Source organism: Cucumis sativus, chromosome 6 (assembly GCF_000004075.3).
Source record: "Cucumis sativus cultivar 9930 chromosome 6, Cucumber_9930_V3, whole genome shotgun sequence".
Classification (NCBI taxonomy): Eukaryota; Viridiplantae; Streptophyta; class Magnoliopsida; order Cucurbitales; family Cucurbitaceae; genus Cucumis; species Cucumis sativus.
In genome coordinates, this window is record NC_026660.2 from 21,003,295 (window position 1) to 21,073,458 (window position 70,164).

A 70,164-nucleotide genomic window follows, 5' to 3' on the forward strand; every position below is an offset into this window, starting at 1 on the left:
ATCATCTAAAAAAATATTAAAAGAACAATCATTACTATTCATTTTTAGGTTAAATTATTGAAAATAAAGTTCCAATACTAATCTTCAATAGTTGCTACTACTAGAAACATATAAAAGGCAGACAAATTATCAAAGTATAAAATGGCAAATGACTTAAATGTAGAAAGTTGAATCAATTTTCATTAATAGCGCATTATAATTTCAAACTTTTATTCCAATAAAAAAAAGACTTTTACTACTTGTCATTACACATAAAAATAATTTACCGACCTGATAGAAAGTGATAGAATATTGTCAATTTCTATTATACATATACACTATATATTATTGTTTATTTGTACATTTTGACAAGAGGTATAGATAAAAAATCTAAAATGAACTCATATGTATAATGAAACGAACATATATTTTTAATATAAATTTCATCATTGATTTTACATCTTCATTCTTTTGACTATTTTTTTTTTTAAATTTCATGTTGGGATCGTAAATAATTTGTCAAATTCTTTTATTTTTAAAAATTCCACTAATTACAACATACCAAAATTATATAAATCAAAATAATTAAAAAAAAAGAATAAAGAGAGTTAACTTTTTAATGGCGGTCAATTTTGCAAAGAGCAGCAACCAACAAACCTTCTTCATTCTTGATTCTTGAAGCTCTCGTTAATGGCGTTTCAAGTCCGAATGATGATCGGCCTCCGTCTCCATGTCGCTATCCTCATGATTTCCCTCCTCCTAACCAAAACCTCCTTCGTCTCTTCCATTCCTACGCAAGAGCTCGACGCAATGCTCTCCGTTGTCAGAGCTCAAGGCTACAATCTCTTCTCCAATGCCATAACCACTTCCGACCTCTATCTCGATCTCCTTACCGCCGCCCCCAACGCCTCCTTCACCCTCTTCGCCCCTACCGACTCCTCTCTTTTCGCTATCGCCATGACTCAGTCCGCCTCCGCCTACACCGCCACTCTCCGCTACCACTGCCTCCCTCGCCGCTTCTCTCTTTTCGATCTCAACCGCCTCCCTTCCCAGGTTCCAATCCAGACTCTTCTTCCCTCACAGTATGTTTCTCTCACTCGCCGCCTTCGCGGATCAAGTTCCGACGCCATTTTCGTCAACGGTGTTAACATTGTTCTCCCTGGATTGTACTACAGCCGTCACGTTGCGGTCCATGGCTTAGAAGGAATTCTCAGTCTGCATTCTCAGATCCAATTTCCCTACTATTCTCTTCCTCCTCTTTCGCCGTTTCTCCCTAGCGCTCCCAGTAGTTTTCCGCCTAAAGAGAACAGAGATTTCACAGGTCCGGCCGCTGATCGTTCAATCGGCATCTCCTCTGTATTTCCACCGCTTAGTCCGAGCAATTCTTTGAACAAAACTATTGATCTTCCATTTAATCATACATTTCTTGGTCCTTCACCGGAACGATCCAATTTCCAATTCGAGCCGCCGGTAACTTCCTCTGTTTCGCCATCGACGATCAGTCCAATACTTCCGCCGGCCGTTTCTAATGAAGTAACTCCGTCGACGCCATTGACGAGCACCTCAGCAGCGTGGATGATGAAACCAGAAGACGGTTTGAACGGGGAAACAGTGGATGAGTATGATCCATCGAATTGGATGGCATTCGGATTCACGGAAGAAAATTCAAAAAACGTTGATGTTGAAGATAGTCATCCTCGTCCAAATGTACTGTAGCAGCGTCTTTGCATTCTTCTGGATTTGAAGCAGGTATTGATTCTTTCTTGTAATTTCTTCCATTGATGGCTTTAAATTGCAGATGAACTTCATTTTTGATTCATACAAATTAACTCGTATGGAAAAATTTTGTGCATTTGATCTGAGTTTCGTTTTGAAGAATGGAATCACGAGTTTTCACTATTGGTCTTTTCCTTTTGTTCTTTTCTATTAGAATGGTAAAAGCACTTATTGTTGCCTTTTCAAGTATCACACTATTACTTGTTAAACTTTCTCTCATAACTAACTATATTGTTACTACATTAATTCAATTCAATTCCTATTGTAGCAATTTTGTTTGTCACCTTAATACCTTTTGAATTCTAATTAGTTTATATATACATTTGAAAACAAATTTAATTAAAGTTTTAACCATAGGGTTTTTCACAAAATTTATTACAATTTTCAAATAGTAAATATTTTGTCGATTTTTTTTAAATAATATTTTTTTCATTAAAATCTGATATGTTGTGAGTAAATTGTTCTATTTTTGTTATCTAATCATTTTTAGATAAAAAATAATAGTGGTAAATATTATAATTAAATATAGCACTATATTTTTAAAATATTACAAATAGAGAAAAATTTGTTGAAGTTTATAAATTATAAAAGTCTATCATTGATTATGTTGTATATATTGCTTTATCATTGATATGTAATTTTTTTTTAACCGTCAGTGTGTAATTTATTGTTATTCCTAACGTTGTTATCGTTGTAAGAAGCCATTGAATAAATATAGCTTAGTTATTAAATCTAGTTTAACACTTGATGTGTGGTACATGTATATTTGGTTTTAAATAATTTTAATGGTACAAAGGGACTTACTAAATTTATTAATTTACTTGATACGTTTTTTAATTTTAGGAATTTATTAGATATACAAACTCGATAAAATTTCACTAAAAAATTTAAAGAGTGAAGTTGTAATTTAATCTAATGTTTGAATTTCAAATTGAGAATTTTGATTTCTTGAATATTGATTTTAAATATTTCCCATTTGAATAACTTTTTTAATTTAAAAAATTAACCATAAAGTCGACACATTAAAAATATTTTAAAACTAATGAAGAATTTTTTTTTTTTGTTAGTAGTAAAAACTAATTCGTTTATATACCTTAATTTAAATAAATTTAATAAATTACAATCTTAAAATTGATCAAACAAACGCAAGAAATTTCAGTCAATTATATTATGTCACCTAATGATTATAATTTGATTAAATTTTTGGTAGTTAAAGTTTTTTCATATTCAATCCAATGCAAGCTCGTAATGAAAATTTGGCCAAACAAGGGATTCGAACCTATCAAGAAAATGAGGCTAAGTTCAAGTCCTAATCCAACAGATAAATGGGTTCAATCTCAAGTCCAACAAGCAAATGAACCCAAGCTCAAGTCCAACGAGCAAATGAGCCTAAATCCAAGTCCACCTAAAACTCATGAAATTTTTCTATAAATAGATATTTTTGTCATTCATTTAAGGAAAAACTGGGTTGAAGAAAGAATTGGAGCTCTGAAGTACTGTTATGAAAAATTGAATATTCAAACCTCTAAAGTTCGTATCAACCTCGAGATCAACATCTTCTAAAAAATTGAAGACTTAGAAGATCAAATTTTCCTTGGATTTCAGAAGATCGAAATTCAAATCGATTTGCAACTACAACATCCTAAAGACCGAAGATTAAGAAATTCTAAGTTTTAACTTGTATTCAAGAAAAAGCATCAAATGAGTAAATATTAGAGATTGTATCCGCTATATCAATCAATACACAATGCTCAATTCCACGAACTACATTTCTTCGAAATCGCGTGTGAACAATCATAACCCAAAATTCTTAGCTTTTGTAGATTGGGTGACATAAATAAATGAAATTTAAGAAAAAAATAAAATAAAATGTATAGCACATTAAAATAATTGTATATGTAACACAAATTAATAAATAACTAAAATAGTCACGTGCATCCAACATTTTGAAATCTTCTTTCAAAGTTTCTCAAATTAGAAGCTAATATTGATAGCAACTATTATAGATATCTTCTCTCACTCCTAGATGCTATTATTGATATAACTACCATCATTGAATCAACCAAAATTCATACTAAACTCAAAGAAGACATATTCATCTTAGCGGTTCGCATAAATTCTTTTGAATCCATTAAGCTTATAGGTACATGTTGTAACATTCAAAAGCAAGAAAACTCTCCATCTTGATAACGATTAGTTAATTGGATTCAAATTGGAAATTAAAAAAATGAGAGATCAATTTCTACCAAAGCAAGATTGTAATTCAATTAAAGATTGAAATTAGAAAGCCAACTAGACATGATTCTCGAGAAAGAGTTGCTGAAATTTTCATTTCCAAAGTAAGTATCTTAGTGCTACATAATTTCCAAAGTAGTTTCAAGAAAAAATTCAAACAATGGAGACATTTCTCGATAGAAATGAGAGAATTTTTATTGATATTTAAAGAAAATATAATATATATCACGATGAAATAGAGAGTTTTGTAATAAATTAAACACGGTATGTGTGACGATGGAATTGAGAGATAATTTTGATCGATCTTGAGAGGTGTTTGGTAATAAGGTAGAATACTTATAGAACCATTTTGGTAGACTACCTCTAAAGGGTAGTTAAAGGCCCCTATGTTGGTTATGTTTGTCTACAAATAGCACAAAGGGGCTCATTTGTTTTCATCCACATGAAGCATCAATAAAGCTCACCCATCCATTCACTCGAACTCCCTCGTACGTGCTCGGTCTACTATCTCTCTCTCTCTCTTACAAGTCTAAGATCTCAACAAGGACACCTTAGTGTCACACGTGTAATTGTATGAAATTAACAACTACGTGAATCATATTATGCTTTTATTCAAGTTCAAAATATTAAAGTTGCATCAAATTCATATTAAGGCATAATTCTAAACTTATCCAAAAGCAAAATTGAAGTAAAATTCAAAAGTGATTGATGTAACAAAATCAAGAAAAGTTTTTGGTTTCAAATTAAAGTTTGGGCATATTCCAAGTTAAAATCTATGTTCTTATCCTCAAATCAAATTAAGTTAAAGACAGCCTCAAATTCATCTTTAGGTGAAATTTGATTTTAAGCTTCGGTACAATCCAAATTCATCCTTCAATTTCACTCCAAATTCAAGCCAAGTGTCTCAGCTAAAGGTTCAAACTTGGCCTACAGGTTTAAGTTTGGTTGGCGTATAGATTTAAATTATTTTTATTATTTTTTATGATAAATAAAAAGAACATTTTCAAAAATAATAAAATAAATTAAAATATAATTTTTTAAATTTGGTTAATGTTAGAATTTCTATCCATATATTCATAAGTATATAAGTGTTTATCAATATTTATTATTGGTAAAATCGATAAATATTTTATCAAATTTTCTATTTTTGAATGATGAATAAAAGTTATTTCAAAAAAGAAAAAAATAATAAAAAGTAGCATGTGTCAGTTGCCACGTAAGCACGTAGCCACATCCCATTATATAGAAATAAAAGTAGAAAAAGAGAATAGAAATAAAATATAATTAGTAATAATAAAAAAATGAAAAGTTGATTGATAGAAGCGGAGGAAAAGATCCTGAAGGCTTTCAGTATAATTCTTAACTCAAATCTATATGTATTTATATGTAATGTCTTCCCTTCCCTTCCCTTCCCTTGCCTTGCCTTCTTCATCGTCATCGTCATCGTCATCGTTATCATCTCTCCTTCTTCAACTTTCAATTCAAACACACGATCAATTTTCGTCTCTTTCATTTCAAACTCTACCAAAATTCACAATCCCAAATCACTATTTCTTCACTTCTAATTTCTTTATTTTGTTTAATCCTTCTTCTTCTTCTTCTTCAACCTTCCACAGTTTTCACCTCTAATTTTGACTTCCTTACCCTACAATTTCGCCCATGGCTTCCTCCAATGTCGAGATCGCGTCCACCTCCAAAACCAATCCTGATCTCCCGCCTCAATCCTCTCTTTCTTCTATTTCCACAATTATCGCTGATCCCTCCAGGAGTTTGGTTTCCATTACTATGGATGACCTGCTTAAGAACATCTATGCCGATGCTCAAACTCACAATCAAAATCCCATTATTGCCTCCTCCTCCTCCTCCATCCCCTCTCATGAATTGAGTTCCCGAACTGTGGATGAGGTCTGGAAGGAGATCGTTTCTGGGGGTGATCAGAGGCGGGACCCTGCTACGGATCACGAAATTACGCTTGAAGATTTTTTGTCCAAGTCTGGGGCTGTTTGTGATGACGATTTGAGGGTGCCGGTCATTTCTGAACCTGTTGGGGGTTATGCTGTCGACTCCACGCTTAATAATAATCAGCTTCAGATTCCGTCCCAGCAGTTGGAAGGTCCCATGGTGGGAGGTTATGCGAGTGGAATCGATGGCAGAATCGTTGGAGTTGGAAGAGGGAAAAGAAGGGCTGTTGTTGAGGAACCGGTTGATAAGGCCACTCAGCAAAAACAGAGACGGATGATCAAGAACAGGGAATCCGCTGCCCGTTCTCGGGAACGCAAGCAGGTTAGTGATTTCATCTTGTATTCAAATTCCTATTTTATCTGTTTACTTTTTTTGGTCTTTCTGAGAGTAATTACTGAGTTTCACAATCCTCCTGTATTTGTTTCAATGCATCACTTATTCTGCAAGAGAGTGTCGTGGTCGTCTTGGAAACTGAGTTTTTTTTGCACTTTCCAACGAGATTTAATTTGATGCGTTTATGTTTAGGCTTATACGCTAGAGCTAGAGTCTCTTGTGACCCAACTGGAGCAGGAACATGCAAGGCTATTGAGAGAAGAGGTACCTCTGAATGAAATTTGTGTTATTCGCTCTTTCAGTGGATATTTTGTAGTTGTTTTCACATTTAATCAACTTAGTATTACTACATTTGTCACCCCTTTCCTTGGTGCTCTGCCACCTTAGTACCTGATGGTCGGATAATCAGTTTGACCGTATGTTCTAATGCCAGTTTGTGCCACTCAATGAGACGACTCTCAAGTGATACTTTCAAATTTTCTTTTCTTAAATCAGTAAAATATTCAGTTGGTTCTGTTGTGTTTTCTCTCTGAAGCTGATGCTTGAAAGACAAGAGGGAAGGAAAAACCACACCGACCCTGTTTGACTCTAAAGGTAGAGGTATAAAGGATCTTGATCTTGACCATCCTTTTCCTGAAGGTTTTTGGAAGTCTCAGAATATAAACAGTTGGAGGGAGATCCTATCCAGGGTATGCTATTAAAATAGGTTTTTATCAATGAATCATTATCAGGGGCAACTTGAAGCTCCCCCAGTCATTTATTCTGGGATTTGTAAGTTAATTCAGATGCCTGAATTGAATAAAACATAGAAGCATAAAGAAAATTTCTCCAATTATTGTGGATATAAGAAGTTGCATTGAAGCATCATGAGCTGGACTTGAACAACAATCAGGGGGTGATAAAACAATGTCATTGAAGAAAGAAATAAAGGACCAAAAACTCCAAGTATGTAATACCTGTAGACGGATTACAAAAGAAAAACTCTTAAATAATAAAAGCTGTAAAATAAAGAGCAAATGGTTGCTTGTTCTTGCACCCCTGTGTGCACACACAAAAAATGGTGCAGACAAGAGTATAAGGTCCAGAAAAGGATCAAAGGAGTAGGAAACCTCCCATAAGAGACTCACTATTCCTAGCACTGTAAAGAGTCCAAAAGAAAGCATGGCTTAAAGCAAGCCCAAGATGCTTAGTAATACCATTGAAAAGAGTGGCCAACCAAAGCATTATCCAGGAGGTTTAAAATGCTTTTAGGAAAAGGTAAAGACCAAACAAAAGCCTCCAAAATAAGTGGATAGAGAGACGGCATGGAGTCTTGGCTTTGGATTCACACATAATGTAGAAGGAGATAAAGCAATATAAAGCATGTGCCTTTGTAAATGATCAACCGTGTTAATAGCCTAAGCTTTCAAAGAAAAATCTTTATTTTCTTAGAATAAGTGCCCTGATCACTGTATAAAGGTTGTGATGGTAATTGGCATTACCCACCTAATTCTCTGTAAGAGGTTTAATAGAAAATCACATGGAAGATTCAAGAGGCCAAGTCCATGTGTTAGGAGAACTGTGAAGTCTAAAAGTAGACAAAAGGTGGGATATATTGAGCACAGAAGATTTAAGAGGTCAAGTCCGTGTGTCAGGAGAAATGTGGGTCTAAAACTAAGCAAAAGGTGGGATAGATTGAACACATAGAAGATTCAAGAGGCCAAGTCCATGTGTCAAGCGAGCTGCAAAATCTAAAAGTAGAAAAAAAGTGTGATTGGTTGGCCCGTTTAGTTGTTTCCACATCAACGATGTTTTGACGAAGGCTCAAATCTTATGCTTCAGTTGCCCAACTCTCTCGTCCGCCATCATAGCATATGCATTAGATGTAAGCCTAAACAAGTAGCGGCATACAGTCTCATAAACACCCCAAGTTAACCAAGAATCCTTCCAGAATAAAGTAGAAGGACCATCTCCAAGCTTACATTGAGCATGACCAGCAATCAAGTCCACCATGTGAAAAATATCTTCAAGGGTGTTGATGGTATCACCAGTTTTATTCTACATGAGATTGTAACAGGCAGTGCTTCTTCTTCTCAAAAGAAATATGAGAAAGTTCCCAGCAACTGTGATCTATGATAATAATTTAGGGACATTATGGTCAACTGTTAATTCAGTAAAGCTTACCACAATTCACAAATTATTGCTTTCCTTTATTCTGCTAAATTTTTCAATCTATACTTTTTTGTATCTGGTAACATTATATGCACTATTAATGCCAAATAAAAAATGTCATTCCATGGTCGTAACTTTTGGAACTAGGTTACGATATGCCAATGAGTTCTTGCTCATTTTACTTGATTGTTCTTGACTTGTTTGATGATTTTGGTCCGCTGCATGCTGGATTCATCTTAGGATTTCTGTATGTGTCGAGTCTAAATCATCATCCATTCAGAAGTTCTGAGGAATCAAATTCTAAATGCAGGCTGAGCACATCAAGGAACGGTCTAAGCAGGTATGTACTTACTGTTTGACGATGTATGCTTGAGAGTGTATTTTGGGATTTTATATTTGTAGATTTGTACCGTTCAAATAACCTTGTCTATGTTCTATGTTCTTACATGAACTGCATTATTTTGTTTTTATTTATTCTTTCATGTTTCTTTCCCTTTTTTTTTTTTATATATATTTTACTTACTATTTATTTCGAGGTGGACTTCTTGGAAATGTATAGTATATATGATGAGTTCTTGATGTGTTAACTTAATACTTCACATTCAAGAGTTGAACCCAAAGCATATCTTTCACAGTACTTAAACGCCAAATAACATCATGATACATATTATGTTTATATGATGTGTATGAACTAGTCTCGTAATAGTTTAATTGCATTGGTAACTCAGATACTTGGTACAAGCATTATCATTTACAATGACTTAGGTGCTAGATTAGAGGTTAGTAGGTTGTAGTTCTAGACAGCTGTAATTTTTGTCTCTCATATTATTAAATTCGGAGTCCATTTGAGCAAAAATGAACTTAGATGCAGGCTTAAGCCTAAGTAACTATATATGCCTTTAGTTTTTGGTTTAGAAGTTGTAGGATTGAAGTTTTCGTCCAATGGAATTTCTGTATTCAAATAAATGCATTTAAAAAATTAAATATGATGGATAAATATAGCGAGTTTTTCTTTTCTTTTTCTTTTTCCCTGCCTAAGAAATTTTAATCAAGAAGAAAACTACTCCAGAAATATGGACATATATTATATCCATAACTTATAAACTTCTTTAAGCAATATGATTGTTTGAAGAATAAGTAAGCATAAGCACAGAGATAAAACTTGATATTTAAGAAAATATGATTGAACATTCATGCAGCTTTATGGAGTTTTCTGATGTTTCAGCTATATATCGTAATTTATATGTTCTGTAAACTTTTCATGTGAAACCCTGTTGAGAGAATTGGGAATTAAAGAGTTTTTAAAAAGCAGCTATAATCATTTTGAGGATTGCAAGAAGTTATTAATTTCCAGTTTATCTTTGAACTAATAATATAAGAAATGATTTATACGTACTAGGATTTTGTTATTTCAGTTATGCTGGGTAATTTAGCCTTGTGACAACCATATGAGAAGACGACTTATGTTTCTTTTAGCATTGTCCTCTAATTGCATTTTTCAAGGAATAGAACCAAATCCTAGAGCTTTAAACTAATCGATACAAATACAACCACTCAGGTCTGAAAAGATAGCTTAATGCTCCTAGAGATGCTTTGGTGATATTTGCATTAGTTCACTCTTTCTGATTCTGTGTGTATACTGTATTCATAAAACCCAGAGTAATATATTAATCTGTAAAAGGTAAAACCCGGAGTAATGTATTCATTAACATTTGTAATAACAGAAGAGGAATCCTCATTGGAAAATCAAACTGCAGAATTGTTTGATATTTGTTCATCATCTTGACTTGAATAACTTTTTTGTCCTGTATCAGCTATTAGGTGCTCTAAGATTCTTGCGATATCTCAAATTCTTCTACCTAATTGCTTCTTATGCTGAAGAAACATTAAGATTTTGAAATTGTGAACATCATAAGATTTTTTTTAGTGTTGTGTTCTTTCTGTACATATCATTTATTGTTGAAACTATCTTTTTCTATCGCAAAGGATATGTCTATTTCGCACATCATAGTTTCTGTTGAAGTCTCTCATCATTGATTATTTCCTCAAGTTTATTAGGAAAAACTTCATGCCCAGTTTATTTTTCCTTGGGCCATTCTGAAATTTGTTCATTGAATTTCTGATTGACCCGTGTGCAGCATAGAAGTTATAATCTAAATGGGACCTACCTGAAATTACATTTACTTGCTGCACATACTGGTTGGGCTGTCTATGTTCACAGAAACAGAATAATCATGAATTCCGAGCTTTTGCTTGATTTATTTTATTATAATCTTGTTATTTCCCACAAGTTCTTTAGGTTCGTGGTATTTGTCATTTTAATTGATTGTTAGTGTTTCATCAGCGTAAGAAGCAATTGGGTAGAATTTCATTGACCAAAACTCCATTAGCATCCTATAGTTGTTTAGTTTGATTGCATCCAAATGCAGGACATGGCAAGCTACTTTAAATATTACTTCTTACTCCTGGATTGATTTCATTCTCTTTACTAGTAGTATTGCTGACGAACCGATTATCTTTATTGAAGCTGAAGAAGAAACTCATTCCAATTAGTGAGAAGCGAAGACCACAACGCAATCTTAGAAGAGTGAATTCTTTATAGCGGTGGTAGTGTGTAGCTCTGGAAAGGAGAGAGGGTGTTGGAATGAGCGTTTTATTTTACAGTTGTTAATAATACGAAACTGGGTTACCTCTTACGTGCCTGTGTTCATGAAGGTATATAACCAAGTTATTCATATCATAGAGAGATACTTGGGGAATAAAAACACAACTGGCCACCAAGTAAATAGTTGACGACATTCCAAGTATGGACTTGTCATTTACAGCTATAGAAACTGTTGAATCTCAACATCGGAAATAGGTAGTACGATGCTGCTGAAGATTTGAACCTCACTGAATTGCACTCCACCTGTGGCTCTGCTAATTGTGTATGTATTGCGTCTGTTTTATCATGTGTTGAAGAAAAGGTACAAAGGATAATAAGTAGGGAGAAGAAGTTATCTCATTGTATATGACTTTTGGTTCTACTTTACTGGTGATAAGAAGGAATGGGGTTGTGGTGATTAATCTGAATTTATTTTACTAATATAAATTTGTTTGTTTGTATGTTACTGCATCCAAGAGCTTTTCTCCTTTTCTCTATTTGTGAATGCCTAACAAATTTGTTTCCTTGTGAATGATGAGGCTCAAGTTCTCTTTTTTTAATGTCATGATCAAATCTAACGTTTCAAACGAACCATCAAGTACGGAATCCTACTTCTTGATCAGCAAGTCATGGTCTAGGATGAACACGCTTTGGTGCCCTAAGACCTAAGTTGTATTTATGTTATTTATGACTTTAACCTTAGGATTTAACCCTAATTTGTAATTTGATATATATATTTTTTGTAATAATTAAACTACTCTCTCTACTAATGAATGTGGATAACACAGTGTTTATCTTTTATTGTCATTTTCTTAATATTTAGTTTTTTTTTTATATGTTTCTCTTCAATGATATTATGGTAATGAGAAGGTTGAAAGGGTCTCTTCATATCCAGTGGGGTGCTGTTTCTTAATAGTGAATTTTTTCCTTTAAAAAAAAGGAAGTATTTTATGATAATAATTCAGGTTGCTGAAGTGGAGTAAGAATGTGCAGATGTTGAAGGTTTCATAAAATGAGAAAACTGCCCAAAATGACCTAAAAGTAGGAAACTTTTCATGGTTGATCTCTTCTTGACAACTTGTTTGTTTTTTACCCTTTTTACTTGTTAAATCGTTTGATAAAACCTCCATCTACTCGTTAAAGCACAATCCTTCACATTCTCATCTCACTTCCTCTAACTATCTATGATTCTCCATCTTCTCCTCATTTTCATTCAATATTCTCTTAGTTTCTCTTATCATCTTCGGTTGTTTTCATCTTTCTTGTTTTATTTGAAACGTATCTTACTCTAATGCACGATGTTTGTTTCTCTCGTTTGAATGTAGTAGCTTGTGTGCGTAACGAATCTAAATGTAGTCGTTGAGTACAAGGAGTGTGTCATGTGAAATTTGTATTCAAATGAATTTTTGACAAGTTTTCTTCTACACGTGAGGCCTGTCTACTACGAATTTCTTCTTGTTTCTCTTTCTCGTAGCATTTCATCCCCTTCCCTGTTTTTATTCCCGACTTCCATCTCCATCAACATGCACTTTTTTCCACAATAAACCCTTTCTTCTCCTAATTTCCCAACAACCAATTAAAGATGAGATTACCCATGTCAATTTAAAACAAATTTTATAGATTTGTACTTTTAAATAAAAGAAATAAAATGAAAACAAAGTTAAAAACTATAATTGTTTCCCTCCTTCCTCTCAGTTTCACTTCCCTCCATTTCATCTCATTTCATTTTCATTCTCCCATCTGTTAAAAGAATTAAAAAACTTACATCTGAAGACCTAATCACAGCATCGCCACTGTCTAACTCTCTCTTTAACCCACACCAATAGAGTTGAGAAAGCAGGCTTTTGGAGTTCATCTTCTCCAAACTTTGCTCAATTGTCCATCATTGTCATCCTTTTTCCTTCCTGCTTTTAGTAACTTTATGAGAGTAGAAAGGAGACCATCAAATCCTATTCTCCTAACCTTGTAAAATAGACCACCAAAGAGCCAAGGAATGCAAGAATACACCTATTTCTAATAAAGAGAAGGAATTATGTATTGAGAGTTAAATACTACACTAACTAACTAAAACCTCGTTAAACAAATGTACTTAGAAATGAAATCAATTATGTGATTTGAACCTTATCATGTGGATCCCAAAAACTAGAGGTTGTTTGTCTTAAACAAGTGTTAAACATGAATATTGTGTCGAAAAAGATATTTCACTTCAACATATGAACTCTAAAAAGCAAGCGTATGTGGTGAAAGCGTCGAGAGCACGCGTCGAAAGGTTGCTCGACTTAATTTGAAGTTCAATATGATATTTGTATAACCTTTTAAGATTTTTTTTCTTTCATATTATTGCACAGCAACTCTTCCTTCGTTATTTCTAAAGTATGTCATAAGCAAAGTTAGTTCAACGAACATTCACAATCATGCATATCTATGTCTTCGTTATTTCTAAAGTATGTGATAAGCAAAGTTAGTTCAACGTCATGCAAAGTTAGTTCAACAACATTCACAACCATGCATATCTATGTCACCCTTCACACTACGTATATATCTAAAAACATGAAATACAACTTTGTTTCCATTGAATTTCGTGTTTATACAAACTTCTCTTGTTTTGAAATTTCTATTTTCAGATTCTCTATCAAAGAATGATGAAGGTTAATTGAATATGAAAAGCTTGTTACTCAATCATAGAGGGAGGATGGGTGAATGAAGGTGCCTTAATTGAATGAGTTAATGCTTGAGTTACTATGCTGTTCCCAAGTACCATTTTACGCGTGAGTTAATTAAATTGCTTGAGTTACATTTCAATATATTAAGATCTAAATTTCCCTTTTTAGGATGGTTGATTGGAACTATTTTAGGTGAGAACGTGAGATGAAAACCTTAGTAAGAAAGTGATCAAGAACACCAAGTGAAAAGAGATATTCAGGCAATAAAATTACCATATCATGGAATATACAGGAAAATTGAGAGCAGATGGTATAAATAATACGCAGGCATCATCTGTAGACCCAGTATGTGATGGTATAAAGACTCAATGGAATATCTACAAAACCCAAAACGTGACGGTATTGATCACTGGTATCGACCTCAACACCATCATCGTTTGGCAATGGTAGATAGGCATATACATATACATAAGTGAACTGTTACCATACTCTAATATCTGGATATCATCTGCATTGAAGTTCTAGTGTTTATTATCCTCGCTGTCATGCTTTTGTTTGAGCATGACGCAAAAAGATCACAGGCTAATGTGGACCAATGTTGCTGGTGTTCCAATCCATGCTCCCAGTTGCATGTCAAAAGCTCCATAGCTATTGAAGACCAGCACCAAATCACCGAGTCGATGAGTGGCAGAAACCAGTTACTACAACCTAAGATAAACCATCACCTGGTAATAGTTATATGCTTTTGTACCCTATCTCTATATCAATCGCCTTTAAAGTGCATACATCCTTTTGTATTCGTTATTCAACAACTCTGATTCTGATGCTACAACAGACATGGAATAGGAACGAGATCTGCTCTCCCCTCGCTTAATACTTCTCATTTTTGACTCCTCCATCCTGTGTTGAACGACACAATAACACATGGAACCAATTGTTGTAAGCATTATTGTGCTACCAATCACAGTTGCGCAGATGGCGAGCCACTTGTGGTTTGACCCAACAACCACATATGTGATTGAAATGAAGGCAACTGAAATGAAGAGGCAAGCCAACCACATGAGCTTGTTAATTACAAAAACCAGTTGTCTTTTTGCCTTCTGTTCAATCACAACCACAGATGTCTGGACAACTACAACTGCCAGGGAAATGAACAATGCCATACTGTCGGAGACCATAAAAATGATGAAAGCTGCATTTGTAGCGATATGTGCCTGTCCCAGAGTTTCATCATTCGATTTCTGCTCGACAAACTGTCCTGGTACGGTGAATATAGCCGCAAAAGCAACAGTAGCAATGAGAACAGCCACAACAGTTGCAGAGTTTATGGCATTGTTGAGACCACTAATGTGAAGTTTCTTTAACCTTTTCGCGATTCTCTGAACCCTAAAACCAGTTTGGCGGGTCTGCTGTAGTTGGGATTCAACATCATGCTTTATGTCACTAACCGTCTGCTTAAGTTGCTTGGCTGCACTTGGGGGTTTGCCCTGGTCTTTGGAAATGACTGCACCTGCTTCCTTCAAGATGTTTACAAGTTCTGAAGATCCAAATTTCTCCGCAATGTCAAGTGGGGTTTCTCCATTCTTGTTGATGGCATTGATGTTAATTCCATTAACAGATAATAGGCGACGAACATTCTGCAAATATACAAAGATCTCAAAATAAGGCCGACATCCAGTATGAGAATTAAAAATTGAAGCTGAACTTTTTCTTCAATTTAAATAGACAAAATGAACATCAGCATTAAACTTGATATAAAACAGAAAATGATTAGAAAAAACAATTCGCAAGTTCTCACTTCTTTGTATGTTCTAGCTAGATAACCTTTCATTGCAGTCAATAAAGAGTATTAGGAGTGACCGAACTAAAAGGGTTGTCTAATGTCCTCGCCCTGATGATCTTTGATTCACGTTTTACCAGAGTATATGGGTGAGGATTCTGAGTCATAAAAAATTTTGGGGAAGTTTTTCAGTCATCATCTAATGAAACTTTTATAGTCTTTTGAGGTGAGGCAATTAACGTAAAGAATTTCAGCCCATTACCACTATCATTATTAAAAGGACTGTAAACGAAAATTTATAAGGCTAGATAAGAGATCAGTAGTTCCCTCCACAAAGATCTTTTGCCAAAGTATTTATCAACCATGTTAACAAAAGGAAGTTATTTCTTTTCATCTTGGTTGTGGATGCTCTCAAAGGAATGCTTTAAAGGAAGCAATAGGCCATGGCTAAGAGTATTCAGGACCAATTCCATCAAGTCACATAGGTGCCTTAATGTAAGTCCTTGCCAAAGTTGTGAGGACCTCATAAATTAAAGTAGTTTTTTATACAGAAGTTTCTAAGTTACTGTCAAAGTTGAAGCTGATAAGGTTGCAGCCCAGCAAGTAAGATTTAACGTTCAATTGACCAGCTCCCCCAATGATATGGGTCTCCCACTTGATCAAAATACCAGAAGCCCATGTTTGGGAACTGATAATGAAAATTGAAAAGTTATAGGAAGCATTTTTTCCCAAAAAGATAAGGCCTTTTCCTTAAAAGGTCATCTAACTCTTCTGTTAGCTTTGAGTGGAATTTCTCACTATTTCTTGTCAAGAAAGATTAGGAACTGATGAACAATTTATTTGTGGGAGTGTCCAAAAGAGGTTGGCCTCATATGGTCAATAGTGAAAAGAAATGAACAAGGGTCGTCTGGGTAATTGGAACTTGCTTAGAAAGAACAACTCTTTGACTAAAGGGTTTGGCATCTCTCTTTAGTTTCGTTACATAGAGTAATTATAAGAACTGGTTGTTACACATTTGCAGGTGGGATGGAACTCAGGATGTCGATTCCAGAAGGAGCATGGAATAGCAATGATCCTCTATCCAGTTCTGTTAACCATTTTTATTCTGTACCAGGCATTGTTTCCCTATTGATAATCTTCTCATCTCTGGGGTCACTTCGATTTTAGGTTTCGATGATATGCTTTCTATTGATAATCTTGTGAGTTGCCTTCTCCTATAACCTATCGTTTGACTTGAAATTCTGACAGACAGTTCAGTTCTTTCCTTGGCTGGTAATGTGGAGAAAATCAACACTATTGATGTCATCAAACGTTTTTAGCTCTCAGGTCAAGTCCAAACTGGGGAGTGTTGTAAAAATTTTTTGGAGGATATAAATCATCAGTTGTGGATTTGCCCTTTTCTAACTTCAATGTAGGTGGCTTTTTACAAGTCCCTTGGTGTCAGTACAGGTGGTTTGGTCCATATAGTTAGATAGGATTAGGAGGGTTTAAAGCTTTGCAGACTCAACTATAATGTGTTGGAGTTTCCTATGGATTCTTGTAATTAGGCAAATGCAGTTCTAAGTCCCCCACCTTTCCAGAAAACAAAAGAAACAACAATTTCGGGGCTTTTTAAAAAAAAAAAATTTGAAAAGGAAACAAAGATTTCATTGATAGTAAAATAGATACAAATAGGATAACTGATGTACAGCCTCATTATGACAGAAGAAACATCCAAGGAACACAAGAAACATTACATAGAAAATACATTTAAGCGGAAAACTCAACAAAGGACAATGGAAATACATAATAATGTAAAAAGGAAAGCATTCCACTTGAATAAAATAATCTACGAAAAGCAACCATCATGGATTGACATAGTGGTAAAAAAGGAGATGTAGTCTCAATAAATAGCTAAGAGGTCATGGGTTCAATCCATGGTGGTCACCTACCTAGAAATTAATTTTCTACGAGCTACCTTGACACCCAAATATTGTAGGGTCTGCAGGTTGTCCTATGAGACTAGTCGAGGCACGTGTAAGCTAACCCGAACACTCATGGAAATACTTATAACAATTTTGGGGCATTCATATGTCTGTGTGTTCCTTAGATTGTTTATTCCATTGTTTGTTTTTCCATTGATATTGATAGAAGTCGAGCTTTTAAAAATATATACATATATAATATTATGGCACACAGTTCTCTTAATGGATGTGAAAAAATAAAATAAAACTGAACAAATTCAATCACAATGGCCAGTGGGAAACTTTTCTTTTTTTTTGAAAATTGTGCTTTTGTTCTCGTATCTTCTTTATATCCGTAATTATCCGAGCCAGCTTATGCACACCTCGACTATTATCACAGGATAACTCATCTGACCCTAACAAAACCAAGTTTTTGAAGACCACTTTTTTTCGTTTTTAAATTTTGGATCTAATTTTGAAGCATTCCTAGAAGGTAGGTAACAAACCATAAAAATTAATAGATGTAAGTGGTGTCTATGGGCTTACTTTTCAAAAACCAAAAGCCAAATAGTTAACAAACGGGGAATAAATGATAACAATATTGTACCTATAGACTACCCAATGTATCACAGTATACTTGAAGTTAATCAAGATTCAACCACAATCTATCAAAGTAATTGGATTTTCAAGATTAAAGAGCATTAACTAGACACTGAACACAATTATTACCCATTGCTGAACTTAATCTCAGGGAACCCAATTATGTTAACAACAAATGGTGGGCTAAAATCATTTTGACAAGTCATGAAAAATGACGGGGAAGAAAAATGGCTCACTAAATCAAAGTCCTTAGTAAGTATCCATGCCAGATCAAACTAATAAAGCAAAATTTTCATTAATTGAACGCTTTTGAAGGCTATAGAGATATGCAAAATAGATTGTTTACCTCAGTACGTCTCTTCAACACTGCAATGTGTAATGCTGTATTACCCTTGTTATCTTCCAAAGTTAAAACTGAAGGATCAGGACTTAGTAACTCCATCACAATGCTATCGTTCTGCCCTTTTACAGCCATGTGCAGTGGGGTTTGCCCCTTCTTGTCAGTTCGGAATCCGAGGGTTGGGTCCTTGCTTACTAATAATTTAACAACTTCAACATGGCCCATTCTGGCAGCTGAATGAAGGACAGTCTTACCATTGTTTCGAGCTATCTTAGAAAGTTCTGAGTCTGTTTCGAGAAGGAGATTTACCACATCAATGTGCCCCTGCATGGCAGCTGTGTGCAAAGCAGTTGAGTTGACCGAGTCTGTGGTCATGGCCAAGTTGGGATGTACATCAAGAAGTTCCTGCAACACCTCTGCAATATTTGTTCAATCAGAAGGGGCATCAAGAAGAAATAAAATTATAAGGAAAACAACTAAAGGTTGATGTCACAGTGTAATATCCTGAGGAAGAAGATATCTGATGATTCTCCTTTATTATTTCAGCACTTTTGGTTGATAAATTTGAAAACGTGATAAAACCTCGTGAAAAGTCAAAAAAGTAAATCTAGAAAGAAAAAGGTAAAGCAGACTATTACCAGTAGTCGGGTAAGATCTTGACAAAAAAATCTTACGCCATCAAGAAATAAAAGCCAGAAAATAAAAGGTTTATACCTAGGAGAAAAAGCATACATATCTGAAGACTCTAGTTGTGTATTAAAAACTTATATTAAAAAATTCAAAAGCTTAAATATAGTTTCGACACAGAGGAAAGGGCTTTCAGTAATGACCCAAAAACAACGATAAAGCTTAAGGTGAAAAACTCTATCAGATATGTATGCTTTTTTCCCTATTAAAAAAAAAGAATTGAAGATTCTAGTTGTGTATCCAACAAGGGCAAATGTTCATGAGACAAGTCGAACACTAGTTTAATATGCTTAACATGTGCTTGACACATGGCCACCAACTGTCGGACTTGTATTCAATTTGTTCAAAGTTTTGATTTGTGTGTATTGTGTCTGACGCATATTAAACACAAACAATTACTTATTCAAACTAACGTGTTTCGTCGTTCTCTTCATAAACCATTATTCAGATGCAAGTTTAATAAAGGCAATACCGTGCTTACAAATCAACCAAAAGAATAAACATATTTTTCAATTTGAGGGGAAAAGAAGGGAGTAATAAAGGTGAATCATAAAGTCAAATACTGTTTGGCAGTTGATAAAAGGTCAGATACATAGACACACATTTATCAAGCAATTGGCATATCCCTAAAGTCATTGACAATAAGACATGCTATTATGATTGAATGTGATATCTGATTGCAATGGTTTAATCTAATAGAGGTTCTTACTGAGATGGCCATGCTTTGCTGCAACGTGGAAAGCATCGTATCCGTTTCTGGCAGCCATAAATGAAGTCTCGAGGTCCAAATATTTCAACATCTCTGCAACAACGAAGTCGTGCCCATTTTCAGCAGCTGCATAGAGAGGAGTCTCACCTTCGAGATTCTGCTTTGACAATAATGAATTTGACTCATTTTTATCATTGCTATTCTGAAGAATCTCTTTGACTCTCACTACGTTTCCAGCTCGTGCTGCCAAGTGAAGTGGTGAATCCCCACGTTTCCCAGGTGATTCCTTCGTCTTCTTCCTCTCCCCGCCCATGAAACTGAGTTGCCTCTCCATCACCATCCGAAAACTCTTCTGCTTCTCCATGAACCCTCTAATGCTTTTCTGCCTCTCCATAACCACACGAGAGCTTGGCTGCTTCTCCAACGATATTTCTTTCAAACTATTCTCCATGATCGTATTCAGAAGATCATCCAGCAAATCAGTTCACAAGTAAATCTGAACCAAACAAACTCTCTCTTCGGTTGAAACAAAATTTTCAATTTCACAGCCCCAAAAACCTAATGCTAATTGCTCATGGTGGGTGGAAAAAAAAACCCAACACTAGAAATCAATCAACGATCGATTCTCAATACTTCAAATCCTGATTCTCAGATCGCTTGATTTAGGAAGTAATATAAGAAAAGCTTCAAAATCAATCGATTTGGTACTTTCCTGAACAACTCTTGTCAAGCTTCTGAATTCCAAAATTCAAATTATTCCTCCTCCTTTCCTCCTGCCTGCAATAAAAACCCACTTTCAACTTCAAAAATTACAGCAACCCATGAAACCAAAAAAGCTCAAAACAAGAAATCAATACCACAATCAGACTATCAAAGAGTAGACTCAAACACCCAATACCTCAGCCTGGAGCTTCCAACACCCACAAGACGTATCAGCAGACAAAACCCAGATGGAAAAGGAAAAGAAGAAAACCAGATGAGAACGAAAGATGAAGAAGAAACACGTTTTGAGGAAGAAGCATAGAATGAGAAATGGAAGATGAGGAGAGACAAAAGCATTTGTTGGGGCTCTGTTTTTAATTATTCGAATACATCCAAAGGAGTAAAAAGAGAGAAGAAAAAAAAGGGAAGAAAGATGATAGATACTGTCAGTAATAAGAAATGAAGAAATATCCAAAAACCCATTACAGAGTGAGAACCACCACAACCACCATCTCCACATGAATCGCACGTATCAAACTCTCTCTCTCTCTCTCTCTCTTTTCCTTCTCCTATTCTGTTTACTACAGCGTCAACCTTTTTCAGCCAAACACACCTTTCTCCCTCCCACTCCCTAAAACCAAACCGTGGGATTCCCATTCCCACGTCATGATGCTTTTATATCCTCTTTTTTACTTTTTCTTTCTCTCATGTGGGTAATCATTATGATGATACTCAGTCCATTCTTATATTAAGTTCACACCTTTCAAAAAAACCAATTTAACCTATTGCTCAACAACATATGTTTTCCAGCTACCTCGTGTAGTTACCAAATGACATCAAATTCTACAACTTATGTATCTAAAAGATGCTAGTAAAAATCTACATCTTGTTTAACTATTAACTTGTTAAGTGCTTAAAAAGTATATACTCTAACTCAAAAAGAAAAGTAAAAGTAGGAATGAGAATCAAACTGTTTTTAGTGTCTATGGTCAACATACAAAGGACCAAAGATGCAAATGAGTCAAGTTTTGGACAAACTTTTTTGTGGCTCATGTTCATCGTTGACTGACACAAATTAAATAGGATTTCAAGTTCAATTAATGAACTCAAACCTTCAAAGCCCTTCTAACCCGTACACCTCCCTCTTAAAATCTTTGTTTTAATTTTCAAACGTTTTTTTTTCCTAAATATACATACTAATTTGATAAACTATTTATACTTCAAATAATAAAATCACTTCATGATAAAATTTATTCTATTTGATTTTTGTGTGAAGTGTAAATATTTTAAAATTTGAGATTGTGATTGACTAGTTTTTCAAAAAAATGTATTTTTCTATTAAAAAAATTTATATTGTAAATGCTTGGTTTGTTATCTCAAGTTTATTTTATTTTATGTGTTTTCATATTCATAAGACTTTTCTCATTCAACTTATTGAATGCATGTGCCTTTCTTTTTCAATATTATGAAACAAATAACAAAATAATAATTTTAAAGCGTAAAAATGTGTTTATAAGCTTAATTAAAAAAAAACATAAAATAAATTAAACGACTAAATTAGACACTATTTTTTAGATTAAAAATAAGAGATAAATTATAATTAATTAAAAAAAACATAAAATAAATTAAACGACTAAATTAGATATTATTTTTTAGATTAAAAATAAGAGATAAATTATAAGAAATTATGGTTGAATTAGATTATTCTTAATTTAAAAAAGATAATATTTATCTCTAAATTTATTTTATAGGTTGTAATTAATTATGACATAGCGTAACCCTCTTTGATTAATTTTGTATTAAACAAAATTTGTACATCAGTAAGTCAGACTAAATATTTTTTAGAAAAAGGTTTTATTAAGTTGGGTGAGAGTTGTTGATAAAAATAATAAATTCTAGAAGTTTTCTTCTTGGTTAGGTGAAGTCAAAGGGAGGGTACAATCCAATCACAAACAAACGTTTCTCTCATTTTAAATTTTACTAAATTATTTGTTTTTTCTTCTTTTCTAAATATAATAATAGTAGAGAAAGAGGACCCGAATGTCGTATTAATTACAATTGGATTAAGTTCACTATACAATATATCTGTTTTTCTTTATACTATTATCTAAATATTAAGGGTGATTAACATTGGCCCCACCTGTCGGTTTTGTATAAAAACTGTCATTGAAAACCAACTCGATTGGTTTACAAGAGGAGAAATCGACCGCCAACAGTTTGAACCGATAGATCGAATCACTAGTCAGTTTTGGTTGGATCGATTTTTCTTGGCTGAGATGAGATGAGATGAAGGAAGAAGCGGAATCATAGGGCTTATCTCGGTGTTTTTCGATCGAGATGAAGGAAAAAGTGAAATACCAGGGTTTAATCTCGGTGTTTTTCGGTCGAGATTGAGTTCTTTGACTAATCTGAGTTCGATCGAGATTGAAAATAGAGAAATTACATTATTTGATAATTGCATGGATTTGGTTTTGGTTTACTTCAGTTTCTTTTTTTAATAATTTATATTTATATGTATATAACATTATGAAATTTCTATCAAGTTTTGGTTGGTGAGAATATAAACTAGGTCGAGTTGATTCAGTTCTTAAAAAATCTCTTGCTTAAACCAACAGTTGAGTATCGTTTTGATACTTCACTCCTAGTAAACATCACTCAAACAAGGGTTGATAGAGAAATGGGAAGAAATTGGTGAATTAGGGAAACAATATAGAAAGTACATCACATCTCATGAGAGGTGTTGAAATTCTTCTTCATATTGAAACATATAAATATTATAAAGAAAATGATAGACATGTGAATATTGTTTAATATATACACCAATTTAATTATTGCTATAATTATTCTTAAAGCAAAACAAATAGGAACATGAAAATGTGCCTTCTAATTATTCAATCTCATATTTTAAAAATAAAACTTATAATTATTGAATCTCATCATTTTCAAAATAATAATGAACAACTACTCGGGAAGTTCTAACACAACACAATAATTAATTTTCTTATTTCCTGAAACTTCGTTTGATAATCATTTCAGTTTTTTGTTTTAATTTTGCTTATTAAAAGCAAAAGAACCAAAACTTGTGTTAGTAACCGTTTTTCGTTTCCAGTTAATGATTTTGACAATAACTTCGTATTTTGGTATTATTATAATTAATATAAAACTAATTTCATAAAATCCATAACTAAAATTTTAAAAATTCTCATTTTGATTTTAACAACTCCATAGACTAAAATACAAAAAAAAAAAAAATTATAATTGGTATGAATCGTACAAATAATAATTAAGTATATAACAACATTTTAAAAATTACAAATATATCAAAATCTATAATATTAACATTTTTTAATCGGGATAGAGTTGGAAAGATTTTTCTATATTTATAAATAATTTTAAAATATTAATATATACTTAATTATTTTGAATTTAATCGTTATATTTATAATTATCCCAAATAAAAATGGTTGGAATACTTTTCCCCAATTACTTAATCGAAAAATACTAAAAGAAAAATGTCTAAGAGAAATAAATAAAAACAAATTGAAAAAAAAAATCAGCACATGAAACACAAAATTTGCAAAAATATAAATTTCATCACACACGGATGTGATTGAATGTTTTCTTTTTCAACGATCAGGGAGTCTCCATTATTTATTCATTGGAAAACTCATAATTGATATCATGCAATTTGATAAGATTATGAATTCTAAGAGAAAAGAAGAAGCTATAAGTATAGTACTGATTAGCCGGACTAAGTTAGAACTATCTATTTACAAGATGATAGCTCTTATAAGGTGTTATATTTATTTTCTTAATGTACTTTGTTTGCTATCTTAATATGTTTAAATATCTATTTTGTATGATTACGGAAGAGTTTGGTGTCATTTAGAGACGATTTGAAGGTATAAAGACTTTGAAAAGAAACGAGAAGATAAAAAAGTCCTTGGACCGGGTACACGGGCTTGCTATGGGCTGCATCGGCACTGAAAGGTTCGAGAGAGCGCAGCGCAACGACGCTACCAAACCCCGTGGCGAAGACATCGTGTGTTAAAAGGAAATGGAACGAAGGGAAGAGTCAAAAGTGAAATTTGAAAAGAGTACGAGAGGGTTCCAAAACGTTTAAGCTCTCAAAATACCAATCACCAACCAAATCCAACGCCATTAAAGCTCCAAATTCGAGCCTACCAACTGCATCCGTTTCTCTCATCTTCCATTTTAACGTTTCTCATATATATTATCTCTCTCTCTCTGCAGTTTTCTACAATTCAACATAGAGAGGGAGTGAGAGAGAGCGCGTTCTTTGGAGAAGACAGCAATGGAATACTGGAGGATGATTCTGCCGTCTTTCCTGTTAATTTTGACCTTCTTGGTGACGGATCTTGTGCGCCCTACCCATGCCATTTGGCTTAACCTTCCTTCATCCGGAACCAAGTGCATCTCTGAGGAAATCCAAAGCAACGTCGTTGTTTTGGCTGATTATGTCGTGATCTCTGAAAATTACACCCACTCGCCCACCATTTCCGTCAAGGTGAGCCCTCAATCGGTCAACGCTAGGGTTTTTCGATGATTTGTTTTCCTTTTCAATTTTCTACCTGGTTTTTTTCTGGCTGATTGGAGATATGCTCTTACTGGAAATTAAGATTGAAGATATACTCTTACCGGAAATTAAGATTGCTTATCTTGAACGGATTGATGAATGCTGGTCGTTTAGGTTTCACAAGATTTTCACTGCCTCTTTAGTTATATTCTGTCGGGATTTTTTTTTTCATGTATGCATTAGTGTTACTTTATGCTTGAATTTTGCAGAGAGTGAATGATTTTCGTGGGCAGTGAGTGCTATGAAAGACATTCACATCCACTACAATTAATAGTAGATAAAGATTGGTAATTGGTAAAGGAGACAGTGGGAGGCTCATTAGTACCTGTTGGGTTCTCTTCACTTAGTTTTGCTTCTTGTAGAGTTTGTTTAAAACTTATTCATAGCAATTTTTTTTTTTTTTTTAATTTCTCTACAGATGAGAAGGATCACCATATTTGTTTTGTTTGGTTGCCAATTCTATTTATCTTGAGCTAATGTGAAGAGAATATCCTAATACATAATAAGTAATATCCCTTCTATGTGGAAATGGTCAGCTGATTTGTTGATCTATGTCCTTGTATCTTCGGCTTATTATTCAATCTGTAAATTTTTTCTCTCAGGTGACATCGCCTTACGGGAACAACCTCCACCAAAAGGAGAATCAAACGAGTGGGCAGTTTGCATTCACCACAGCGGAGGCTGGAAACCATCTGGCATGCTTTTGGGTTGATGGTCATCATCAGGGTGGTGGTGAAGTTAGCTTAAATGTCGATTGGAGAACTGGAATTTCAGCTAAGGACTGGGAGTCCGTCGCAAAAAAAGAAAAAATTGAGGTGTGTTTTCTTCTTAAGCTGATGCATACAGTTCCAGGATATGTATGGCATTGAGTTGCGTCTTGTTCTTAATCATCTTCCAACAAAAATTGGTGTGCTTTTGTTAATTTTTTAAATTTAATTTAATTATTATCTTTTATTTTATTTTATTTTTATTTTTGTAAAAAAGGTGTTTTTGTTAATGGCTGGGAATAGAGGGCACCCTCCTGTTCTCAACCCACATACCCACGCACACAACCCAAAAAAAAACTACATCATCAGAGCCTTCGAATCATTAATAATTATCTAATGACAGCAGACTTTTGTACGTAAAGAAATCCACTAAGATGTTTGTACAAGACCACAAAAGAAGTCAAAATATGACTCGAAGGAGCGTGCATTTCTTTCCTTCTGAATGTGCCACAAAAGAGTTCTAAGTGACAACTTTCAACAATCTCGGTTTTCCTTCTCAAGTTCCATGCATGAATTCCTTCCACAAGCCAACCTTCGGTCTCCTTTTTTGTGGTATTTTTATTATTATTTTTTTTATGAGAAACAAAATCTTCCACCTTCTTAGGAAGGCAAAAAGAAGTCCCCAAGTTTCCAGTCAAGTAATTCCACAATCTAGAGGCACAATCACATTTTATAGATACATCCTGCAACCAGAAGGCAAGGGGCCCAACTCCTCAACTTTATTTGAAGTTCATCTTCAGTATTGTGGCTGCTAAAAGCCAAGACTAGGAAAACTTTATCTTTCTAAGGATACTTGCGCTTCAAAATCATGCTAGTCAAAGGTTAAAATGCCAAGATTAAGATAGTGAACCGTCAACCTGCTTGTTCTGTAGCACAGCTATGATATTTTATTGAAATTGATAGGCTAAGGGCTCATAAAACGAAGCACAAGATGTCACCAATGTAATATAATAAACAATAAGTATTAAGTCTAAAAACTTTATTTATTAATTTAAGTATATTTTCATAAAATATATATTTTTTTTCATAAAATATTTATTTTTCTAATATTTCTAGAAATATCTATTGACAGTAACATTTTATCGATATTCCGGTAAAATTGAGACGTAGACATTTGCTTCGACAACAACATTTTAAACCTTGATGTGTATCTATAGTTTCATTCATTAATGAAATGATTGGCACCTCTTTGATTTTTAGTTTTTCCCTTCTCTTCTCATTTTCTGAAGTCATATTAGGACTGGTCTAATTTTAGTTTATCCATTTTTGTTGCTTGGTATTAAACAATGAGGGAGTTCAGGGCTAGAGAGATGTGATAATGAGAGGTTGGAGGGACTTAGTTTGAGGGGTATAGACTGAATCAGAGACTGAATCAGAATAAGAGAATTAGATGTAGGCCACTAGTTGAAGACCATGACTAGTAGAGACTGAAGACTAAAGAGAGAGGCTTGCTAGAATTAGAGGGAAAGATGTATGTTGTTAACTTGCCAACATCAGGTCCTTCAATTTCAACCAATATTTTAAGGAAGGAAGAAAAACAAAAACAAAAGCTTAAGCAGGTGCCAAAAAGCATTTAGACCTGTGTCTTGGTGCGTGGTTTTGTAATGCCACCTGGCCTGAATCAACATGAGAGACTCTCCTCGCACCTGATATGTGCTTCATGCCTAAGCACACTTCTAATTCACCAAGGCAACGTTGGGGGCAAGGAGTGGAGTTTGCTTAGTCTGAGGCGTTAATTAGTGTAAGAAGTTATTTAGTCTGAATTTGAAGTGTAGAGTTGTTTAGTTTGAAGTTATAAAGTAAGTGCATGGTTGTTTAACCTGGAGTTGTAAAGTTTGAGTTTGCTGTGTTTCTTTTTTTTTTCATTTTTGTTGTACTTTACAATATTAAAATTTGTTCTTGTGAATTCCTAATTTGAGATGTTAAGTTATAATGTTTTATGTATATTGTACAATTTTGATGAAATTGGCATTCATGGAGCCAGCACCCATGACTAACTGAAATAAAGAGGATTGAAGGAGGTCAGAGAACACGAAAGGAAGAGAGAGATATGGGAAAGAGGGAGAGAGGGGATTAAAGAAACATTAGTGGTTGAATAGTCATTACCATTTTAATGTGATAAACACACATTGGACCAAACGGAGAGTGGGCTTAAGAACATCACTCTGTAGGCCAATCGACTCGTAACCGAAAGAATGATAAACTTATGATCTTATATGTACGACTGAAAATTTTTTGCACTTCATATTTTCCCTCAAATAACGTTGAAGTTAATTTCAAATTGTTAACTTGCAGGGTGTTCAGCTTGAGCTCATGAAACTTGAAGGGGCGGTAAAGGCGATTCATGAGAATCTTATGTATCTAAAGAACAGGTAATCTACTTTGCAAAACTATTCAAATTGGATTTAAAAAAAATTCTCAATGAATGTTTTGAATTAATAATTTATACAATCACAGGGAAGCAGATATGAGGATAGTTAGTGAAAAAACAAATGCAAGAGTGGCGTGGTTTAGCATAATGTCTTTGGGTATTTGTATTTTTGCTTCAGCACTTCAACTTTGGTACTTGAAGCGATTCTTCCATAAAAAGAAGCTCATCTAAAATACTATTCTTTTTCTCTAGTCTTTTGATTTTCTCTTCTTACACCAAGACGTATAAAGGGAATGATACTAGATTGTAGACTTATGAACCTTTTGAATAAACTTTATCACAGAATTGTTTTTATCATCGATTTTCCGTTAGCTGCATCTTGAGCGTTCAGCAATCGGTGTGTTTGACCGTTGCAGAAGAGTTTTGCGTATAGATAAGCATTAGAATTATAGACATGTTCTACTACAGAAACGCTTTATCATAGAAAGGGAAGAAGAAATGATGGTGTTGAAAGTAATTTTGAGTATCACAGAATTTTGCAACTGTGAACGAAAATACCATTGAAAGGGAAGACTTGAGTACTAAATTAATATCTATAATTCACTAATAGAAAATGACTTTGATTTATGTTGAAAACAATTCTCTTTTGCTGTTATCTATAACCAATCGCTCTAAACGTTTTTTTTTTCTGGTAAGAGTAGGAAAATGTTTTAGTATTGATATTCATCAGAATTCTAATGTCTTCTCGAAGCAAACTCTTATATGATTACTTTTTGATTTATGATTAGAAGCAGTAACAACGAATATTCTAATGTCTTCTCCAAGCAAACTTTTAGATTTATGATTTGAAGCGAACTACAGTTAATCTTTTCAAAATAATATTTTATAACGATTATGTACTAAAATTTAAATGATTAGTCGTTTATTTAAAAAATAATTGGGATTAAAATCTAAACATCAAGATCACTATTTAGATCAAGACTGCAAGATCGTGTGTCTAGATTGTTTAGACTATACAACAAGATCATCAAGATTGTTTAGCTTTAGTACAAATCATGTACCTAAATTGTTTAGATGTTGCAATATTCAAATCTTGTGTACATCAATATCTAAATGATCCGTCGTCTATTCCACTATCTATCATAGATAAGTGATAGATTCAAACTATCGTTAACCAATATCTAAACGATTGTGTACTAATATCTAACGATTTTTTAGACTATATTATATGATCGTTCAAATTATAAGATTTTTCGTATGTGTGTGACCGATTAACTGTATGATATTTTTGTTATTTTCTTTTGTGAACTTTTTCCTATATGGTGCAAATATTTTTTGCATTTTTTTATATTTTTGTAAAATTTTCTTTATTTATGTTTGCAATTTTATTTATTTATTTTATATAAACGAAAAATATTTAAAAGAAAAAAGAAAAGGAGAGTAAGGAATTGAAGGGGAGGGAAGAAAAAGATAAAAGACGTTTTTAATGATTATTAGAGATATTTTTGACATGAAATAATAACGTTTCTATTCAAAACCGATGGTAAGGTAAGAATATTTTTTTCAACTCATTTTAGAAATTTAAGGCTCTTTTTTGAAACTTCATCAACATATTTCTTTACCCAAAAGAGTAAAGTTTAGGAACATCTCTTTTTATATAATTTAGCTTATAAATAATTGATATGATATGACATTTCTCCGTATGAAATACATATAGTTCATGTGCGACATAAAATTCGTATCACATACCTATACTTTCTAGTACTTTCTAAATACATATGTGACACGTAATTTGACGTATCTATTTTTATCCTGACGATTTTTTACTGAAAAAAGATAAGTAACTCATGTAGTCTTATTCTTTCCCATCCTAAAACTCGACAACCTATTTTAAAAGCTCACTACCGGAGTCCAAAACTAAAAGGAAGAAAAAAAAAACACAAACCCTAGAATAATCTAATCTTCATCTTTACATTTGAATCCTATAAAGTGCACAAAAATATAACACAATTGAATATCTTCAACAAAGAAATTATTGGTTTATCTCTCTCTCATCCTTTTATCTAATCAATACGAGTCACTTATCTATTGAATTTTATTGACTACATTTTACTTCAACATCTTAATCGTTGCCTTTTGTATTATAACATAACTAAATTTAGCAGCATCATAGATGTTTTTTCGAAAACGAAAACCTATCATCATCGTATCAATATCTTAAGTTTTTAGAAATCGACGTATTGACGTGTATCGTATATTCGTATTGGTGTTATATTGGTGGTTGTGGGGAGGAAGTATTTAATGAAGGAAATGAAAAAAAGAGTATAAAGGATAAAAATGAGGATGAATAAGAATAATTTTAGGGCGAACAGGAATTTAACAGCACGAAGAGAATTTAGAAAGAAACAAAGAAAGAACGGCGTTCGATTCTTGAAGAAGACTTTGGTTCCTTCACCTTAGCTTTCCCTATTCCCATTCCAATCAGAGCGTCGACGAAGAACGGAAACTGGGACAGGGAGGAGCGATTCAACCCTGATCATCTCTTCTTCTTAATCCCCCCCATCCACCAGATTCTCCTCAATTTCGATTCCAACCTTCATCAACTGCGATTTCGGGTAATATATACATGTATGTCTTCATCTCCGATCCTTTTTCTGCTTCCAATTAGGGTTCCACTTGCTCTTTATCATACTACTCTCTCTATACTAGGGTTTTCGCTGCTTTACATTCAGCCCCTTTGTGGATATTTCTCTCCATCTGCTTCCTGAATCAACCGTCCGGTTTGACCTTGGCTTTTTTAGTTGTTCATACTTCGGTTTTATTCTTTGATGTTTATTTCAGAAGCTGGTTACTCAAATCCTGTATCTTGATGTTTATTGTGTGGATTATGTTCATGCTAATCGGAGTAATTTGCTTACAGAGTGAAGATTTGTCCTTTTTGATACAAGATGCCTCGGGATTTATCACGATCTCGATCGCCTTTGTATAGGCGTAGGCTTTCGCCATCTCCCGTAGGGCATAGGTATACCAGGAGGAGTCGGAGAGACCGGAGCCGTTCACCGTATTCATCCTACAGCAGGTGATCCCGTTTATGTTTTTAGTTTTATTTACTTTTGAGTTAATCTGTTGAATAATCTCCAACGAAATTATGAGAAGATTGACGACACTGTATCTTTTCCCGCGGTTTCTACTTCATTGACATCGGAGTTTCTGCATGAATTTTGCCCCTTTTGCTGTAAATTTCCCCCTTTTTTTTTCTTCTAATATGAAGGACGTGTTCTTTGTCGAATTAAGAGGACTTCCATTTCATGGAATGTTCATTTACAATTTATTCTTATTATTTTGACAAAAACCAAATCGGGTATCTATGTTGCTGCGGTAGTAAATTTTGTTGGGTTTTCGTGTTTGTTTTATTGTTCAACTACAAAAAATTTATCATTATAACTTAGGGTTGCTTGTACTTCTCTTTCATTGAGTTATATCTTCCGGATCTTTTTGACCTCTTTTATTGTTTATGTGCTGATGAGACTTCACGACCTCTTTTATTGTATATGTGCTGATGATTTTTTATCTTGTTTTGTACATGTGCTTTACTATTTTGAATTTCACATAAAATTTCTGATTTTTGTGGCATAATTGTCAAGTACCTCCTAATGGTATTTAATCATTTGTTGAGAATGGTGAGTGGGGGAGAAAATTTTAGAAGTCTTCAGGGAAAAAACTCTAAAATGTGGTAGAAGCAAACAGAATAGACATGATCTTGCTAAGAAAATTGTGAAATAAGTCAGTTATTCCTATTACATGGGAAGCGACCAGGTTATGGGTGCTGATGGGTGTTCCGTCATTGCTCGATTGTGACTTTTCTTCTTCATGTGATGTGATAAAAGATGGAGCTCACAAAGGTTTATTCTTAACAATGTATGAGGTAACTGTACGGTGCAAAGTGGTAGGCTAGCTTGATACATAGCTATGTCTAGAAGTCTTTATCTCTTGCTCAATTGTTTCTATTCATTATACAGAAGAAAAAGTCGCTCAATTTCCCCAAGACGTAATAGAAGTCGTTCACGAACACCAAGGCACCATAGAAGTCGTTCTCCAACTTCAAGGAGTTACAAGAAGCAGAGACGACGAAGTTCCTCATCATCTCTGCATCGTAGATCTTCTAGTTCTAGCCTCGGATCCATTGAGCAAAAAAGTACCAGTGAAAAATTGAAAAAGGAGGAAGAAAGAAAAAGGTATATTAACTGGCTCACTAATTTTATGTTCTTTTTGTCTCTCAATTATCATTGGGTTTTGTCTGCACTGCAGAATTATTTAATATTCTACAATGGAAAATGTTATCACTTGTTGACCTTTGTAGTTCGTGTAAGTACTTTGTGGGCTTTAACATTTTGAACCCTTCAACTGTGATACTAGAAGAATTTCAGTCAGGCTCTCTAACTTTTGACCATGAAAGATTATGACATAACTAAAACCACATGAGGATGACTAAGTGAATTCTCGCCCCAACTGTCTGTGCTATCTTTGATCAAGAGTCAAAATAAGAGGGATTTGAAAGCAGAATCAGGATAGTAATCTAGTTATCTACACGAAGAATCTTAGAATTTTTTATCAAAATTTAAAACTTTTTTTTTAAAATTTAAAACATTTCTTTTCTTGATTGAAAGGACCTGGGTTCATGCTTCTTTTTTAATGGTTTTTTTAAAGTAAAAAGATAAAGAATGATGAATTGAGCTTTAGTTTAATATGGCTGTTCCAGCATCAAGAAATGCTGGCATATTTTTGTAGTTGTGCTTGTCAGCTTATGCCATATGCTAGAATTTTCTGTTTACCTGTACTTGCGCCTGCAGTGGATGTGCTTTTACTTGTGAAGATTCCTGAAGGTGAAAATGGAACAATAGGCTATAGTTGGATTGTAATTCAATGCATTTGGAATTGCATCTCTAAAGATTATGATTTTATGTGAGCACATTCTTTTTAATTTCACATTATAATGGACGACTATAACTAATTTTCTATAAGTATTGGAACTGATTGAAAATGGCTGCAGAATTGTTTAATAATGTTACAGTGCTGTGGGACAATCTCCCTTTCAGTTTTCTCATTGCAGCATTATCACTATTTCTTTTTTCTTTTGTTGGATAAGAAACCATTTCATTGATAAATAGCTTCATCATTATCTCTATTGTTAACTAGAGGGGTATGTATGTGCTATGGATGATAAAAAAACGATGTCTATAAACTTGTCATTATTATCGTGGACATTGCATTCTCATGGTTGTTCATATGGTGACTGAAAAGATTTATTGTTTGATTAGTTTAGAACATAAGGGGAAGGTACTAGATGCTTTATTAATTTAATTTAGGAGGCATCTTTGTTTTAGTCTTTTAGATGGAGCCAAGAGTATTATGTTTAAAGTAAAACCTAACAGTGAGATGTAGTCTATGTTCTTCTTTCAATTGTATATCAGTAAGGGAAATCAATTATTTTATTTTATTTTTATATTTTTGGAGTCTAAAGAGTAAAAAGTTTAATGCTTCAGAATCTGCTCTGTTTATTTCTGCTATGTGGACCTTTTATCACATCTGGCTTTTGCTCTTCCATCTAGTTCTTTCTTATAGTATTCTCCACACTCGCACTCGCTGTTCTACCGAATCTCTAAAATGATCTAAATTTGAGCAAGGGCTTTTAAGATGGGACGAACGAATGTAATATGTGGCCTATTCAATTGGTAGCCCGAATAACAGCTGCTGCTATTATGCATGCTTATGTGAACACCTAATATGAAATATTTTTACAGTTTGACAATCCTGAAGGTACTTACACTTTCAGGATATGACAGTATTTATCGACTAGTTCGAGCTTGGCCTCTAGGAACCTCATTTTACTTGAAATGCCTACCGTATTAACCCCCCCTCTAACTACATGGATAAAAATATATTTTTACATAAGAAAAAGAAGTAATATACTCCCCAAGTCCCCATTCAAAGAATGTTATAGTTTTAAGGATTTGAGTTTTTCCAGTGTTCGGTTTTAAAACTGCGACAGGTTACTTGACATTCTTCTCCACAGGATTTTCTGAAGGAAGATACTGCTATAGACTTGTTATATTTGATGATCAATTTGATGCTTCGTTAATATGCTGTTCACCAGTTTTGTAACTCTTTTGTATGGATCAGGATTGAGTTAGAGGTATGCCCTAAAAGGATAAGCATGTTTTAGTGCTCTTATCTCGTCATGGAGGTTAGTTTGTTAATTTACTATATGCTTATATAAACCGGAAGAGGAAAAAACAACGCTCTGAGGCACGATAAGTCAGTTGTCATTTAATTCATTGTTTGAATTGGAGAACACTTTCAGGTGGTGCATTTTACATATCCGGGGTTAGCCATTTTCTTAAATTTTTATTTTTCTCTCAGGCGACAACAGGAGACACAGGGCAAATTGCTTAAAGAAGAAACGACAAAGAGAGTTGAAGACGCAATTCGCAAGGAAGTTGAAGAGAGACTGAACTCTGATGATGTAAAACTGGATATAAACAAGAAGCTGGAGGAGGGACGGACACGACTTAACGAAGAAGTAACCGCTCAACTTGAGAAGGAAAAAGAAGCTGCCCTTGTTGAGGCCAGACGGAGAGAGGTACGTACTATATTCTATCTATTGCTGACTTTCTGCAAAAATCCAACTTGTGTATTGCGGTTTTGTTTCGGTTTGGATAGAAATGTGAATTTGTGGGGTTGGTTTGGTTTGGTTTGGTGTAGGAACAAGCTAGAAAAGAGAAAGAAGAATTAGAAAGAATGGTTGAGGAGAGCAGGAGGAGAGTAGAAGAGGCTCAGAGAAGGGAGGCTTTAGAGAGACAAAAGAGAGAGGAAGAAAGATATAGAGAACTGGAAGAGCTTCAAAGGCAAAAAGAAGAAGCTATTAAGAGGAAAAAACAGGAAGAAGAGGAACAACGAGTTAATCAGATGAAACTGTTGGGTAAAAACAAATCACGTCCCAAACTGTCATTTGCCATTGGCTCCAAATAAACAAGTATGTCAACAAAAAAAAAAAAAAAAAAAAAAGAGAAGAAAAAGTAAATTTGTTCTTATTTTTTTTCTTCTTCAAGTGTTGTGAATTTAGACTCGATTGTTTGTCACACTTGTGTAATTTGGGATGACATAATCTACTTAATGCCAGTCCGTCGTTCTTATGAAAATCACTCCTCTCACTATGAAATTGATTTGGCTAGACTTTATACCTCTACTTTTCCTTCCAATAAATTTTGTATATGATTGGAATCTAGATTATATTGATATGACATGGACAAGTCTCTCTTGTTAGACTTTTGACTCCTTTCCACATGATATCTATATGTTCTTGCTTGTCTTTAGAGACCTTTTATGTCTTACTAAACACAAAATCTTGATATGTCAAATAGCTAAAATACAAATAAGGTAAGGACGACTTTATGTCACAACTTAAGGTAGGAGAGAATGCTGCACAAAAATGCTCCCAAATTCTCTCTACTCTCTACTCTTTTGTAATCATGCACATTGCTTACCAATTGTTGGCTTCACAAAATAACAATTAATTGTTAGATGCCACGATCACAGTTGTAAAAAACTTACAAACTGTTAGATGCAACATGCAAAAACGTTGTTGGTCTTATTGAACTATTTCTCAATCTCAACTCCCCGTTTCTTCAGAAAATAATTTTAGAAATTGGCATTGAGATAGAGATTTTAGAAAATGGTTGAGAAAACATTTGTTCTTTGTAGGCCAGAAAGCATATAAGATAAACAACTCTGACTTACTTAGCATACAAATTGAGGTGGGGATGATTGATAACTAGTCTTTTACCCATCTATAGTTACTATTAGAATAACTGATGTGTCACCATTGCACATACAAAGTGGCGAGGAGCTGCATACTATTACTAACAAAAGACACGAAAGACATGGAGAGTTAATTGGGTCGAAATTGAGTAATCAAGCCACTTGACTTGGTAAGACAATGTCTCAACCCCAAGAGAGATGTCAAGACTGATGACTCAAAGATTATCATGAGTCCTTCGATCAAATCAAATACTGTTTTGTTCCTTCCTAATTACGTAGTCATGAAAGTATGTGTTGGACAACAGAGAACCTTCGTATATATTTCTCGAATAGACTGCTTGTAATCTTGAGGTAACGGGGGCTTTTAGTTTGAATGAAAAAAGTGTTAATTGTATGGAAAAGTAAATGAAAGCAAGGGAGATAGAGTTGTGAGAAGTAATATTGATGAAATGTGATGCGTTCAAACGTGCAAGCACATGCGGATGATAACTTGTAGAAATACAAGTTATAATAACAATAATGAAGTAGAAATGCGGTAAAAGTGGGATAATGTATAGTAATTAATGCTATAAAAATTCGAACTGTGTGATTTATGAACTATAAAAGACAAAGCGCTTGTTTATTACGGTCTTCCTTATCTTAATGCATGATTTCGGCAAAAAGAAGATAAAGAGAAGTGAAGAAGTTGTCTTAGGCGATTGGATCTCATTCGCATCAACCAATTAAGCGATGAAGAGATACTAGGCAATACAAATGGCTAGATGACAAACAAGTTGGTGAGAATGTCAGCAAATTACCAAATATGACATTTAGAATAACACAAATCGTTATAGTGTCTAAGAGGATTAGAGAAATTTATTGAAAACCAAAGCTATGTGCAACAAAAGCGTCAACCAAACACCTATGAATAGATGGCTTAAGCTTCATTTTATGTGTGATACCGTGCGGTCAAGTGTGAGAGAACAGAGCAAGTAGGATTTGAGCCATTTGTCTCTAACCTTTCTCTCTGTGTATCTTTTGTTGAGAGCTTAGAGTGTGAGAGTAGAAAGATCACCATATTCCATTTCGTGATATAGATACCAATGAAGTCAAGGAATGCATGCAAGAGATTGCATTTTGTGGCTTGACGATGCATCCCCATATCTTGTTATTTGTATTTTTTTAAATTTATATTGTATTTGTATTATGAACATCATGGCCGCCAAAAACTTTTATTATTAATGCAACACATTCTCAATGTATTTGTTCCACTTTTTGACTTATCGCGTGTGTTATTTTTCTTTACTATGAAATAAAAAGTTAGAATGCGTCTTTAAATTTAAATTATGGACATTTGCAATGTTTAATTAGAGCTATAACCAATGCTTAATACTGTTAAAAAGAATCAATTCAATATTGAGAGTTAATTACCCAAGAAGACAAGTAACTAAGACCTCCTTAAACAAGTATAGAAGTGATTTTAAAAATAAAATCAATTCGATGGTTTTCACCTTGTCATATACATATCAATAATGCGAGTGTATGTGACATGAAGACGCCAAGAAGTTGCTTGCCTTAAATAAAGAATAAAGAATAAAACATAAACATTGCTTTTAAAGCTTTAGATATAGAGTATATATTCATTTCATCTTAAGTATCTTAAAAGGCGATCATTTGCCTCGAAGGCGTTGAGAGAGTTGCTCACCTTAATTTGAAATTGAATGAATTATAGATCAATAACTTAGTATGTGTAGGTTCACAAAATAGGTGATAATTATACCACAGCACCAATTTTGGTAAGGTTATGTGTTATTTGATAAAATTCTTAGATACCAACCACTCGTAGAAACATTGTTTTAGTTGATTTCTATGAATGAAAATTACTTAGTGCAGTTGTTGTTGGATAGTAAGTTTATTAAAGATATGGTATTTGTTTAAATGCGATGATCTGATTCTATAAATTTATATATACACATGCTACTGAAGTGTATCATTGCTGGTTTGGAGGAGCTGTGTAAGGCAGTTGTTGGGTTATTTCCAGAAGTTGAGTGAAGTTTTTGTCAAGTGGTTTGGGAGAAAGCTAAGTTGTTGGTTTGTAGTATTGTGGTCTAAACCTTATGTAAGTAATCTGGTTTAACTTTTTGGCTTTGTATAAAGTACAAGTTGGGTATCATAAGAGTTACTTCTTGAAACAAATATCAATATCGTGTTAAAAGCTAGCTTGTTTGGGTTCGATCACATGATGCATATAATTATAATTAGTTATATCTTTACATATATTAATCGTTACATATAATATGATCCTTATCTAAAATTTACTACTGTAAAAATACGTTCTTTTGACGTTTGTCATTTTAAATACTTTGTGGTCTAATTTTTGAAAAAAACATGTCAAGAAATGAGTAATTTTAAAGATAAAACGTCAAAAGTTTTTATGAAAAAAAGGTAGAAGTGGGACATTTTTCAAAAACTTTTTCACGTTGGGGCCTTTCTTGACGTTTCAAAATTAACCATCAAGTGATATATATATTTTTTCTTGACGTTTTTAAAAACTTTTTTCCTTGACGTACGTTTTGAAAATGTCAAGAAGATTTATGAAAAGGCGACGGTGGGTAAACTTTTCGAAAAAAATTTCATGCCAAGGCCTCCTTAATGTTTAAAAACGTCAAGTGGTATGTACTTTGCTTTAATGATTTTATCCCAACAGCTACTATACTATATCGTACACCATCTATTATATATATATCTTCTAATATATATATCTAAAATTGTAGGTTTGATTCTTTAGAAGCTAAGATATAATTAAGCACTATAAATTAAACATATAGTCCAACCCTTCCCTGTATAAATCTATCAAGAAACTATTTAAATGTGAAATGAAAGGAAAGTCACACTTGCACTTTGTAAAGACAAATAATATTTGAGTTCTCTCTTATGCAATTCTACCACCAATAATTAATATATAAAGAGGAAGATGTGTTATACAGTTATACATTATTATAGATGAAAGTGGGATCCAATTGATTGTGAGATATTGATCATAAAACCCCATGTATATTACCTTAGTATCCACCTTCGAGTCCATATAATATAGTCCAACAAAAATGAATTAAACTTTGATCATTCATGCATATAATGAATCCAAAGAGCGAGACATGATAATCTTAAGGAGATATGTTGATTAATTAGAACATCAAAGAACTTCACGATTTCTTTTTTGATAATTATGCTATACACAGTTTTTGTTTAAAGAGAAGAAAAACCCTAACATACTTTTTCCATAATTCCACTAAGAGAAAGTGTGAGCACTAATTTTCAGTAGTGACTTTCACACTATCCATTAATCTTTACCTATTTCTACCACTATCTCTATTTTATTATTCTCATTGTCTTTCTTTTGCTTAAACAAAACAAAAAACTAATACTCACTCTCTATAAAAGTCCCTACTGGGCGTGTGCCCTCCACAAGCAAATATTAACATTTCTTCTTCTTATTATTATCTTTATAACATATTCAAATTCTATCATCATATAGTTCAGTTAATATGGCTTCTGAGTCTGGCAGTGTTGACTATACTCAACGTGCTCAGTGGCTCCGAGCAGCAATCCTAGGGGCCAACGATGGGCTCGTCTCTGTTGCGTCGCTCATGATGGGCGTTGGAGCCGTTAAGCCCGACGCCAAAGCCATGCTTATTGCAGGATTTGCAGGACTGGTTGCTGGAGCTTGTAGTATGGCGATAGGAGAGTTCGTTTCTGTTTACACTCAATATGATATTGAGAAAGCTCAGCTGAAGAGAAATGGGAAGGAAAAGAATGTAATGTGAAAGCTATTTTTGTTAATAAGAAATAAATAACTCACAGACAATAATATATATGAGACAAGAGAGCTAATATATTATTCTTCCTACATATATCTACAGAATAACATGGAACCAAACCACCCGGGTGAGGAGGAAGAGAAGCTGCCAAATCCACTACAGGCTGCGCTGGCATCGGCGATAGCGTTTTCGGTCGGAGCAGTCATTCCTTTGGTGGCAGCAGTGTTCATCCGAGACCATAAGGTGAGGCTGGGGGTGGTGGCAGCAGTGGCGAGCTTGACGCTGTTGGTTTTTGGGATAGTTGGAGCCATCTTGGGGAGAACTCCGGTTGGAAAATCAGCAGCAAGAGTGGTGGTTGGAGGGTGGATGGCTATGGCTATTACTTTTGGCCTTACAAAGCTGCTTGGCTCTAAGGGACTATGAAGCTATATATATATATATATACATGTTAGTGTTTGTGTTTTTTCTTTCAAGTATGCATGTGGGTTTTAAATGGAGTTTCCCTTTCATCAGTCTAAACAAATAAATTAAATTAAGTTACCCAAATGATATATAGAGAGTGGCATTTTATTATATAATTGGTAAAATGATTAAATTTATTAAAGTGTTTAATAAATAAAATTAAACATGGTTAAAACAATCAATATAAATTAAATGTTATATTTAGCAAATTAATAATGACTTATTGAAGTCAAGTTAGCTTGATTTTTCTAAGTTAATAAGTTAAACATTAGGTTCCCACAATACTTAGTGGTTGAAGGAATTGATATATTTGTTCTCCTGTGTTTGGGCCTCGAGGCACCTTGATGTACTATTTCCCTACTGATGGAGTTTGCATAGGTTAATATCAAAGTGAATTAGAGAAAGTATTTATAGTAAGTAGGTGAGTGACGTATAACAAAACGTATCCGAAGGTATCTCGGCCATCATAATTAGTGGACATTGTGAGATTTATGCTTGACGATCCTTGAGGTGCGTTTGGTGTGTCTCCTTAGGAATGGTGTTTATGGATGGGTCAACACAAGGGTTAAATCTTGAAAAAGATAGGATATTAGTTTTGTTCCTAATATTATTCTTCTCTACAACTGTTGGTGTGGCATGGTATTAATACATAAATGCTCATATACTCCATTTAATACATACTAAAGTAGTATATATGGGCAAAGTTTAAATGACAATATGATCATGGATTAATTCATGGATCAAATATTCACAAACCTATTCTGGAAACAACATAGTTTTTTTTAAAGCTGATCTAAGTGCAAATCAATCTTAAGTAGTCTCAACAAGGACCAATGACAAATATGGGGAAAATTTTCATTTAAAAGAGGTGATAGTGAAAAGTTTCCAATACAAGTTTTGTAAAGAAAAATCAGTAAAAAAATGTTTTTCAAAATAAAACTTTGAAAAATATTGTAAAATAATAATAATGATTATAAGTTGTTGAAAGAAGAGATGACTGATAATGAATGAACATAGAGCAATAAATTGAAGAATATATAATTAAGAATAACTAGATACGAATGAGGAAGCATCCAATCATTCCACTGCCTGAAAAGAAGTTCTATGTTCATGTCAAAACCTCTAGGTCTCTATCTCTCGGTGTGCAGCCACATATCCTTGTGTTCATGGTGCATGCTTAGGTTACTTTGATCACTAGCATAAGAGTTATCTCTAACTTTTATGCTTGTTTCGAATGTTAAACTCCAGAAACACTTCCCCTTTAACTCATCCACACCCAATGGGGGTTTAGTTAGTTATGCATGATGAAGATAGATGAAAAGACACAAGTGATCATAGAAGTGAAACTCACGATATATTGATCAAATGAAAATTTGTTATAAGGTATGAAAAGTGAAGTACAAGGTGTTAAGAAAATAAAAGTGGAAAGATAGAAAGAAAAATGATCCGCAAAGAGGTGTGTGACAACTCCCCTCTCAGTTTTCTCATCAACACAATGAGCGTGGTGATGACGACTTCTGAAATTCTCTTGAATTCAAGAGAATGACGCTCTTCTCTCCTTGCAAATCGAATTAATCTAAATTTTTTCTTTTTTTTGGTTCAACGACTCCCTCTCTCTTTCTGCCAATTATTGTGTATATATTGAGCTTGTTTGGAGACCACATTGTGCAGAAGGATAGCTACATAGTTGACAGTTACTTTTTAAGTCCCTCTTTGTCGTTGATGATGCTTCAAGGATGCCAGAAGGGATGCTCTATCGCTTAAGCACAGACATATAAGTTTTATTGCTGCATAGTTTGTTAGCTTCTGATTCATGTATCCTACAATTTTAGGGCATTGTGAAGATTACCTTTTGAATGAAGCGACCATATTACACATATTACATCAATAAGCGACCATATTACACATATTACATCAATTTTGTATGTGTTTCTACTTTCTTTAAACAACATCATAATATCCTAACTTTAAGATAGAATAACTTGTAAAAGTTATAAGTTACCAAACAAATGGTAACTAAATATTACTAGCATAAAAAGTTAACCGTATAAGATTTGGTTGAGAATGTTTCAATTCATTGAAGGAGTAACTGACCTATACGATGATTGTTATTCTAAATAATTAAAGTACCATTGCAAAATATAATGTTATACACACTTAAAAATTGTTTGCCTTACATTTAGCGTTGTTTTTATTCAATTTAATCTTAATTAGTTAAAATAAATTAATCAAAGGGTAAAGGAGGGAATTTTCGTTTTTGGTGATGAATAAACTATGTGCTTATGAGGTTGTTCATCAAACTTTCTTCCATCTAAGTGTCAAATGTTATGCAAATATGATTTGGTTGTAGTTATATAGGTGAGGCCCGGCCCAAGTGGATGAAGAACTCCGCCATCGAGTTAACTCGTCTAGGAAACCGGAGTCGACTCAGTGGGTCAATCTCTATTGAAGATAGTGTTCTTCGTCCCTTCCGCAGGCGGCTATCCTTAATCCATTAAAACCCCTTTCTCCACCAACTTTGCTCTTTCTTTTTCTCTCTCTCTGATTTCCCTATTTCTTAGAGAGATTGAGAACCAGAGAATTCGGAATCCGTAATCCGTAATCTTCTTCTTTCTTTCTTCCCCGTTTCAATCTCGATGACCATATAGACAACACACGGGATTCAATTCAACCTCATCCATAGCCGAATATGTCTCATGCGGTGTTTCAAACGGCTCAAATCATGCCCATTAACACCCAGCTTACCACCAACAACCTATGGCTGCCCGCGGTTGTTAAACTCGGTCCCTCCTATCGAAACAGAGCAGTTTTGGTGGTCAAGGCTTTCACAGCTTCTCCTCCTTCTTCCTCTTCTTCGGGTGTTTCTTATGGGGATTCCATTTCTTTTCTGGAGCGTTGCTTTGAAACCTCATTTCCGCCTGCTGGGGTTGACCCTTCTCTTGCCGTATCTTCTTCCTCTTTTGGCCCTGTTATGAAGGGCAAATATGGTGCCTTTGGTGCTGTAACTTTGGAGAAATCCAAGCTTGATTTGTCTCAGAAGCAGTCCAAGTCCAGCCCTGAGGTAAGTTACTTCAGTTTTGCTTTCCTTCACTTGGATTGTGCCTATGCTTTGGTATTGCATGGATTCTTCTAGTCGTGAAATGTTCCATAGTTGGAAAAGCAGATTTATTTATTTATTATTATTATTATTTTTGGCAATATGAACTTTGGTTTTAGCTCCCTTTCTATGAGAAATAGCATTTTCACTTGGAAGTTTTTGTTCCTTGTATTTCTGGCAATTGATTCGGGACGTTTTCCTATCTCAGCCAACTGTTAAACATTTCATTTCAATTGAAATACAGGTCTTCCAAACTTGGTTTTCTATTTCGGTCTGAGAGGCAGTGCTTCTTGTTAAATTTTTTAATCCTATCTTAATTCTTATGGATAGTTGAACAGTAAGTGTCCTAAGTTAGATGTGTAGAACCACTGCCAATCCATTTCCTTTCTTTTTTGAACGAGGGTCTATTAGATCACCGTTAATAAAAATGAGTCCACTTCTCAATAGGTCAGAAATGGATTTGCTAAATACTGATTACTGAATCATATTTCTTGGAGAGAGTTGCAGGACTATCACGAGTAAGCCCAATGGTTATTGGAGGTGTGAAAAGAAAGAAAAAGAAGAGGTAAAGAGCTTAAGAGAGAATGAGTTTGAACTAGTTACCTGCTTAATTCGATGACAAACACATAAAAAGGTTAAACTATTGCCTTATGAGATTAATCGGGTGAGTGTATCTTGGGCACTCACGTATATTATTAAAAAAGATTACAGTCCACTTCTCATGCTTATTTGGTGGACTTAATGAAAACAAGCAAATTTGAAATTGTTTCAAGTTGATGACTTGTACTCTTGTCCAGTTGCCCCCCCTCCCCCCAACCCAGCCCCTTCATGGCAACCATCCTCTTCCCTTTGCTTCACCTTGATGGAGCAGAATTGCTCACAATGCTCCATCACAATTGGTGTTGGATCCTTCTCAATCTTGGTGGTGACGGTTAATAAAGGTAGTCATGCTACTGTACAAAGTTCGAAGAAAATTCTTTTTGCTTCGTCCCTGTGAGCTGAATCTTTCTTGACTGGCTTCTGAAATTCAGCGTTAAAATGTCTGTTAGATTTGCCTCCCACCACCCTTGAACTTTCCAAGGAACATAAAGGTGAAGACTTGTTATTTAGGAAGTAAAGTTTTCAAATGAAGGAGGTTTTTTTATGGAGATGACAAAGTTTTGATGACAATGGTGGAAAAAGAAAAATCATTGAGATTTTTGGAGATGGCACGATAGGTTGGTCATCCTTATTGTCTCTGACTCTAAATTTTCTAGAAAAAAAGTAAGTGCACCATACTCAAGGATACAGTTGTAGCAAGGCCAATCCTTTCATCCTTCTCATAAAGATCAATTGTTGAAAGGTACTATTGGCCTCCTTTTCTCGTCTATGATATCCTTATTCTTTTCTTTTTTTAAAAATGGTATTAATGTTTAATGGCCTAGAGATCTTTGTAGAACACATAATTCCTTCCCATCTGCATATACAGTCCTACGATGGACTGTGCATGTGTCTAAGTGAGACGATGAGGCACTGTTGAGTGTGCCATTGAACTAAATGAACATTTCTCCTCTTCCAAATCCCCCACATTGAAAGCATGGGAAGAGCAATCCGTTTCCATTTAAAGAGAACACATCCATGATTTTGAGGAAAGTCCTTCCAACAAAAAGATCCCTGCTAATAATTTTATTTTACTGGTAGTGGTAACTTATTTTTGTTTAGATTTTTGTGGGGACGGAGAGTTAGGGAGGGACACTCAATGAAACAGATTCGGGCCAATTTATAGTCTGGAAATAAAAATATTCAACCATTTGTCCAGCTTGGATATGGAATTTTCAACTGATGGGTTCCAAAAGGATGGGTCTCAAGGTCTTCTTCAAGAGAGAAACCAAGATACTTGAAGAGAAAAGATTCTGCCTTTCATTCAAACCTCTCTGCTTGCTTTCAACAGATACAAATAGGAGACCGAAAATTCTCTTTTGACCCATATATCTTTATGACCATTGAATACATCTCAAAACAATTTCCTATTATTTCTTTCTAACCAAAGTTGCCAAGAAAATCCCCAAATATTTTCACATCTCTTTATGACCCTGACAAACTTCCAGAACAATCTGTTATTCCTTCTGACTGAAGTTGTCAATAAAAAATCCTAATGGAGCCACATCTCTATATGACGCCTAAAAGCACCTTGAAACATCTTTATTTTTTTTAAACCATAGTTATCAAGAAAAAACCACAACTGACTTATACCTCTTTATGACACCTACAGGCATCCTGATACATGTATCCTTTGTATGCTAAGAAGTTTATTCCGAATATGAAGATGAAGGATCACCGCATACTGTGACAGTATAAAATGTGTTCACCTGAACTACATATAGGAACAATTCAGAAACATCTGATTGACATTGCCAGAGAATTCTCTATGAACCAACTCCCCAATCTCAACCTGAAGAACACAAGGGTCCTAGCTTGTATTTATCACGTGTATCCATTTACAACAAAAAAGGTTCTATGGGAAGAGGGAAACACAGCCTAAAAGCCTAGAAATGAAGGTTCCCTTTCCTTAAATAGGAATCAGAAAAAGCCCACCCAAAGAGGGACACATTTTATATTTTTAGGATACAGTGATCCTTCCCTCTTCATATTGGGTGAAAACAACTTTTCAGGTTGCAAATGGCCTTCTGTCCTTTGGTAAGCCTCATTTTGAATCTCAGAGGCTTCTAGCTTGAAAGAACTCTTAGGTAGACTCACTTTTCTCCAAGCAACCCTTGCCGAATAAGGTGTGCAATCTTTGGAAAAGCTTTTTTCTAAATTTTACTATGGGAAGGAAACGATGACAGCATTAGCTTCCACCCTTTCAAATGGGACAATGTCATGCTTCCAATCAAAGCTAGAAGTGTTGGGATTTGTAACTGATTAACAAGAACAAGCCTCCTCTTGCAAAATGGAATTAACACTTCCTGAATGAGAATAGAATCTTATAAAAGAAAGTCATCAAGGCTTAGTATGGCCGTACTTGCTTATCTTCATCTCTGGGCTCATCATCCTATAGATCCTTTTAGGGGTCTGTGGATTTCTATTATGAGGCATAAGAAGCTGATATTTCATTGACTTCCCTGTAATGTTAGGGATGGGGCACATACCTCTTTTTGTAGTTTTGTTTGGTCAAAGGGCTCCTCCAGCATAAAGCTTCTGTTGGCTTTTTTATTTGACATTAAAAAGGTTTGCACTTGTTAAATACTTTTGGGTGGTGGATTCTAACATTTTGAATTTGCATCTTAGAAGGAATCTCAATGATATTAAATAAAAAAGAATGGACCTCTCTTATACATCTTTTATCCTTCTTGCAACAAACACAAGGCAGTGACAGAATCTTGTGGAAGCTGTGCAATCAAATGGAGATTTTTATCACAGAGCACCAATTATTGAACATTCAAATGGCTATGTTGTGTTTGAAAGATTAAGTTTTTTATTTTTTCCTAAGGTGGTAAGCTTCTATTATATAAGCTCCAACACAAGATGCCTTACATGTGTAGAAACAGCTCAGAGTCTCAAATTCACCTCACCTCTTTGTATCATGCAATTATGCATACAAGTTCTTAAGTGCGGCTCTTATCTAGTTTTGGTTGACCTGTAAAAGGTCAGATGCATTGGATTAGAGCCCTTTTCTGTTTTGAGTTGGCTCCTTTTTGGGTTTTGGTTGCGTATCCCTCTAGTATTTGTTCCCTTTGTCTGATTGGAACTTGGAATTATGGTTTCTCATTACACACAAACAAAGGAAAAATGATTCTAGCCAAGAATTGTCGACTGAAATGTTTTGAGAGTCTTTGTAGTTAAATATACTGATGTTGCTATTTTTATTTCTATTTTTGCACCTCACCCTCCACTTTAGAGCACTATTGCTCTCTATTATGTTTTGTCCTTTTGTTTTCTGCTTACCAAAAGAAAAAAAAATATGTCCTTTGTTTTTTGTTGTCTAGTTATGTTTTTGGTTAGTGGAATTAAGCATGTCTTCTATGTTGTTGGTTGTGTTATTTCATTTTCCCAATTCCAAGTGTTTCAAGCTGAAACAATATCATAACAAATTGCAGCTTGCAATTGGGGGAGGTGGTGGAGATATTGGCAAGAAAATCAATCATGGTGGTGGCGACGGTGGAGACGATGATGGTGATGATGATGATTACTATGATGAGTTTGATGATGGAGACGAGGGAGATGAGGGTGGCTTGTTCCGGAGAAGGAAATTTCTTGAAGAGGTATACAATCTATTACTGACAGATCCGTGTTGCTATTGTTTTTTATGGGCTCATTTTTAGCACTAACTTCGTATTTGCTCTAGCTTTTTGATCGTAAATTTGTAGATGCAGTATTAAACGAGTGGCAGAAGACAATGATGGATTTGCCTGCTGGATTTCGTCAGGCTTATGAAATGGTAGTGTTTTGATTTTCTTATTACTGTGATTATGGGTGGCCATTCAAACTGCAAAACGGAACCGTTTCTTAAAACCAAACCGAACCGAATACTCAATGAAACTGAAAATTTTTGTTCGGCTCGGTTTAAAGAAATTTGAAACCGAATTGAAACTAAACTGATTTGTTTTTAACTAATATATATTTATCTTTATATTTTTATATTTATATATTTAAAAAAAGTAGAATTGAATTAAAACCGAACCACTTTTAATTTAAAGAACAAAACCTAATTTAAAACCGTACCAAACCAAATTATTTTTTAAAATGTTTTAAAATTACCAAAACCAAATTTGAATCGAACCGAACTGCATAAATACGGTTCAGTTTGGTTTGAACCAATAAATCGGTTCGGTTCTGTTTTGTGCCAAACCGATTCGTTTCCACCTCTAAGTGTGATATTTTCTTGTAGGAGTCAGGAAATATTTTATCATTTTTCTTTTGTGCTAAATATTTAGCCTTGAACTTTGGTTAGATGCTGACAAATTATTTATCCCAGGGTTTAGTTAGCTCGGCTCAAATGGTAAGATTCTTAGCAGTGAATGCCAGGCCAACTACAACTCGGTTCATTTCACGATCACTTCCTCAAGGAATCTCACGGGCTTTTATTGGCAGGTGAATTTTTAAAAAATTCTCTGGTAGAGTTTACGAGGCCTTTAATTCTTAAGTAATTCACTTCAATTCTTTTACCAATTCACCATTCTTAGAGAGGTGACATGGGAACTCGCTTACTAGAAGATATTAATTCTCCATTAAGCATCAACATCTTAATATTAGATCCTAAACCTGAATTTAAGCAATTAGATATTGTAATGTCTAATTCTAAATTACCATGAATTCTACTGGATTCTTAAGCTTTCTGACATTACATTTTAGGGATGGTTGCATATATGACAAAATGAGCCAAATTAATAGCCAAAATAGCTTAACTTAAAACTATTTGCAAATATTACAAAATCTAAGTGAAAATTCTCAATACACAATTTCAATCCAAATCACTCATACACAAATTTAGCCCAGATCGATTCATTTCGAACTATTTGCACGTTTTATTTTTTTTCTTAAGTTTTCCTTAATGTTTTTGTCCTTATAGTGTCATTTTTGGTCCATTTAAATAACTTGAACCGTTTTTATTAGTTTCATTTTTTTCTTTAAGTCATTTTTCTTCTATGCATGTTTTATATCACTGACTTGGACCATGAAGGAAGTCTATAAAGTGATTGACAAACTCTTATCACCAATTGAAATCCATTGTTGATAGGAGTCTATTGTTTATTGAATCCTATCATGAAACTTGTGTCACTGTCTAGAATTATGATCACATAGAATTGCCATCTCAAACCCCTTTTCACCTTCCAATTCTCAGTCCTGGGGTCATCTCCTTTGGAAACTTACGGTTTCTTTTCTGCCAAATTTTCTGAAGTAGACATGCGTATGCGTATTTTATATTATAGCAACATATGTATGATAATATTTCTCTATCGATATCTTGCATGTGGAGTGGACCAACAGCTTCATTATACCAACATATGTATGATAATATTTCTCTATCGATATCTTGCATGTGGAAGTGGACCAACGGCTTCACTAGCTTCCTCCTCCCCGTCCTTTTTTTGAGGAAGTAAATTTCAAAACGATAAAATGAACAGTTCAATTTCTTTCATGGTTCCGTACTTGAATTTTTCTTGTACTGATCAGTAGTTTGTTTGAGCGAAAAACTGCATGCACACTTCGAAAAAGAAATATATATTTTCGAACTTTAACATATTGTATAATTGCACAGGATGTTAGCAGATCCTTCCTTTCTCTATAAACTTCTTTTAGAGCAAGCTGCTACAATTGGTTGCGCGGCTTGGTGGGAAATAAAGAATCGCAAGGACAGGTTTGTTATTTAGGCATATGGTTAAACTTTATTTCATTTTCTTAATTTATCTTTTATTTGATTGGCTTACAAATTTGTTGTTTTGTTGTGGTTCCAGGATAAAACAGGAATGGGATCTGGCGCTCATTAATGTTCTCACTGTTACCGCTTGCAATGCTATAGTTGTTTGGTCACTTGCTCCTTGTCGTTCATATGGAAATACATTCCGATTTGATTTGCAAAATACATTACAGAAGCTTCCCAATAATATATTTGAAAAAAGTTATCCTATGAGGGAATTTGACCTACAAAAGAGAATCCATTCCTTCTTCTACAAAGCTGCAGAGTTGTGCATGGTCGGTATAACTGCAGGAGCAGCTCAAGGTGTTTTGTCCAATTTTCTCTCTAGTAAAAAGCAGGAAAGGTAATAGACCACTCCCATTTGGCAAATAGAAGTGCTAATTAAGTTCCCATTTTTTCTTCACTCGGAGTTGCGTATGTGTTTGACAGGTTATCTGTATCAGTTCCAACTGTGAGTACCAATGCTCTCGGGTATGGTGCTTTTCTTGGTCTATATGCAAATCTCCGGTATCAGTTATTATGCGGTTTTGACAGAGCAATGATCAATCATTTTGATGTTATTGGAGTCGCTCTGTTTTTAAGCTCTGCAATGAGGTTCGAACTGATTTTTCCCTTATGAAATATTTTTGGCATTTATTTGTAAAGTCTTAAACATGCCATTTTTTTCCCTTTAAAGTCTCTGGTTTAAACACAATCTTATCCAAAAAGACATTGTTGGGCAAATAATATTTCATAAAACCATATTGGAATTGTATGTAGGGTTTTGAATGTGCAACTAGGAGAAAGATCAAGATTGGCTTGGCTTGGAATAGAGGCAGATCCATTGGTTCAGTCAAGGGAACTCTTGGAGAAGGTTTACAACCGACCTTCTCAAGGCGTTAGTCAATCTTCCTCGAAATGGTTTATTTCAAAGAATGCCATCATTTCTGGCCTTGGACTCCTCGGTCTCAAACAGTCCGGTGTTGATTCCGTCTCTGAAGGTGAATCAGTACCCAAAGCACGGAGGAAGCGAATTGTTCGGAGAAAGGTAACGGCAGGTTCGTCATGATCTTTTATCCAGTTAGTGCATTCTTCAGTACCCCCAGTTTTGCAGTATGACTATAGATTTGGTGCAAAGTTGCCGTATAAATCTTTGATAAAAGTTAGTTGATAGGTGGATAATATTCTGTCCTTTGATGTAATCTTGTGATCCAACTGGAGAAATTCATTTAAAGCTGAATTCATGCAATTATTATTAAATTTCCCTTTTAGGGATTTTCTTTTCATTCTTCTGGTTGGTGTTTTCCACCATGTTGATTGAACATTTGAAATACTCTTCTTCTGGTATTATCTCTTTAATGAATAAGGTTACCAAAGTAGTGTTGGTATGAAACTACAGATCGAGTTATATTCATTTCCCCATTAGAAAAGTAGCAAAAATCCTACCTTCCAATGTGGAACTTCAAGGGTGTAAGTGGTCGGGTTGGGTTGTTTTTCCTTACAACTGACCCGACCCATGTTTGGTTCTGTACAGACAATACCTGACCTGATCGGGTTGGGTCTGGTCGGGTCAAACCCGATGTTTACCATTTAAAATTCAGAAATAAAAAAGAAAAAGAAAAAGAAAAACCAACAACTTAAAAGAAGAGTAAAAAAAGAAAGGCTTTTGATAGAAAAAATCCTAAAACATCAATTATAAAAAACTAATTAAATCAGGCTAATAGCAAATGTTTAAATAGTCCTCCAACAAAAACCATATACATCATAAAAAGACTAAATTAACTTTAATTAATAAATAAAATTTGATGATTGGTGATTTATGTTAGGTTCAATAATAGAGTGAGATGACTGAGTGTTTACTGTGTTATTTATGCTGGTTGTGGGAAGAAGAGAAAAGACTTAACTATTGTCACGAAAATCAACCAAGATAAAAGAAATATACTAAAATTAAAGGATCCAAATAAAAGATGAAACTACTCATAAACAAAATGAGAAATTGATAAAAGTAGCACACTTTTGGTTTTCGTTTTAAAAAAACAACACATTTTTTTTAAACTCGCAAAACTGTTTTTCTCGATTAATTTTGGGCGAAATTGAGACCTCTAACGATTGTTGTCTATGGGAGATTGGTTCGGTTGTCTTGAAGATCGTTTTACCAATAAACTAACTTTTGAAATTTGTATTATTTTAGTTTCTTTTTATATATAAAATATAAAGAGCATAAAGTCGAAGGGAGTTTGAACTCCTCTAAACTTATGCTAAATCCACCGATAGTTGTAAGTAACTTTTCGATGAATGAGTTTGTGGTGGCAAGATTGAAAGAAAAAAATGTTCGAGAAAGAAATATGAAGAAAAGAAGAAAAAATGGGGTTTCCTCGCTTATTTACCACACATGGGAATAATTTCACACCGATGGTAATAGACGGTGTGAATCACGAATTGAAAATTGTAAAAGTAAAAAAAGAGTATAAAGAAACAAACTAAAAGTTCCAAAAAAGAAAAAAATCCATGTTGTTTTAAAATTTCTATACAATGTTCTCTCCCAAATTTTCGTTTGATTATGAGTTGTTTTAGATAATTTCATTTTTAAAGAGTTTTTAACAAACTGACAAAATATTAGCAATTTTGAAAACGAAAAAATTCCACGAACCCACAATAAAAAAATACAAAAAATGCTTTAGTCAACACAGAATTAATTGGTCACAAGCATGCGTGTAATTCTTATTCTAAATGATTGATATCATTTCCTACTTGATATAAATTATTTATTAATAATAATTTTAATAAATTATTAAAAATAGAAAATTATTATTTATACTTAATATTCTAATTAATTAAACTATTTTCAGTAATTTAATTTAACTATGTTTAGTGAAAAGATATTCTTTTATTTTTTAATTTTATTAATTAAGTAAGAAATTAGCATGACATAAAATATTTATGTTAAATTTATTTAAGGAAATTAATTAATTTTGTTTTCAAAGCAAATATTTTTGTGAAATATATTAAACTTTGACTCAAACCCCCAGAGAGAAACAAAAGGGGTCTATTCATTTCCACACCCACAGGCCACAGCCATCTCCCCCGGGTTTCCCTTTGGTTCCAAGGTTTGGTTATCCACACCCTCCTCTTCACCTACGTTCCTCAGCTTCATTATCATCATTGGTGCCGTTCATTTTTCTCCACTGTGTTGCAGTTCGAGCTCCACCGCCTTTGCCCACTTCACATTTTCAAATTTTTGGATAAATTTCTCAGAGCTTTGCTTCCCCACTCAAATCTCAGGTTCCCAACCCTAACCTTTATCCATTGACTTCATTCAATTGTTTTCCAAACTAAATTGTTTATATGGGTTTGTTTAGTGATCTTTGTTTTTACCTTGTCCTTGAGTAAGCAAAGAACGAAGCTCTGTTGGTGCATTATCTCTTCGAAATCCCTCTGTCTTATCTCCTTTCATTTGGGTGTTGTTTGAAGTACATAATGAATCAAATTCTCTCAGTTCTTCGATATTGGCTTGTGAATCATCCCATTATACTCAATTTCGAATGGATCCAAGGCCAAACCTTTGCCTCCACTCCCCTGTTCCTCATTGTCACTGTTTTCACTTACCTATTCCTCACCTTCCTCCTCTCCCACATTCCCATTCCTTCAATTTCGTCACACTTTCTCAAGTCAATCTCAGCCCTTCACAACTTTGTTCTTCTAATTCTCTCCTTCATCATGGCCCTTGGATGCACTCTCTCTTCCATTTACCATGTGCCTCACCTCCATTGGATTATCTGCTTTCCACCTCGCACCCCACCGGTTGGACCTCTCTTCTTCTGGGCTTATGTATTCTACCTGTCCAAGATTCTTGAATTCATCGACACCCTCTTGATCATCCTCACTGGGTCGTTTCAACGCCTCACGTTCCTCCATGTTTACCACCATTCCACGGTTTTGATCATGTGTTATCTCTGGCTTCACACTTCCCAATCACTGTTCCCCATAGCGCTTGTGACCAATGCCACTGTGCACGTGATAATGTATGGATACTACTTCCTATGCACCTTTGGGATTCGACCAAAGTGGAAGAGGTTGGTCACTGACTGCCAAATCCTACAGTTTGTTTTTAGTTTTGTGGTCTCGGGTCAAATGTTGTATGATCATTTTGGTGGATCTGCTGGTGGTTGCTCTGGCTTTTTGGGTTGGTGCTTTAATGCTGTTTTCAATGGTTCTCTGTTAGCTCTTTTCATCAACTTCCATTTGAAAAGTTATGCTGCCAATAGGAAGAAGAAAATAGAATCTAAAACCCAATGATTCTTTCTAGTGACAGTTTGGCTGTACTTTGTTTATTCTAGATTTAGATCATTACAATTATTGATGATGCTTTGTACAAGTAATTTGCATTTTTTTTCTTTTGTTTGATAAGAGTGAAATCTAGCGACGGTTTATTTTGCTCTAGAGACTGCAGAGAAATGCCAAATCTTTGACATTCTTCAATAAACCATACGTGCAAACAATCTTAGTTTGAAGTATGTAAAATGGTATGCTAACATGTGATGTGTTTCAATTTTAAGCTTGAAGTACTCCAACAACTTTCTGGTAGATGGTAAGAACTTTCTGTAAGCAAACTGCTATGGAAATTGGGATCATTATTGATAATTCGAATTGTACTTATGTGGTGCTTGCCAAGGCAAGATTGATGGTTAAAGTTAGAGACTGATGTGTGCACAACTAAACGTATACGATCATAACCATTTGGGAGGATAGGTTTGGTTGCTAGAGAATCAACTATGAAGTATGCCCACTTCGTGCAGCAGGAGTCTTCCCCTGCTATGTGTGATTTAGGACATCAGTTTATGATTGAGGGGTGGGGGGTGGTTGTAGATTTTGAGTTTTCTTGTGCTGAGTAGGCGCTCAGTAACTTTTGGCACTTATCTCATAAGTAGTAAGGGGATACCATATTAGATTTAGATCTGCCACTGAACATATTATGTACAAGATTTTTTTTTTTTTTGGAAACTGAAACAAGACTTTCATTGAAATAATGAATGAGTCTAATGCTCGAACTAAAATAGCTGAAACAAAAGTGCAAAATTTAATAAAACTTCAAATTTTCGAACATATGAAGTCTTTTGGACTTCAAAATTATTGAAATCCTCTCTAATAACATCAACACATTTTCGAACACATTGTTGTTGCAAGCTTAGGGTTTCTAAAGGAAGAGCAGAGGAATGGCTTATGAAGTCTTTTGGCTTGGACTCTGTTTTTTGATATGTTGTGCAAGGGTGAAATTTGAGTTTGAGGCATTCACTTTATCTGCATAACTTAGGCTTGGGCGAATATCATGATTCAACTAATTTCCATGTGAACGAGAGACTGGTTAAAGAGGTGAGTGCCACAAACCATAATCGTGGTTCATTAAGAAACTTTTCAGCATTTGTGAGAAAGAGACCCATCCTTATTTCTCACCCCTTGAGCAGACGTGCACAAAGGATTGAAACCCTTGAGGAATTTTGAGCAACATATCTAACTATCTATCCGGAAGGAGCTCTGAACTTTGTGAGTCTTGTAGTACCGTCTGCATCTCTGCCGTTTTTGAGAAAAAACCTATGTTCCTCATATTGTTCCAAACCTGATATAGCGGCAATAAACTATCTTAGTTGATTCTTTGAAACTTGTAGGATTCATTGAAAATCAATATCTTCAACGTTGAAATGTCCCTTGTCGAACCAAATGCTGTAGAAGGACCCCACAATTTTACAGCTCTTCACTTCCATGTTGGTGCTGGGAGGAGGGACAGTCGAAGAGGGGAACAGGAGGAGAGGTGTGAAAGAGGAGAGAAAAAGAGGATGGAAGTGATTCGCTCAAAGGAAGGTTCAAGTATCTCTTAGAGAAAATATGTCTTGGATCTTTGAAAAGACACAAGTATGCTTGGATGTAAGCCCGCTAGTACTCCCGTTGACACAATCATCAGTTAAGCAACGGAAACACAATGGTCAATTAGTATCAAAGGCTAGTTTGTTTTGCAGTGAGCTATTTATAGAATACACGATACTTGAAAGGAGCTCCAGGAGACGGATTGTACTCCAAAAAGTCTAGGAAATGGAATATTGAAATCCTCACGGATGCTAATTAGGCAACCTAAAAAATAGATAGAAGATCACTTACTAGGTACTGTACCTTTGTTTGGGGAAACTTGGTCATGTGGCGAAATAAGAAACAATCAGTCGTATCTAGAGGTAGTGCTAGAGCGGAACTAAGGGCTCTAGCTCAAGGAATATGTGAAGGAATCCAAAAGCATCCTTTCATAGCTTAGAATCACGTAAGGAGAAGCAATGGAGGTACTGTGACAACCAAGCTACTATGAGCATTGCCAAAGACCCGATGAAATTCATCGTGATCACATAAAATATGTGGATATCCACTGACACTTTATTAAAGAAAAGATTGAAAACCAAAGCATCTCCCTTGACTCAATACCGACCAAGATGCTGATTGCTGATATTCTTCCAAAATCCCTATTCAAGAACAATTGAAGTCTTAAAAACCAAACTGGACTTAATCAACATATACAATCTAGCTTGAGGGGTGTGTTGAATATGGAAAGTCTTCTCCTTCCCCCATCTATGTAGAATGTTATTTCCAGCCTTTATTTACATCCTTAATGTGTAGTATTCTTGACTTATTTGCCATTCTTTTTACCATTGAGAGGTTTGACATATTGGACCACTATCATTGTATATATAGTAGGGCTTCACCCATTTGTAAAATAGGAAGAATTTTTGTAATTCATAGTTCTATAAAACAATAAAATTGAGATGTTAGTTCAACTTCAAGTATGCGGTGAGGAAAAGGGTACCGCAAAAGTGCTTGCTTTTCAGGCTTTTGAGGTAGGAAATGAGCTCTATTTGGATGCCAAGTTATCAAACCCCCAAACTTAGTTGATTGAATGGTGTCAAAAGTCGAGCAATGTTGCAATAAGTTTTCTCATTAGATATCTCACTACTTCAACACAATTTGAAACTGATGTAACTTCACAATCAAATTTAAGATAGGTTTGGTAGTGATTTTGAAATGATTATAATTAGATATATGCTTTCCATCATTCCTAATTAATTTTAGTGTAAAATTAAAGATTAAATTAATTTTTTTTGTGATAAAAGGTGTATTTCAGTGTTCCAAAGTAATTTTGAACTCCATAAAAATGATTTTAACAATTTTGAAATCACATCCAAACATGCTCTTGAAAGGGGCTAATCAATTTGTTTGCCCAAGTTCTGTGTATTCTCTGATGATTAACATTTGCTTTAATTTCTTTGTAAGAATATTATTTCCCTTGTGCTAGTTTACTCTACAACTACCTTTTCATGCTATCCGTCCTTGATATACTAGCTTACATCTCATATATTCTACTGATATAATATTAAACTTTTGTATCATTACATTTTTTTAGATAAACTTTAACATCTTTCCTTGAGAAAAAAATTGAAGACGAGTAAAAAAAGAAAAAGAAACAAACTACAAAAAGGAGGGATGCCCATTACAAGGAGTTTCAAGCAAAAGCATTCCTATAAGATCATTATAAAAGGTTTTCAAAATCAAAGTCCAAAAGGAAACATAAGAAAACATAAGAACAAAGAAGGTAGGATCCCTCTCCACTCCCCTAAACATCCAACTGAAGCTATTTAGAATAATATTCAAAATAAGTGATTTAACATACAAAAATATCTAGCTGAATTCAAGGCTACACCTATCTTTGTGTTCAATCATAATTTGTCACGTGGTACAAAAGAGAAGGAGATTTGGGAAATTCAGTGTTCAAACACTTGTAATGTCGTTCTTCCCAATTACTATTGATGTCTACTTGTTGGTGTCAAGTATTGAACCTTCACCCATTATCTTAAAGCTTTGTGTGTCAATGACCTAAACATTTACCTGAAATTGGTAAGCCTACAAACTTTGCTTACTCCTTTATCATGCTTTCTTTAGACTTACCATGAGAAGCATGTACATTGACACGTGACGAGAATATGATTTACAAAAACGTAGGACGTGAGATGTTAGAGATACATTTATTTATTCTAAAAGATAAACATATGTGTGCATAATTCAACATATTGTGACATACACACATTTAATAAAATGTAAGAAAAAATAAAAATAAAGGAAATGTAAGAACTGAAGAAGAAAAAAACAAAAACGAGCAAATACGAAAAATCACATGAGTTGTTAGCAGCCGTGGGTCTTCGAAGTTGAAGTTCCCACTGTTGTTGAAGTTAGACAGAAAAATCAAGTAATATAACGGTATATTTTTTTTGTTTGAAAAAGGGTGTGGATAAGTTTTAAAGGTGAAGTGTACTCTAGAATTTTGAATAGGTTGGTTTGAGGTTAAAATGCCCCCTCAAATGGGTTGCTGGTGGTGCTTACTTGTTTCATTATTATATTTTTAAAAAGGTTTTTCATATTAAGTGTATTTGACGTGTCTAGGTGTATCATTGACATGTCTTAGATGTGTTGACGCGTCAAAAAGTTAACAACAGAAATAATAAACACGAGGTGATGTGTTGGAGACGTGTCGAAGGCATGTCGATATCCATGTCGGACATTGACACTTGCAATAATTTAGAAGTGTTGGTACTTTGTAGGATTTAGCAATATTTGTAATGGAGGCATTTAACTTTAAGCAAAATTCCTTTTAAATGGATGTTCGTTCATAAAGCCCTCAACACCATTGATAAATGTCAAGCTCGTTTCATTCCATCCATCTCAACCCAAATTAGAATATTCTGTGGTGAAACACTAAACACCTTTTTCATCCATTGCACTTCTCTGATTTGTTCTCAACTTCGAATCTTTGCTTCATTTGATTTTCCACATTTGATGGCTGGAATCCTCGAGTTATCGATTCGTCTCCCATAAAGCTCCACTTAGAATTTTCAATGATTGGTGCTAGCTTATGATGGCCCTTTGGTTTGAGCGTAACAATAGAACATTTCAAAATGTTGGAAAGTCCTCATCTCGTCTTTCAGAGGATGTGTATTTGATTACTCTTTGGTGTACAAAATTCTCCTTTTTGCAATTCTGATGCATCCACTATATTATTGCTTATTTTCTAGAGGATATTTTTTTATGCAATATGAGATGATGGATGGGATGTCATGAATGGCCATGATTGCTTAACTTCGATATGAACGGTGTACTCCTTTATTTTATATATGCATATATGCATGTTATGTAAAGTTTCAATCTTCACATTTTCATGCATGCTTACCAATCCTTTTCATGTTATATTAATCTTTTACCTATGATGTTAAGATCGCATTTTATTTACCTCTATTAGTTTTTGGGATTGTAGTTATATTTATTAATAGGTCTGATTTAATAAATAGGACAGGCTAGAGAGAACTTTTTAGTAGGTCATTATTTTGAACTTTTATTGCATTTAAACAATGGATGATACAGAGAAAGGATATGCAGTTAAACATTTACATTGAACTCTTTATGAGTTTGGCTCTAGGAGGTTGAGATTTCTCGAAAATTCGAGAGGAGAATTTAAACTATTCAAAGTCTACCATCTCTCTAAGTTTCTTACCCATTCCTCCATTTATTTAGTCTTAGTTTCATTGTGATATTTTTGATGAAACTCTGGCATACACTGGTAGGGAAAACAAAAAAAAGAAAGAAATGAAAATCAATTCTGACACAGTTGCCAATTGGATGTATTTCATTGATTGAGTTAACATTGAGGGAGTTCCAATTGTGTTTCTTGGTGGGTTAGGGGAGTTGAATGGCCTTTGATTTGCTTTCCATATTTTGGGACCCCTTTATTTATTACTATAATAATTATTACACATAGCCTTTATAACTTAAGACTTTTTGGTTTTCATTTACGCCTAAGCACACTATTATTGTTCATTAAAACCACTTTGTTATATATTTATATGGATGTCTCCAGTAATATAATATAATGTACCAGTGAGATAGTTTCTTTTAGTTTAACCATTTTTGGGATGAAGTCGTCAACCTTTTAAAATGATAAATTGATGTACTTATTTACTGAGCAATGCTCAACTTTACTGTCACATTGGGCTATTACCTTAAAAATAAGGTAACATAGAGTGATGTTAGAGTCAATAATACACAATTTGTTGTGTGGCTTTGTATGAATAATGAATAATAATAGTTAGTACTCTGCATGCTTTTAGACCTAAGAATACAATTGATTTTGATGCAACCTTTTGCTTTCTTTTGCTTTCTGTATACCCAAATTAAAATCCAAAAAATAATTTGTGTACTTAAATGTTGATTGTTCTTTTGTTTTTAAAATCTATTTTATCTATAGCGTTCAAAATATATTTACATATTGTATTTTTTTCTAACGAGAATGATATTTTAACCTATTGATATATATATAAATCCATGATGGTTTAGGAGAAGGATTCAAAGGTTTGATTTTATGTTTGAGAAGGATTCAAACGTTTAATTTCATGTTCGAGATAAGTATATATCTTAGTCATGAGAATATGTACAAAAGCATGAAATAAGAATTTTAGGGTTCATTTTGTTTTATTTTTGTTGCATGTGATATTTGTTACAATTTCATTTTCTAGTTAGGTTTCACATTCTAAAAATTAATGTTTAAAATGAATTGAGGATTTAGGAAACCTACTATTTTTTAGTTTTCAATAGAAGACTTGAATTCTTTTTTACTTATTATTTAAATGTCAATGAGAAAGTAGATAATAAAACAAGAGACTATAAATTAGGAAAATAGTTCTTATTAACTTAAATTACAAAAATAAAAAACTAGTAACAAAAAACAAAAAATTCTTAAATATGCTTACCATTAATTTTAGTTGAAGATGTCAAAATTTTGTTTAAAAAATGTCATTCAATTATTGAAAAGTTTCATAAAGTAAATACTTTTAAACTAAAAAAAAGGGTTGAAAATACTTTCCATGATTCAAATTTTATATGGATTTTCACACTAACCATTTTTTTTTACTTACTAAAAGAAATAGAAAAAATCTCAATTTAACCTAAAATTTTGAAATAAAAATTTATACTTGAAAACATACTAAAAGAATAACGAAAACATCAATTTAAACTTAAATTTTGAAATTGTAGCAATATAAACCCTAAACTAATAATTATATCAAATTCACCTCTGAACATTTATAAGAGTATTGAGAACCTTCAACTTTGACAATCGTATCAATTTAAACCTTCAAATTATAAAACGACGGTAGAAGAACCCAAGAAAAACTCGAAGAAGGAGAGAAAAAACTCCTAAATTTATGCTTTATTTGGATACACTAATTTTAAAAATCTAGGGTTTAATTTAATATAACTATTAATTTGAGATTTAATATTACATCCAATTTTTTCTCATAAAAGTTTGAAAAAGATACTCTAACTTTATTATTCTTTTTTTAAGAAAATACTCTTTGTTATTATATAACACAAGCTGCATACTTTAGTAGGACTTAAATGTTTATGGAAGTTATTTGTTGATAATTTAGTTTAGTGTCTATTAATAGTCAAATACCCTTTGAGAAATATAAAAAATAATAAATTTGACGAAATATTTATAATATATAACAAATTTTTTAAATTATATCAATAATAGACAGTGATAAGTACTAATATATATATGCTTCTATTAGTGATATTGATAGAAAGTTGATAAAAGTTTATTAATGACTATCATTGACAGAATCTAAAATTTTGCTATAGCTCGTAAATATTTTAATTTTTTTGCTATTTTTATAAATGTTCATATAATTTATTTTATTGGACTAACTATTGTTTTAGTACGTTTAAAGGAAAATTTTTTATTTTTGAATTTTGCGAGATGTCGTAAAAATTGTATGTTTTAACTTAAAATTTTGTTTTTTTTTTGTTTATTTTAGGTATTGAAAATTTTGACTTTTTTTTTTTTTTAAGGTATTCATAAAATTTTTCAATAGTTCATTGATACTTTTTAAAACAAAATTTTAACGATTTTTATTTCAAACTAAGTTGTAATGATATTTTTGAATTCTCTTTTAAAATTAGGAGACATTATTGAAACTTTTGAAAGTTAAGATATTTTTATTATTTAACAAAATAGGATACGTGTTTGAATTATTTTGTTACAATCTGTCCAAACCTTGAAGTTGCAAAAATCTTAATAGCATCGTTATCATTTAACATATCACAATTTTTAAAGAAAAATAAAAGACTCTAAGGTTGTTGCTATACATATTTAAAAAGTGACATTTTCAAGCATTTAATTTTCCTTTGACATTTTTCGACGTAGAATTGTGTGCATCGAGAAATGTCAAGAGATATCTTGATGCTATATCTCATGCGTCAGGATATTTTCTTTCGATATTTTTTTTCTAACTTCGATCCTGACGCGAACTTATTTGTCGGGGAATTTTTTTCCGACACTTTTGTTATTTCTCCCTATGCTTTTTTCTGGTAGTGTTAGCATTATATCTAAGGGTAAGCTTAGAGATATGAATCTCTCCCTACTCTAAATTGTTGTTGCGCTAAATTAAATAAAGAAAAAAAAGATACATAGATACATGCATATATATGGTATATATATGTATGTGTGTGCATGTTTCCTATTTATTCCATTTTTTTTTGTATTTTGTTTTAGTTTCCAACTTCCATATCAAATTGCCATTAGGTAGGGCTCTCATTTGTTGTAAATAAATTATCAATAAAATTCTTTCTTTCGATCCATCATCTTCCAATTTTCTCTTGAAGCTACTCCAAGCTCAATGAAGAACTAAAGGTACCTCATGGGAAAAGAGTTTCTAATTAATTTTTCTTCAGAATTATGTTTTAATAGCATTGTAATTTCAATCTTTCATTAAATTCTAATCTTGTTTTTACACGAGTTCTTGTTTAAATGAATTGATCACTCATGATAACATGAAACTTTGTTTAAATTCTAATGACTCTAAACATAAATATTGAAATAAGATTGACCGAAAATTCTTGATTTGATTTTAAGCATGTCTTTCCTTTTAATATTTTTTTTGAAATTTTCAATTTGAATTCAACTAATTAATCATTTTTAAGATAGAGACTCTCCTTACTACTACTTTTGAATGTGACAACATTGAAAACCTAAGAATTGCCAAGATGAAAATGAATTTAATAAGTTTAGTATGAATGAGTTGATGCAATTTGTTGATTAATTGAGGTGATTCCCACATTTTATAAAAAAAAACAATAGAAGGATTTACTTTGCTTACTTTACTTTCTTTGCAATCAAAATTCCCTCGAGTTTGATTCATAACTTTCTCTTTACTCGGTTGGTAGTTTCTTTATTAACTAAGTTTGGGTTACAAATTAACTTTGGTTTGTGTGATATTTGAGGGATTTTTAACCCTTTTGCTTTCTTTGAACCACATGTCTTTCATTCAATCCCAATTCATTTCTTCATTTTCAGGAGAAATATAAAGCAGTATATGAGTGACAACATAATGGTGGAACCAATATTTGACCCTAAAATAGAGAAAACCTTTTGTCAAAGAGTTAGAACCAAACGAAGATGCGAAAGAGGCATAGACCACAAAGAGTGCAAGCGAACTTCCTCTTGAAAAGAATCTCGTAAGTTGCAAATAGATTTTTACTACGAAATGCTATTTAGATGGAAGAGAATAGAAAAATTCAAAGTAATTAAGACTTATGGCTAAAAGCTTCACTCAATCATAGGTATCGACTGCTAAATTACCTTTAGTTGTAGATCTTGACTGACCTCTTCATCAACTTTATGTGTCAAAAATACATTTTTGAATGATGATCTCAAAGGAGAAGTTTATATGTAGATTCCTCCTAAAATGGAAAACGAGTCTAACAGGGATTTGTTACGTAAGCTGAGAAAATCTTTATATACAAATTAAAATTAAAAATAGTCTCCTTGTGTTTTCTATTACAGGTTTTCTAAAGTTATATGATTAAAAGTGGTTATCATCCATGTGAAGTTGATCATGCTCTTCTACTGTTTGTGAATTATGCAAACATAAAAAACTGCAATTCTAATTGTATAGGTAAACACTACTGCAAATTTGATCTTTTCTTGACGTACGCAAATTTTGATTTTTTGATGGTTATGATAAATGACAATAAAAAAAATATTTTTCTTCATATAATATTTATCTTTACGGCCACGTACGTCAAGAAAAGTTTCTTTATTTTGTTAAAGAAATATAAAAAAAAAAAGTAAAGAAAAATGTGGATTCTTGATTTCTTTGATAGACAAAGTTCTCTTAATTTAGTTGATGGTCCACAAAAGTCAAGAAAACTATTTCTTGATGGACAATAAATATGAACCATAATATATTAGTTGACTGACAATGTCCAACAAGTTAGGGTTTTTTGATGGACGAGGCCTATCAAGGGATGAAATTTTCTTGATTTGCAATGATCATCATCGAAAAAAAATTAATATATTTGTTTTGAATTTGTTGATGAGTTTAAAATTTTCTTGATGGTTCTAAGGTTTCTTGATGGACAAAGACAAAATAAAAATAGATAATGGACAAGATCTATCGAGAAAAATGATATGCCCATCAAGAAAAAAAATTAAAGTTTTGGGTTTAGGATAAGATCGTGAATGGCCCATTAAGAAAAAACTATTTTCTACGAAACATGAAATTTGAATCATCGTTAACGGGCTCAGAAAGTACGATATTCATCCATAATATTTTTAAATATTTACTATCTTTTTTCAATTATTAAGTTCTATGCATCAATAATATACAATATTACTTTTTTAAAAGTTAACTATTTTAATTAGAATTAGATTGACATAAGTGACTTTCTCAAAATTAAATTAGTTGTTGTGTTCAACTTTAGAGAGTTAAAAAAAAGTTAGTAATTTAAGGTTTTTAAAATTTGTAGAAGTCGTAGAAACTGGCTAACATTGAACTTAGCTCGACTGACATTTATACGTACTTATGGACAAGAGAAATTCTGGTTCAAATCCCCGCCCTACATTAAAAATTTGTAGAAGGATTTTGAGATACTTGAAAGGTACTCGAGGTCGTGAGTTAATTGTTTAATTTAAATTAAGTCAACAACAACAAAGAAAAGGTTGTACTTTATGCCAACACCAGTTGGGTTGGAGAATCAGTTGTAGGCAAAAGCATTGCAAATGTTGCATATCGCGAGCTTTACCTTTGAGAATTTGTGAAAGGAAGAACTAAAGATACAAACTCTTAGAGAGAAAATCAAAACACATAAAATGATACACCAACATTTCATATATATATGAGAAAGTAAACAAAAACAATTATACAATGGAACTAATTAAACTATGTTCTGTCTTGCCACCAAAGTTTTACAGATAATAATAATTTTGATGAATACTCAATTTCAAGCTTTGGATTGTGAGAGTAGAATTCTGCACAAAATAGTTTCCTCAACTATTCTTTTAGATCATATGTCCTTTCCTTAGATAGGATTTCTGTTGTACTATTTTTACCATTATTGGGTCATTTTCAGTAACAAGAAATAATATTATTTTTCTCCAAATATACTTGTGATGTTGAAGTTTCGCAATTCTCAATTAAACCCTAAACCCTAAATCAGTATTAGATAATATGTAATAGAAACTCACCTTCATCTATCAACTTTTTAACTCTTTTCATTAATATTAGTTGACAATTTGAGAGTAATGGATAGTAATCCTATTATAACAATGACGTTTTGCTAATTCGAAAATATCCAATAGCTAACCCTTACCTTTGAAGAACAATTATGAAATGGATGACGTGTGCTTCAAATAATGCAGAATTATTGTATTCATGTTATAAACAAAATAATCATGTTGTTTTCTTTTCTTCTTTTATTGAATAGTCGTTAAATGTGGCTGAAGAATTTGGAATATGTAGCTCTTCATATTCATATATTGTTTAATAATGAGATTCATTATTCTTGCACATGTGGCTATCCTAATACTTATATTTTCCAATAGGAGAGCACAGCTCCCTCTATGTTGGTGGAAGGAGACCCCTAGCTTTCTGTCATATAGAATTTCTTTTATAACATAAATGAAAATTATTGCTGCTAGTCTGGGTAGCAGAATTAATTGTCTTTCTTTTTCCTAATATTTTCATCAATTCGACGACACATAACTTTTTTTTTTTTAATTCTAAAGAAATATTTAGTAGCTTCGTCTTTGTAAATACAATTTTGATATTTGTGGAACACCATTGGTAGATTGTTGACATGTGACATGATAAATAGAGAGACAGTACTATCTCTATAATAACTAAATTATTCTATTTCTCTCCCATCGAACTAAATATTGGCTTACGTAATGAGTGTGTTAGCTACCTGCAACGATATCAAATTGATGTTAGCCCTTTTGCAATGAGATTGACCTCACCATCTATTCACTGTTGATCACACATATACATGCTCTCAAACCAAATGCAATTTGAATCAATGCAAACTGTTGCGTAACATCTACATCATTCATATATTTGCTTTTATAGATGAGGAGAAAAGAGGGCGTTCAAAAACAATCAAAGTGTAATTTTTTAGTCCAACATATAAATAATTGTAGGTATGAAGAATCAAACCTTTCACTTTTGTAGGTATGAAGAATCAAACCTTTCACTTTTGGAAAGTACGTTGACTAGATTTTTTCTTTTTATTTCTTTAATATTCTTTTCTTTTAATTAATATTTTGTAATATACCGTCTATTCAAACGTCTACATTTGTCTATATTAATAAAAGTGTAGGTTAAACTTTCAATTATATATATATATATAGAAAAAAGTAACTAAAGAAATAAATTATAACATTTTTTAAAATGAGAATAAACTACTTATTATTTAGGGAAATTCAAGTTGATAGCAACTTAGGAATATGATTTATGATAATTTTATAGATCTGACAGTAGGATTGATGAAGTTTATGTGACACAAAAAGATAATCAAATTTATGAATCATCTCACTCTTCTTATAAGAAAAATGGGAAATTTGAAAACATTTAACTTTTGTGAATTTTTTTTCAACAATTTATGAATATAATTATTAAAGAGTGACAGTTATTCAAAGTCATTAGATTGAAAAGAAAAATAATGAGAAATTGCAAAGGAAATTAGACTTTTATACGACTTTTCCAGTTCAATCTATGACTTCAATTCATTGTTATTAAAGACCAACAATTATTTTCCTTATAACTTCTTTTATTGAAAACGATTTAAATATTTTCTAATGATCATGAATAAATGAAAAATTCATCATAATTTCTCTAATTAATTTATATTTGGTCATATTATTTTTCAATTATTTCCATATTGGTTATTATCAAAAACAACCATTTTAGAAATTATATATCTATAAGTTTTTGAATTTACCACATTTACGATAACTAACAATGTTTAGAGTTAGTGATTTTTTCTTGAAAGATATATATATATATATAGAAAATCCCATAGTCTAGGACCAAGACACCAAGCAACAACAAAGAGGGCAACAAACACGACGAAAGGTTTTAGGGTTTGAATAAGATTAGTGTATTTAATGAGTTGGGAGAATTATGAACTTTGAGCGAAGTACATCGTCGAAACATTGATGAATTGACATGTATTTTAAAATAAATGTCATTATTTTAGTAGGTCTTCCACAAACCAACTAACCGAGGGAGGGAACGACCAAATCAAATAACTTATTTATATACATGTGTCCTTTTGTTTGGGTTGGTGCCAACAACACATTCTGTGGCAACATTTCTTGTATTTTAGTTTCTTTCTTTAGCCAAAGTTTGGTTACTAGTTATTTTCTTTTTTGTATAAATATGTTGTCGACTATATACTGTTGTGTATGAAAGTTCATATTTATGGTTGTACGAATTGTGTCAAAGTAGACCAAAACATAGTATTGATATGTATATGACACAAATAATTATTCATCGTTACAAGCATTTCTATAACATTCACAAATTATATTATTGGAATGTATTTATTTGAAATTGAAATATTACTCATCAATCAATCTTCAACGATAAGTGATTTATGTCCGTGAAAAATTACTTGAAAAAGTCATAAAAGAAACAGTAACACTATATTTTAGAGGTATGATTGATCCACTTTTCTTGATGTCTTAATTATTCTTTGATTAACAGTATAATCGAATTCCTATATTTTACAAAGTTCACATCATTATTTGATTAAATTAAATTATGAAAGAACACGTAGAACTATAATAAATAATTTTGATATTATATTTATATATATATATGTAAATAAAGTGGGGGATGTGAAAGCATTAAAGAACACCTGAAATTCCCATGTTAGATTATTTATTCAAAAGGGTTTACGTGGACAATTATTTTATTTTATTTTTTTGGCTTCAAAAGAAGAAAAAAAGAAAGAAAGAAAATATATGCTTTTTTTTTTCTTTTTTATTATTGGGTTTAATTTTATTTTTGGGGGTTAATGTAATGTAATGGGTTGCTATGGTTGCATGTACTCATTAAATTCAATTTTGTAATTATCAACTGTCCTCTTGTCTGAATATTGTGTCATTGTCTTTATATTTAATGGATCAGTCCCCTATTTTCATATTTAATATCTTTCCCACTTTCTTTTTAATTTTCACCCATCTCTTTATTTTTCATTGTTTTTCTTTTTCTTTTAAGTTATCACTTCAAAATGTTGTTGTCTATACGTTTTGAAACTATACATTTTGTTTCTAAAATTTTTAAAATTTAAACTGCTGAAAAAAAATAATGAAGATTTAGGGTTCTATCTCACGTTTAAACATTTATGAGCTCGTTTGTTTGTAGGTTAGGAGGATGGAAACGAGTATGAGCTTACAAAGCCTATGTTTGGTTGATGAGTATTTTTTTTAATTTTAGAAAATATATTTTTTAGGATTTATTATTCAATCCAAGAGGAGGATTTTCAATCATGTCAAGAGCAAAGGTTTGCGATTCCTTCTTTCAAACTCGGAGTGATCTTGGGGCAACTTTGTCTCGAGTTTTAAAATATAAATCAATTGTTTTCATCTTGAAGGAACGTTGCTCCGAGTTTGTCCCTCGATTATTTATTTATTTGTTATTTATTTATTCCCACACATTCTTAATATCATCCTATACACAACCAAACACAACCAATTTTAAATTCCTAACAATTTTATTCTCTTCAATCCAAACTATTCCTATATGTTTAACCAATTGTTTAATTTAAATTTCAAATGATATACAAAATTAAGAGAAAATCGCAAAAATATATATAAACACAATTTTTGCATATATATATATTTTGGTTATTTACTTTAATATTATTATTTAAAATTACATTTAAGCTACTATAAGTTTAACACTCAGTTTTTCAAATTATGACAAATAAATATCTAATCTTTCAAATTTTACTCTAATAAATCTCTTTAAAATGTTAAATATATATATAGAACTTTCAATTTATTATCTAAAAATCTCATACGGTATGAAAATGCTTAAAAATCAACCGTTTGTATTAGACAAAATACTTTTTTTAATCCAACCTCAAATTTTGATTTTTGTTTTCCAATAGTTCCATATTCTTAAAAAAAATATCTTATATTACATGTTAAACATATATTTTCTAAAATTCAATAACTCAAATTGAGGGGTTAATAGATCACTAATTTTTAAAATTTTTGATTTATTACTTTCTATGTGTTAGTTAATTAGATTTTTTTCGAAGATATTATATAATTTGAATATTATATTAATTCATATCAAATTATATTTATATGAACTCCTTAAGTGAAATTCTGAATCCGTTATTGTTCATATCTTATTGATATTAAAATTACATTATTCTTAATATATCATAGCGGTAGAAAAAAGTTAATAGTGCACCTCAATCTTATAACATACAATACATCTAAAAGAAATGTCGATAAAAATTATGCAGTATGGGTCAAGTTTTATTAGAGCAATATGAACGAATAGGGTTTTAAAATCAGGCTCTACAACAATAAAATTTGGATACATATATCCCAACCATAATAAAGGAATAATTCAAAGGATGTCACACACTCTACCACCCAAAGTGAAGAGGAAGATAAGCTTTCCAACTAATAGTATAATAGAGAGTATGGCTTTGAATGCAGCATTGAGTAGCAATAATGATCACCAAATAAACAAGTTTGAGATTCAACCTCTCTAATTCTCTAAAACAAAACCCTAAATTATGTATTGTAAAGGGAATGGCTCTCAATATGTGTCTCTACAATCCCTTTGAATTGCACACATCATAATGTGTTTCTTCTTATTCTCGATTATTGGGGTCTTCAAAATCAGCCTCCAAAAGATATACTTATAAACAAAAAGCTGTGGGGGCTTACTAATTTATTTTTTCTTCGACACAACGTGAAATAGAAAAATTTA

At 33.1% G+C, this 70,164-nt stretch overlaps 8 protein-coding genes and 1 long non-coding RNA gene across 18 annotated transcripts; 8 read left to right on the forward strand and 1 right to left on the reverse strand.

Annotated features, from left to right (window-relative positions):
- The first annotated feature begins 378 nt into the window (after positions 1-378).
- LOC105435867 lies at positions 379-1,947 on the forward strand. Its single transcript, XM_011659224.2, has one exon. The coding sequence runs from the start codon at positions 670-672 to the stop codon at positions 1,693-1,695; it is 1,026 nt and encodes a 341-aa protein (XP_011657526.1). The 5' UTR covers positions 379-669; the 3' UTR covers positions 1,696-1,947.
- A 3,404-nt stretch (positions 1,948-5,351) lies between these two features.
- On the forward strand, positions 5,352-11,571 carry LOC101204702 (ABSCISIC ACID-INSENSITIVE 5-like protein 4). 2 transcript variants are annotated; one of them, XR_969825.2, is made up of 4 exons: positions 5,352-6,273; positions 6,478-6,549; positions 8,677-8,776; positions 10,964-11,571. XR_969825.2 is itself a non-coding variant. In XM_004140055.3 (4 exons), exons 1-4 carry the CDS (start codon positions 5,650-5,652, stop codon positions 11,036-11,038), a joined length of 801 nt encoding a protein of 266 aa, XP_004140103.1. In that variant the 5' UTR covers positions 5,355-5,649; the 3' UTR covers positions 11,039-11,571. The 2 variants fall into 2 exon arrangements, 1 of the variants encoding a protein (XP_004140103.1); XM_004140055.3 differs by having other exon boundaries at positions 5,355-6,273; positions 8,747-8,776.
- Positions 11,572-13,986: 2,415 nt separating this feature from the next.
- LOC101214633 (ankyrin repeat-containing protein At5g02620) lies at positions 13,987-21,063 on the reverse strand. 2 transcript variants are annotated; one of them, XM_011659226.2, is made up of 4 exons: positions 20,701-21,063; positions 19,803-20,579; positions 18,413-18,822; positions 13,987-15,380 (listed from the first exon to the last, which is right to left on the reverse strand). In XM_011659226.2, exons 2-4 carry the CDS (start codon positions 20,251-20,253, stop codon positions 14,517-14,519), a joined length of 1,725 nt encoding a protein of 574 aa, XP_011657528.1. In that variant the 5' UTR covers positions 20,254-20,579; positions 20,701-21,063; the 3' UTR covers positions 13,987-14,516. The 2 variants fall into 2 exon arrangements, with proteins under 2 accessions (XP_011657528.1, XP_031743264.1); XM_031887404.1 differs by having other exon boundaries at positions 20,660-21,063.
- A 3,438-nt stretch (positions 21,064-24,501) lies between these two features.
- Positions 24,502-28,610, forward strand: LOC101205094 (transmembrane emp24 domain-containing protein p24delta3). Its single transcript, XM_004140057.3, has 4 exons — positions 24,502-25,032; positions 25,704-25,916; positions 28,164-28,240; positions 28,326-28,610. The coding sequence occupies exons 1-4, from the start codon at positions 24,820-24,822 to the stop codon at positions 28,468-28,470; spliced, it is 648 nt and encodes a 215-aa protein (XP_004140105.1). The 5' UTR covers positions 24,502-24,819; the 3' UTR covers positions 28,471-28,610.
- Positions 28,611-30,584: 1,974 nt separating this feature from the next.
- On the forward strand, positions 30,585-35,524 carry LOC101205338 (uncharacterized protein At1g10890). Of its 8 annotated transcripts, none has more exons than XM_031886699.1 (7): positions 30,585-30,867; positions 30,949-31,019; positions 31,160-31,318; positions 32,056-32,157; positions 32,259-32,474; positions 34,660-34,879; positions 35,002-35,524. In XM_031886699.1, the coding sequence occupies exons 3-7, from the start codon at positions 31,188-31,190 to the stop codon at positions 35,266-35,268; spliced, it is 936 nt and encodes a 311-aa protein (XP_031742559.1). In that variant the 5' UTR covers positions 30,585-30,867; positions 30,949-31,019; positions 31,160-31,187; the 3' UTR covers positions 35,269-35,524. The 8 variants fall into 8 exon arrangements, with proteins under 8 accessions (XP_031742559.1, XP_011657529.1, XP_031742561.1 ...); XM_031886701.1 differs by having other exon boundaries at positions 30,587-30,854; XM_011659227.2 differs by lacking the exon at positions 32,056-32,157 and having other exon boundaries at positions 30,586-30,867.
- Positions 35,525-39,429: 3,905 nt separating this feature from the next.
- LOC101214875 (vacuolar iron transporter homolog 2.1) lies at positions 39,430-40,429 on the forward strand. Its single transcript, XM_004140181.3, has 2 exons — positions 39,430-39,851; positions 39,957-40,429. The coding sequence occupies exons 1-2, from the start codon at positions 39,582-39,584 to the stop codon at positions 40,275-40,277; spliced, it is 591 nt and encodes a 196-aa protein (XP_004140229.1). The 5' UTR covers positions 39,430-39,581; the 3' UTR covers positions 40,278-40,429.
- Positions 40,430-42,786: 2,357 nt separating this feature from the next.
- On the forward strand, positions 42,787-51,075 carry LOC101205574 (protein RETICULATA-RELATED 1, chloroplastic). The gene is made up of 8 exons (XM_004140059.3): positions 42,787-43,377; positions 47,490-47,654; positions 47,738-47,830; positions 48,368-48,483; positions 49,652-49,750; positions 49,848-50,153; positions 50,240-50,404; positions 50,570-51,075. The coding sequence occupies exons 1-8, from the start codon at positions 43,006-43,008 to the stop codon at positions 50,856-50,858; spliced, it is 1,605 nt and encodes a 534-aa protein (XP_004140107.1). The 5' UTR covers positions 42,787-43,005; the 3' UTR covers positions 50,859-51,075.
- A 1,740-nt stretch (positions 51,076-52,815) lies between these two features.
- LOC101205807 (elongation of fatty acids protein 3-like) lies at positions 52,816-54,344 on the forward strand. The gene has a single exon (XM_004140060.3). It carries the CDS (start codon positions 53,267-53,269, stop codon positions 54,083-54,085), a length of 819 nt encoding a protein of 272 aa, XP_004140108.1. The 5' UTR covers positions 52,816-53,266; the 3' UTR covers positions 54,086-54,344.
- Positions 54,345-61,938: 7,594 nt separating this feature from the next.
- Positions 61,939-63,678, forward strand: LOC116404714. The gene is made up of 2 exons (XR_004217733.1): positions 61,939-62,558; positions 63,222-63,678. It is a non-coding gene; the product is annotated as an uncharacterized LOC116404714 (long non-coding RNA).
- Positions 63,679-70,164: the final 6,486 nt, after the last annotated feature.

Excerpts from the sequence above, each read along its gene's own strand:
- LOC105435867 (XM_011659224.2), top strand. The coding sequence starts at position 670 with ATGGCGTTTCAAGTCCGAATGATGATCGGCCTCCGTCTCCATGTCGCT.
- LOC101204702 (XM_004140055.3), top strand. The coding sequence starts at position 5,650 with ATGGCTTCCTCCAATGTCGAGATCGCGTCCACCTCCAAAACCAATCCT. Across the intron at positions 6,274-6,477 it reads GTTCTCGGGAACGCAAGCAG|GCTTATACGCTAGAGCTAGA; the intron begins GTTAGTGATTTC and ends GTTTATGTTTAG. Across the intron at positions 6,550-8,746 it reads CAAGGCTATTGAGAGAAGAG|GCTGAGCACATCAAGGAACG; the intron begins GTACCTCTGAAT and ends TTCTAAATGCAG.
- LOC101214633 (XM_011659226.2), bottom strand. The coding sequence starts at position 20,253 with ATGGAGAATAGTTTGAAAGAAATATCGTTGGAGAAGCAGCCAAGCTCT. Across the intron at positions 18,823-19,802 it reads AGCAAAGCATGGCCATCTCA|AGGTGTTGCAGGAACTTCTT; the intron begins GTAAGAACCTCT and ends CAAATATTGCAG. Across the intron at positions 15,381-18,412 it reads TGTTGAAGAGACGTACTGAG|AATGTTCGTCGCCTATTATC; the intron begins GTAAACAATCTA and ends GTATATTTGCAG.
- LOC101205094 (XM_004140057.3), top strand. The coding sequence starts at position 24,820 with ATGGAATACTGGAGGATGATTCTGCCGTCTTTCCTGTTAATTTTGACC. Across the intron at positions 25,033-25,703 it reads CGCCCACCATTTCCGTCAAG|GTGACATCGCCTTACGGGAA; the intron begins GTGAGCCCTCAA and ends TTTTTCTCTCAG. Across the intron at positions 25,917-28,163 it reads CAAAAAAAGAAAAAATTGAG|GGTGTTCAGCTTGAGCTCAT; the intron begins GTGTGTTTTCTT and ends GTTAACTTGCAG.
- LOC101205338 (XM_031886699.1), top strand. The coding sequence starts at position 31,188 with ATGCCTCGGGATTTATCACGATCTCGATCGCCTTTGTATAGGCGTAGG. Across the intron at positions 31,319-32,055 it reads CCGTATTCATCCTACAGCAG|GTTATGGGTGCTGATGGGTG; the intron begins GTGATCCCGTTT and ends GGAAGCGACCAG. Across the intron at positions 32,158-32,258 it reads AAAGGTTTATTCTTAACAAT|AAGAAAAAGTCGCTCAATTT; the intron begins GTATGAGGTAAC and ends TTCATTATACAG.
- LOC101214875 (XM_004140181.3), top strand. The coding sequence starts at position 39,582 with ATGGCTTCTGAGTCTGGCAGTGTTGACTATACTCAACGTGCTCAGTGG. Across the intron at positions 39,852-39,956 it reads GAAATGGGAAGGAAAAGAAT|AATAACATGGAACCAAACCA; the intron begins GTAATGTGAAAG and ends ATATATCTACAG.
- LOC101205574 (XM_004140059.3), top strand. The coding sequence starts at position 43,006 with ATGTCTCATGCGGTGTTTCAAACGGCTCAAATCATGCCCATTAACACC. Across the intron at positions 47,831-48,367 it reads TTCGTCAGGCTTATGAAATG|GGTTTAGTTAGCTCGGCTCA; the intron begins GTAGTGTTTTGA and ends TATTTATCCCAG. Across the intron at positions 48,484-49,651 it reads TCACGGGCTTTTATTGGCAG|GATGTTAGCAGATCCTTCCT; the intron begins GTGAATTTTTAA and ends ATAATTGCACAG.
- LOC101205807 (XM_004140060.3), top strand. The coding sequence starts at position 53,267 with ATGAATCAAATTCTCTCAGTTCTTCGATATTGGCTTGTGAATCATCCC.